Source organism: Diadema antillarum, unplaced genomic scaffold, assembly GCF_040938485.1.
Source record: "Diadema antillarum isolate AM-2024a unplaced genomic scaffold, OU_Dant_1.0 scf00000107, whole genome shotgun sequence".
NCBI lineage: Eukaryota > Metazoa > Echinodermata > Echinoidea > Diadematoida > Diadematidae > Diadema > Diadema antillarum.
This window is the reverse complement of record NW_027270996.1, coordinates 2582561-2654649: the sequence shown is the minus strand read 5'-3', so window position 1 is coordinate 2654649 and position 72089 is coordinate 2582561. Positions and strand designations below refer to the sequence as shown.

General features: G+C 38.4%; 1 protein-coding gene across 1 annotated transcript; it reads left to right on the top strand.

Moving 5' to 3' along the window:
• Positions 1-29920: 29920 nt before the first annotated feature.
• LOC139719236 (protein wntless homolog) lies at positions 29921-59577 on the top strand. Its single transcript, XM_071630665.1, is given in 13 exon segments — positions 29921-30142; positions 39605-39780; positions 39782-39872; positions 43202-43332; positions 45036-45212; positions 47122-47258; positions 51033-51073; positions 51645-51772; positions 54387-54484; positions 55679-55742; positions 56893-57036; positions 58771-59008; positions 59555-59577. Coding segments are annotated over 13 exon segments (1554 nt in total). The 5' UTR covers positions 29921-30036.
• Positions 59578-72089: the final 12512 nt, after the last annotated feature.

The following is a 72089-nucleotide window of genomic DNA, read 5'->3' as shown; positions in this document are numbered from 1 at the left end:
GATAGATAATATGTCCCCGAACAAAGTGTTGATGGAAATTGAGGAGGTAAGCAGATTAATACATTACAAGCGAAAATGATGCATACAGAGATATAGGAATTGATAACAAAGTTATACAGGTAGCGCCTGAGTTTTAGACACACAAATAGATTATAAGAATAACAAAGATAGATAGATCAATAGATAGATAGATAGATAGATAGATAGATAGATAGATAGATAGATAGATCGATAGATAGATAGATAGATAGATAGATAGATAGATCAATAGATAGATAGTAGATAGATAGATAGATAGATCAATAGATAGATAGATAGATAGACAGATCAATAGATAGATAAATAGATAAATAAATCAATAGATAGATAGATAGATAGATAGATCAATAGATAGATAGTAGATAGATAGATAGATCGATAGATAGATAGATAGATAGATAGATAGATAGATCAATATATAGATAAATAGATAAATAAATCAATAGATAGATAGATAGATAGATCAATAGATAGATAGATAGATAGATAGATAGATAGATCAATAGATAGATAGATAGATAGATAGATAGATAGATCAAAAGATAGATAGATAGATAGATAGATCAATAGATAGATAGATAGATAGATAGATAGATCAATAGATAGATAGATAGATAGATAGATAGATAGATAGATAGATAGATAGATCAATAGATAGATAGATAGATAGATAGATAGATAGATAGATAGATAGAAGGAGCACAGAGGAGAAAGAGAATGGACGAGAGAGTGAGAAGGAGGGCAGAGAGGGAGAGGGGAGGGAAGGAGGAAGGGGAAGTACTGGAGAGTGAGAGAATGAGAAAGTGGGAAAAGAACATCAGGAGGAGAAAAAGAATACAACAAGAATGGGACACGATCGAGGGCTGCCGAGTTGGTGACGGACGAGGGGGCGAGGAGGGCACGAAAATCTGCACCCCTTCCGAGCGCTGTCACACCGCGATCTGTCATCCAAGACCGGGAGGGTTATCGGAATAGCACGGAGAGCTTGGGGAGGTTTCATCCTTTGTTAAGGAGCAGTGCAGCGGTGTTCCACGTTTGTCATCCGTGTCAAAACTGAGGCGAATATCAAGCCAGCTCTCTTTCTTTTTTTTTTCTTTTCTTGCATGACACGTGCAAAATGAAAACTCTATCACACAGTCGATGCACGAAGTGGTTATGAGCAGTTGACCAATGCATACGTGGATTTTGAGTAAAAATGTCCTTCTCGTTAAGATGCGTGCTCCACTCCCTACCTCATGTCAAACCATGGCAAACACTCGGGATAGTCATGGCCTACCTCCTTTAAGTTTTTCCCCCCTAGTCATGTGACTGGCGTTGCTTGTACAATGTACACTAAAATATTGAAGCATGCCGTATTGTCTGAAATGATTTGCCATTAATCTTGTCAATTTGACTTTCTCCCCCCCCCCCCCGTCCTCTCATTAAATAAGTGGGAAAATAACAAAAGCAATACAAGTATTATGTTGTTTCGCTCATGAAATTGTGATGACTTGAGGAAGACTCTTAAATAAACACAATAATCGATACTGTATGCCGAGATGAAACAATCAGTATGATAATTTCTGCAAACAGTTTTCGTTGTGGATGGATACATGAGCTCTATTCTATTCACAAGATAAAGACAAAAAAAAAAACTGTCAGAGGCTATTCATAGCAGAGCTGTCAGAATTGTAACAAATCCTTTTAATTCAAGAAGCTTTAGAGCGGCGTTCAAATGGTCTAAAACCTATTTAAATAAACAGTATCGAACTTCGCTCAATTGTATTTGTCTATGTATTCCACATAGTTTCGATTCCAATACTTTCATAGGGAAGCACTGTTCTTTTTATCACTTAATTCTTTGTAGTAAGTCAGAAGGCTTGGAATTTATTGTTTGACCAAGGAGCTTTTAAGAGTGTTTGAAGCTCCTTGGTTTAGCCACTGAATTATGGAGATACACATATATGCATCTCCATGGTTTAGAGGGATATCCACCTCCGATGGTCCTACAGTAAATTGTCGAGTTGCTTCCTAAGTTGCTTCTCTAGTGTGAAGAAATTTACTTGTCAATTTACAGTTCTATTTTGTTTCGTGGTATAAAGTTTAATCAAATGCAAAATATCTTACTTCACCCCAAAACGATGTCTCACCCTCTCTTTCTTCATTTTTTCTCTCCTATCTCTCTCTCTCTCTCTCCTCTCGCTTCCTTTCTCATGCACACACATACACACAAGCACAAACTCACCCACACACACACGCACACGCACACGCACATACACAGACACGCACACACACAGACACGCACACACACAGACACGCACACACACACACACACGCACATACACACGCACACAAACTCACCCACACACACACACGCACACGCACACGCACACACAACACACACACACACATACACACACTCACACGCACACGCACACACAGACACAAAGACAGACAGACAGACAGACACACACACACACACAAACACAAACACACACACATACCTGCACCCCTCCCTTGATGACTGTTTCTTACATCCTCCCAATTTCTCCCTTGCCCTCGCCCTTGAACTTTAACACGTTCAAGTTATTTGCTCCTCAAAAAGCCCCACCGGCATAAGGCATCGTGACGTGAGGCTTTCGAGACTGAGGACACAACATGTCGACGGCAGAATGGTAGGGGGAGGGGGCAGTTGGGGGTCGGGATGGGGTCGGGGGTGGGGAGGGTGGTTTTTATGCTTCATATACAGCGGAAGGAAGGAAGGTACCCATTATACTGGGTGGGGTGGGATTGTATAGTAGCAAGGGGTTCCCACCTGACATCATTTGCACACCCTTTCCAGTCGTCCGTAGCAAGGGGCTATGCTACTGGCGGAAGTTATTTGTCCGTAGTGAAAGATGCGATGCGTACCTTGATATCAGTTAAGAGCTCTGTGAGTGAAGTTGGTTGTGGTGGGTATACCAAACTAGGCTGTCTATACTAGATTACAAGGGTGGGTGGAAGTGTCATATGGTCTGGCGCTTGTGTAGGGGAAAGGGGTGTGATAGCTGTGGATGTCAGGCATCCACCTCAGAATATACATGATCATATACATCCGGGACCCACACGTATTCCAGGAGGGAGTGAAAGAAGCTCGAAATTAAAGGGTCCCTGCAATCCAATTGATGAATTAGCTTCTTAAAACTAAATAACTAACAAATAACTTATACATTCAACCCTTATCTTTTTCAGGAAATCTCTGATTGAGCAGGAAATGAAAATACCTTTTACCTACTTTTCCACAATGTTACGCCTGCTAATAGTCTCGGCCCGAAAAAAAAGTTAATTGCGGACGTGACTTATGATATATGAAGTAGCGTACGTGTTGTCACTGCTGGAAAACATGTCAATTTTGAGCCATACAGCTGTATAGTCAAGGCCTGAAAATAGGATGATAGTACACATTCACATATGTAGAAATTACGGTAAACAGCATTGGCTTATCATTCATAAGTTTTCATATGAATATCAAAAACTGTTAATGTCTTTTTTTTTTAAAGTTTGGATTAAATGGGGATTTTTAGATGTTTTTGAGGGCCATTTTTTTTTTTGGGGGGGGGAGGGAGTAGCGAGCAGTTGGTTAGACCCACATTACAGTAGTTAGTTTGGCTGGCGAGTCTGGCTAGTGTTGTGATGAATACCGTAAAATAAAAAAACGACTGGTTAAATTTCCACGGTGTTTTATCATCTCCAGTTGACTGATTCACCCTCGCTGTGTGAGCTTCGTTAGTTGGTTCTTCGATCAGCTGAGCAGATTGCTTTTGATGCTGTAATTCGTGAATTGTCGTGTTCTAACCTCTGAATTTGAGTTGTGAGTTGTCTTTCTATTCATCTGTGTAAAATGCCGGCATGCTTTGCTATAGCTGGCTGTAGTGATACAAGGAAGAAGTGATTTGCGTAACGTTCCCTGAGACGAACGTTTGCGAAGGGCTTGGGCAGCCATCAGCGTCACGCTCATTCCAGCAGAGCGGAGCGGCCCATAGCTAGGTGTATAGTCACATTTAAGGCTAAGGTATACTACATACCTGCTCTGCGATGCTCTATTGATAATGAAAAACGAGTAAAGATTATACTGTGTGTTCACATAGTCGACTATGTGAAAACGCTCGAATTTAGCAGTGTGAAGATGATTTCACAATGTAGTGTGGTTTTCACAGAGTGTTCACAAGTAATGCTTTGTTTCAAACCGTGAATTGGTGACTCCCATTGTATTCACACTGTTAAAACGCTTGAATTTAACAGTGTGAAGAGATTTCACACTGTGTTCAGAGATTTCACACTGTGTTTCACACTTTGCATCTCACACTGTGGGACACTGTGTTCTTTCCAGCAGGGGCAGCGATTGTTATTTTTGTAATCGTTGATGTCTCTTTGGTCGTGAACAGCTCTTTTTATCTGTGACTCAGCTCGAACTTCGTCTTTACTGTCATAATGATACGATGATATGGTTCAGACTGATGGCTCTGTACAAGCCTACTGCTTTGGAGCTCCTCACGAAATGACATCACTTCTCTTCTTGTAATGGTTCGATGCGTTTTGACAGAGTTTCTATAGAGGCGTTTCCAGTGCAATTCCCCCACCCTCTTATCTCATTTCTCGTTCAAAATCGTCGAAAGTAAGTGCACCAATCACAATCAGCGATGAAAATTACATGATGCCTATGAGAATAAATGAGATGAAAGCATAATATCATTAAAGCAGAGGGGTGAAGATGTGCTATAACAGATTGTAATCAGTAGTCTCCCTTTAAGAGCCGGGATATTTGTTCCAAGTTTATCGTGTCACTGCCGGCAACCAGGGATAACCTGGTGGTAGTGTCGCTACTCGGAAAGCAGCAGATGACAGGTTTGAGTCCCACTGGATTCTTCTTTTTCCCCGACATGATTGTTAGAATATATATATATAGATCAGTAGTTGCAATCTTACAAATACATTTGTTCAGAGAGAGATAACTGATAATCTGTCATAGCACGATGAATAAGATGTTCTGACTTCTTTTTGTAATATCTAAAGTGCACTCAGCAAGACGATTTGCAAAGAAATGAATTAGAATCCTTGATGTTTAGACACACATTACAGTATACTGCTGAAATGGAACTATTGACACTTCGTGCTGCACTATCAGTAACCATGGGGCTATCCAAAGATATCATCACCCGTCCAAGAGTCTTACTTCCATAAGATATTGACGCGGAATTCAGCTCCAAGATAAGTTAGTAACAAGAAATGACAGCAAAAGAAAACGAAACTAAGCAAAAGCTCATTCTTATCCGGAGATCAATATAAGTATGATGAACTTCTAATATGTCTAACGTGGTTCGGTGATGGTGTCTGTAGAGTGACATTAGCTCATTGAGGATAATCGATGCCGCAGAAGCAAGACTATTGCTGTTGATTTGATTGAAAATTGGGGTGTTCCCTATCGCCAGATTCGCTCGCATAATCTGTGTTAATTGCCCATTCAAACAACTATAATCCCAGTGATTGTTAATGGAAATTAAGCAAATGTGTACATAACGGATAGATTGACATATTATTGCCTCACATTAACGCCAATTGGAACAATGCTTGTATTTGTAAATCTTATCAAAAGCGTCTCATCTATAGCTTTACAAATTTATACGATCAACACTATCCGAATGCGTACTGAAGATTAAACAATAGGGGTCCGAGAAAGAACCCGCATTCCAATATCGATGTGTGCGATACCGAAGAAACGGAAATCGATTGCACGACGGACGATACAAGACGCCGAGTAATATATCAATTAATTGAGATTTCTGGAGACATCCGGAAGTCTCCATTTGAGGATTTGTCTGCATCCAGCGATTTGAGAGGAAAATAAAAAAGGTAAGGTGAACTTTGCAATAAGCCCAAGATCTCTCGAAGTTGTTATTCGGCGCTGAAAGCTGAAAGCGGGAATATTTGTGATTGCGTTTAGGATTATATTTTCCCCCCTCCGCATGCGCTTTCCTCGGCGATACACATTCGCGATATAAAAGCATTAAGTAATTGAGCACACAATTTGGGAAATGGTTATGTTTGACGTCCTGTAATGATAATGAGTTCCTTTTTCTGTAATAGATTTACTTTCCCCCTCTCTCTCTTCATTCCTACCTTAGAATTCGGGATGCCATTTCGTAACAAGCTTCTGCAGGTGCACCGAATAACTATCAAGGGAAAACCGCCTTGGCAAGCCGCACTGTACATACACCGAATGAGAAGAAAAAAAGAAACGAAGGACAAAAAGAGAGAAGAAGAAGGAGGAGGGGGAGAAGGACAAAAGAACTAACTAAGAAAGCCACGTAGTTTGAACAACGAAACAGGGGCTCGACAATGAGGTTTGTCAAACGATCTAAGTGACAAAACATTTAGCTAAAAATGTGATATTTTAATGTCTATAGACTCAAACTCCGAGCGGGAGCCCAAAAATTTACGGAGTATTCGCTCCTGGAATGAGGGTCAAGAAGGGTTATTGAGCGGCCACTCTGCCCTTTCCCACGTCTCACAAACTTTTTTTCTTGACTAACTGAAACATTTTGTCATCACCTTCTCACGTCCTGCCTTCAGACATCACCCTAACGTTGATCTCTAAGTAGTATTTTCATTTTCCTTGCCGTCATTTCTTTTCCTTAAATTGATTCCTATATTTTGTTGTTTTCATTCTTCCGGAGCTGAAGATTGATTGTATAACAAGGTGATGCAGAACATTTATAAAAATGATGCTTTTACGACTTTAGATTAAACAAAACGCGTCAGTGTACTTAGTCTTTCTCTCATTCAGACCATAATGCTAATATTTCATTTTACTTCGGCACGTAATTTTATTAATCAGGATGGTCAACTTAAATGTAAACAAATACCAAAATATAAATGAAACTTTCATTCCAATTAATTAATCAGCTGACAGGTAGATACGGAAAATAAAACATAAGAGAATATTACACCTACGCATATTGTAAGGAGAGACCACAAGAACGATGATTCATTTTGAACCCTTAAAGAATATGTATATATGGATACATAGATCACATGGGTTTAGAATATATCGGATCATATCATATCATATCATATCATATCATATCATATCATATCATATCATATCATATCATATCATATCATATCACATCATAATATCAAATCACATCACATCACATCACATCACATCACATCACATCACATCACATCACATCACATCACATCACATCACATCACATCACATCACATCACATCACATCACATCACATCACATCACATCACATCACATCACATCACATCATACCATTAGGTTCCTGGACCATATCAAACAATTTGATAAATAGGCTTTGTGGAAGATATGCTTTCTCTTCCAGCCTCTTCGTCATTAATATCGTTCATGATACCAAGGATTCTCCCTATATATTTGACATTTCTGAGACAAACGACCCGAAAGTCGATTTTATAATCCATCAAACTGTGGCAAGGATTGGTCACATCCGTGGACTTCATTCAGGTTTATGTGATTTTTTCCCTTTCTTCAATCCATCACCTCTCACAAAAATTTACCTTAGAACGCGGGAAGTTTGACCAGACCCCCCCCCCCAAAAAAAAAAAAGCGGAAAGTCTGTGATCATAGCTCTCTGCTGTACCATCAGTTTAAAGCACGTATTAACTTATCGAGAGCCTTGATGCGGAGTCATGCAGTATTTGATACGTAAACTATTTACGTGCTTAGTACAGCATACTTTTATATTAAATGGGTTAGTCAAATACCGGTTAGTGATTGGCTAAACACAGTCACGTGATGGAGGCACATTGGTTATGTTCGCCCATGGGCAGAACATTTTTGTAATGTTCTCCTATGGGAAAACATTTTCACGTAACAAATGACAAACGATACCAAACGATTGAACGATCATATTTTTCACTAATTTGACTAACCCATATAATAATACAACAGATGATGACTTTTGTTGTCGGGAACATGTACCAAACGTTCCACCCTCAGGGTTTGAAATGCTATTTCGGGAGGCTATAAGTTTCGAGACGAAGTCGAGGGACTTATAACCTCCCTCAATAGCATTTCAAACCCTTCGGGTGGAACATTCGGTATGTTCCCTCCCCCGCCAGTCATCATCTATATAATATTGATGCCGAAATGCTGGAAAGTCTGTGCTGCCTCTTTTTGTTTTTTTAATCTTGTTTGATGTTTTCTTTTTGTATTGTTTTTTGTTTGTTGGTTTGCTTGTTTTTGTTGCAGTATTACAAACTTTCACACATGTCACCAGTCTTTATGCACAAAACATGATAATGATTGCGAGTTATTTGAAATAACAATTTGAGCTACAATTACAAATCGACATAATCAATGGATACCTAGCTCCTTCAAATAAGATTTAGTCTAAAAAGGACGGTTTTCAAAAGAGTTACGAAGATTTCAAAATACTTCTACAAGAGATGAAGTGCAGGGTGTCGAACCACAAACATCCGATGGTAGTCGAAGGTGACTTAAATTCGTGATATCTTTGATATTGGCTTCGAGATAGTGAAAGGCATGAAAATGTGCTTCGTTTAGAATTGAGCTGATTGCAAAGAACGTTCATTGCTTCCTCCCGTCTTCCCTGCTTCTTTGACACAATGTTAAACACTGAGCATGCGTGATGGGTGGAGATGGATGCCTTTTAGAGGCGAGCTTAAATTTGTACAATCCCTCTACCACCCCTCGATCCTCCTCTTGTTTCTTCATGGAGTAAATTGGGATTGTATTCGACTTTGATCACTATACAGGTCGATAAGATATATCAATCAAGGAACTTTGCTCCCTGTTTATCAAGGCGTGATCTGCATACTGCAGTTTCTAAAGAACTACCGAAGAGTGGCAAAGATGGAGAGGTTAACTCGCTCGAATTTCTTCCAAAGGGGGCCTCTTTATCGACAAAATGGACGATCACTTGTCTCCGTGTTCGTACCTCTCACCTTGTCTCTCCTTATCCCCACCCCCTTCCCTTTCCCCTTCCCCCTTTCATCGTCCCTACGAAACCCCAAGCATCTCTTTACACGACCAGCTCGGTACATTGATGGATAATTCCGGAAGCCAGTGCGCGTGACATCTCCCTTTTTGAAATTGTGGGTCCCCAGAATTTCAGACGATATTTCATACAGAACTCATGCTAAAATTCCCTCCATATTTTTGTTTTCTCTTGTTTATTTCTACTTTTTTTGCTCGATTTTGCTCAACTCTGTGTCAACACCGGAAGGACCATTAGAGAGCTGTGGAGCAGCGAAACAGGATGTTTGCAAGAACGTCCTGCGAGACGTTTTCACGCTCAAAAAAATAAGATATAAGAGGGGAAGGCGGACCACTCTTCCCATGCAATTCTCTTCGTTTTCAAGGACGTAGAATGACCGAGTAAACTCGCTCTTGTTTATGACGAAACTTCGTTTTCGCGTGGATTCTCTTCTTGCCACTTCGATTATTACACGTTCCTCTTAGAGAATTCATACCCGGTAAATACGATGACGCAGAATTGGACGGTATTCCATGGTGGATTATCCGAACAAGAGTGCGCCAAATGAACTCGTGCGCGGGAAAGGAAGGAGGCCGAATATTTAGGAGCGAACTACTGAGGGAAGACGAACTCTCAGTGAGACACTGTGATGTCATAATACACTTTAATCACATCACTGACTTCGTGTCATTCCTAATACATGTGCAATCCCTTGTTTCACCTACTGATGTACTTATCAAAACATACAAGGGTAAGAAAGAGGAAGAAATGGCAGGACAAAGAAATAGAAAGAGAAATGGGCGAACGAGCGTGACCAGAGGTATAGTCTTGCTTTTCCTGTTTTGTCTGTTTGATCAAAGACCGCGAAAACATCACGTGTCCATTATACTGGGACTACATTTTTGGCAAACTTAAATTTATTGATTGTTACTATGACGCATCATTACGTCATCTTAAGCAGTCGTCTCATTTTCTGCATAGTGGCCAACTCTTCCACTGTAAATCTAAATTAATTGCATAATGTCATTCTTGAATATATATTATTTCATTATAAGTCGTTATTTTCAGCTTTAACCATTCCATATCAAAAATAGTCGTACTAAATAGATTAATAAGTGTGTCTATTGACATTGCAATGGCTAAATATGACTATAGTGACAGCGACGAAAGTGTCGATGTTATTATCATTGTTATGATAATTTCTTGTATTGTATATTTTAATCATTATCATCGTTATAACTATTAGTACAATTATTGATATCACCATTTTCATAATTATCACCAGTTCTTTGCGTGTCTCATTGCAACTGTTTGTTAAAGTGAGAGATACATGTACTTGCTTTTATTTTATTATTATTATTATTATTATTATTATTATTATTATTATTATATTATTATTATTATCATTATCATTATTATTTTGCTGTTAGGTGACAGCGCAGGTTCGAATGGCGAAACTTTCCTATTTCTTTGACTCTTATTTTTCAGGTATTCGTGGTCGTCTACGTTGAATGCCGAGCGCAACTCCTGAAAACAAGAACAAGACTCGGAAGCAACCTGTCCCATAAATCTGTTTTGCAATGTCCTCGCCATTCGCTGGATACATTTAGCCTGTTAACACTGTGAACCCGGTTATACATCCTATTAAAAAAAAAAGACGTTGCCGATTTAAGTTTTCACATCCTGTTTTGTTTTTTTTTTTTCATAAGAGCTTGGGCCACTTTTATAAGTACCATACCAAATATCGACTAAAATAAAAATGACATTGTCGCATTCAGGCCACTTCAAAGTGGCGTCGACCTTATCTTATTTTCCGGACCAAAACGAAAGATGAAAAGTTGCGATCAGACACTTGCGAAATACTGTATTTTAACCTTTTTTGTGTGTTTCTGTTAAGGGGACTATATCAGTTGACTTCCGTCAGCTATTATCATGAGTGTTACTGCCGGACGGGCAGCCCGCTAGGCTCCCGCTGGTCTTTTGGCAAATCTCGATATTTATTTAAACGACTCCTCGGGTTGGTGAAAGACGTCTCGTAGATAACACGAAACTGTCTCCTTGCAATAAATAGACTGCAAAGGGGGGGGGGGGGGAGATAAAAAGGGAAAATATTATAGCTAGTTTGTAAATCCCCAATCACCTTTTCAGACAGATTATCGTTTTTTAAAGTTTTATCTTTGTCCATGTGCATTCAATAGTTACAAAGAGGACTTTATGAGAATCTTTGCGCAATGAATATAACTCAGGATTCTCTGGGTTCTACACGCTTTTACTGTACCGGTAATATTCATTCTACGCGATGTGATGTATCACTGAAGTGTAACAAGAAGGAAAACTTTCGGTTATATTGTAACATCAAGTCACAGCATCCTATAAAATGAAATGGTGTGATCAATCTCTGTGTTTACACGTATCATTGCACTGACGACATTGTGACAGTGCCAATGTGCTTCTCTTTGTGTTGTCGATATAGTTTAGTGCAATGATGCCTATTGATTTTATAATTGATTTTGATAATGATTTTATTTATCTCTGCAACTTCTTTCTTTCAAGAATACATCGTATAAAAGAAAATACAATTGTTAACAGTAACATAATTATAGAGATTTTGGTAAAGTTGGATTTTTACAATGAGAAAATACTGTTCAATTTTTTACAAACAAATTCTATCAATCATTCAGATACAAAATACAACAAATTGTTGCATCATCTCTCCTATGGCATGTGCTATGTTGCAGGGGCCGTCATAGTAAGAATACATAAAGGGGCTTGATGGGGTGACAACCCTTTCCTCGTTCCTTCTTTTATACATTGTATATGCATCTCATGTTACTTATACTAATTTGTACACGTTCTGATTACTTGATTCATTGTAACTTTGTATAAAACATATACACTTTGTATAAATGTTCACGGCCTTGCGGAAAACCAGCTAACAGCTGAAGGCATTTTTTTTTTATCCATGATGGAATAAAATCAAACAAACAAATAAAACGACTCAAATACATTTTTTAAGATTATTTACACATGTCACACGAAAGAAGGGATTTATTACTGGTGATCGTATTTTTGTCATACACTTGTATTGGAGCGGACATGGTGAACGGCCTCAGGAAGGGGGGGGGGGGAATTCCTGCTTTTTTAGGTAGCTTCTTTGTTGTTATCGTAGTTGTTGATATTCCTCAATCTGTTACAAACACTTTTCCAATCTCAGCGACTCTCACGTAACCTTTGACCCGACCGGATGCACTTATGGGAAGAGAGCACTCAACGCTATAAACATCTTCCAGCCGACAGAGTATTTGGAGATGACGTATTTTAATCCGTCTTCAGTCCATATTATGGTGCAAGTGTCCCCTTATCTTTCAGTCAAAATATTATTGTTACTCCTGAAGTGGAGGTCGGCTAGCTCGAAAATATCAAAACGCTCCTCAAAAAAAGTATCCATTAAAAGCATCAAGATTTCCCAACCCTCATGACCCGAATTATATTTATCAACCAGTGTTTAGTCCGTCCAACTCCCCTCACACATTTTACAGACGAACGCTTTTTTTCTCAAATACATGCATAAAAAAGACACTTTATTTTTGAACTAGGTGCTGGCATTGCCCTTCATTGGTGAAAGTGTGCGTGGTACAGATATCAGGCGTTGTGACGTCACATGAGGTTTTACTAAATGAACGATAAGCTGTTTTGCATTCATATCGGAACTTTATTCAACCAAATCCGAAGCAGATATCTCGAAATTTTTTATTTTACACACTACCATTAAATATTCATTTAACTTAATGAAAATAGGCTTAAGCACGTAATTGCAAATACAAATACATTTTTTCATCCTGAATTTCAATTTCAGTATCAAATCAATTTTATTCAGTTATGCTTTATTGCCATCCAACGAAAGTAATACATAACACAATACATATTGCAAATTATTTAAGAAATACAAATAAGAAGTATAAAATGTCGTAAAGGACAATACACAATTTATGCAAAAATATGATGAAAAATGAGAGAATTGGAACATCGCACCTTTGGTGCAATCATAACTTCTGCGCTTTTATACCTATATCATACCTCTTTCTTTCTTTCTTTCTTTCTTTCTTTCTTTTTTTTTTCATTCATTCTTTCTTTATTTCTATGAGCTTTTACTTTGGAATTCGATCAACCACTCACTCAATTTATGAACTTATCAAATCAATATTTTGAATTATTACAACGATGCAAGCAACTGGGGACTGCTCTACAACCGGAAAAAAAATCACAAACACATACAAAATCAGAGCCGTGCATGCCTATAATCCACTTCACAAATGCCGAATAGAAATCCCCTTAAGGATGGCATTAATTTGTTTTAATATCTTTCATCAAATGGCCTGCAATGGCAAGCATATTTGTTTCAAAAGAATGATAATTATTTACAAACTTACGTCACTGTATTATCATCTCATCTGCTTACCTTGTTAGTTTGTGTTCTGTTTGAAAATTGAAACGAATATTTAGACTGAGTTGAATTGATTTGAAATAAATTTGGAACATGCATTGAATTGTCCACTGGATTGCTTCGCTGTGTCATCGATCTACATGATCTAGCGACTAGCTAAAAGTTGGTTTTACATCTATCCGAAGCTGAAGACATAAAATCATCTACAACTTTATTCTGTTAGGTGTTATAACTATGTAATCACATCAAATTGGTGTCTCGCTGGGCATGCTGGGAATCACTGAATTTTCTGAGAACTAAGGAAACTTAGAAAAGGAGAGGGGGTAGGGGAGGTGTGTCGGAACGAAATGGAAAAGTCACCTTGCGAATGGCCGTCGTTCTATCGTCTTGCATCAAAACTAAGTTTTCATTTACATTGTAAATGTTTGCATATATTGATACTTTGTTTTGATCTACAAATTTGTACAAAATGATTCTTGGTCAGTTTCACTTGCTATTTCTCCTCAATCAAAACCCATCTATAGGCGATCATTCCTTACAGTCGGGCCGTGTGTCCGACATTCGGTTAGGCGGTCTAAGATGAGTCTTCATTCAAGATTTATTACCACAGTTGGACCGAGAAGAACCTTCTTGGCTGTTATATAGTGATTACAATGCGAACGTAAACTTGCTTTATAAACTTGACACATCTCATCATAATATTCAACTTTAATTTGAAATCCCCCTTTCCCCTTCCCTTCCCCTAGAATTGTCAACGTACCAAAGATTTTTATCTCTTTAACAATATCAACGAAATAGACAATGACTATAGTTGACGATGGTGGCGCTATTTTCTTCCCGTCTCGGTACTGACGAGATAGGTAGGCTGTGGTGCCGAGAATATACTTGATATCATAGCCTTCAATGAGTATACTGTACAGTCACTAGGGAAGTAGTCAGGCAAATCTACGTTATTAGACCTGTCTGACGATGTGAACAAAAGAATAAGGGGAGATGGTTTGAAAGTCTCGACAATACATTGTATCACCACCTTCCCTTGGTTCCAGAGAAAACAAAGTGGGGGAATGAAAAGATAAAGAGCTGGACCTGCAGTGAACAAACACGTTGAACAATCCTTGCCCTATTCAATCTGATTAGCAGCGGTAACTATAACATGCCGAAACTCGATTGCAGATCAAACGAAAACGTTTCTCCATTCAATCCCAGTCTTGTTTGACTGTGGAGAATAGGGATTAACATCTGATTTCTTCCCCCCTATCTCTTCTCATTTCATAGCACTTGATGTATCTCTCAAGGCAACGCCCGGGCCACACAGAAGCCCATGAATAGCCGGGGAGGGAACACAGTGGACTGGACACTTCGCCTGGAACAGCAAACAGAGTTTAACTCGATTTAAAATCTTGACAACAGTCGGCGCTGTTTGGTTAGCTCATCGCCGTTGTATGAACAGAGGGCGACTTAGTGACTTCGATGATTAGAGAGTTTAGGGTTAGAGAGGAGGAGGGGGGTTCAAGTCAAATACAGCTACGCAACGAGATTCTGAACATAATGGCCGTGTTTGTTTTCCCGCCGAAAGATCGAATGAATCAAAGAGTCATCGCATAGAGCTCCACTGCTCTCGCCTTTCTTGTTGCCCTCTCGGGTTTGTGCGGTGAAAACAGAAATGGTGTTTGCCCAAACCGAAAGTTTGGATTTAGCGATACAATGATGATCGGTGGCGTTACTAACACCAGCCCTCATCATCTTCCTTTTAAAGGGACCAAACTATTCAAACTCACGCCTTCCTTTGATAGGATTAAGAGCGATGGCTAGGTAACTCGTACCACTCGGGACATTATCTCTGAAGTGTGCCAAATAGGTCACTGTTTTACCCCTTCCATGGTAGCAGAAAACTTGTATACATCGTACTCGAAGAAACCACGGGGATGCAAAGGGGCGCTAAATGCGTGAAGTGTTTCGCTCTGACTCTATACGGAATTGACTCTCGGACAAAAAGCACATGCGGCCTTCTGCGCCTTCTACAGCTGTTCTTACCAATATCTATATCTTTTTTTCTTTTAATAATGCGAGATCAACTTAAGTCTACTAATACATTTTTATTTTGAGTCGTAATGTATCATTTCTATACCTTACTACACCTATTTCTTTATGTAGTTAATGAACTTTATGTTGTAAAATATGGTAAAATATCGATATTGTGTTATTTACTGCAAGCGCAGAAATAAATTCTTACCTGAAAAAAAGGAAGCAAATCAATCATGCGTGATAAACCAGAAGTGAAATGTTTCTTACGTAAACAGGGGACTGTATTATCTCCTGACAAAGAACACCAAAAAGATAAAAAAATATCTCTGAAATGTTTACAAAACATTGGAATTCCGTGTATAAGATTAAGATGATCACTCTATGGTAAAGTGTGACTTAGGTAAGAATTTCGAAGCTATGTTGATATCATATACTCATTTATTTTCTTAGGAATTGTGCGTTTTTCAGCATCGATGCAATCTGTAAGTGTTAGACAACAAGACTAGACTCTTATTCAAACCCAAACTGGAATAATGTGCACACTCGAATATCTTTAAAAGAAGGTATGATTCTCAAACCTGAATTGTTACTAGTTCCACTACGTTTGTCATGTATGTGACTGACTTGATTATGATTATCCATGTTTGCTGTATCCAGTCTCAAATTCTGACAAATTCGAAACAATGAGAATGACTGACCTGAGACGACACACTTTCTATACACAAATCAGTCTTAAAGAATTAACAAAAAAGAAATAAAACGCATTGTTCCCCCATAGAAGAACAAACATTTCATTTGATATAGATTAATTCGCTATATACACGTATTATGAACTAAAGATCAGTGGTTCGTAGTAAAAACTAACAAAAAAGATGAACTGACTCCAAATTTATGCGTCAAATATTCTCATCGTATTTTATAGCTTTTTTTTCTCTCCAAACAAGAGGCAAAACACTCTGTCCCTCGGATAGGACATAAAATGGAGGTCCTGTGTATGAGAGAGTAACAACTCATACACGTAAAAGATCCCGCTTCATTCATTCATCGCAAAGAGCAGGGTGTTTAACCCGGTGAAGTGGTCCCACCTCACATCCAACTGGACCCCATGCCAAGACCAGCTTAACGTAGTTGAATATGGGCTATCCAGCCATCTTCTCAGATGGAAATGAACAAACAAACAAATAAATAAACAATAAACAATATATTTTTAAAACCTACTGGCAACTGTTGCTCCAATTCTATATGTCTGTATAAAATTTCATTTCTCTCTCTCTCAAAAATAAAGTCAACTTATAAGAAGTCAGTCGTTAACGCAATTACAATGATGATAATTATCATCCTTTTTTTAGATGATCAAGATGTTGATTATGTTTAGCAGAATATGGTTCCTTTTCCCATCTCCATTCCTAAGTGTGAGTAAGAGAAGGACAGAAAGAGAGGGAGAGAAGTAAGAGTGAGAATTAGACAAAGAAAACGAATAGTGATCCCGGTGTCAGTACATCAACTTGGTAACGAATTTTGGGGAAAGCATGTCGCGCCCATAGCAACCGCGTACACACAGCTACCGAATAACAATATCATTCCCATTGTGTCGGATCTTTCTCTCGTTCTTTCCCCCTTTTTTCTTCTTATTCCAAAAGTTGACGGATCGGGCCCGGAGAAATGGATGATCGTCCGGGCCTGTAAAAGGTTGAGTCAATAAGATTCTTGCAAGCATTTTTCTGATACCCGGTGATACAAATTCGACGGCAAACACGCCAAATTGACAAGTGCGCTCCGAATCACAATGAATGCCCAACTGGTTCTATATGGCGTTCGGTTCAGAAGTCGCTTATAATATGTTTCGATGTCATGTGCAATGATTGTGTAGGTAGAGTAGCCTAGGAAATACAGTCTCATCTTGAGTCCTAAAGGCAGCATTAAAAAAAATCGAAGAGATACAACCGCTTGAACATGCATTACTGACAAAAGGTTTGTCTTATGAATTCAAGGCATATTGACGTCTCTCATACTTTATACACCTTTTTTCTTCTCTCTAACGTCTTTCTTTTTGTGGGGGGGGGGGGGGGTCGTGAAACGCACATGAAACGATAATCATAAAACGTCATGCATTACACATTTATATATATAGTACATGCTCACTACTTTTGCGGGGGAGGGGGTGGAGGAAAACCAATGTGGGAATGAAGAGGAAAAGACAAAGGAGAACAGAGAGGTTAGCAGAAGGAGCGGACTGTTGCTGCTGATAAGTCTTGCTAGAGAACAATGGGTATAATTTCTTGAAAGCTCACAAAAATTTTCGCATTGCATTATCTTGAAATACATTTTATTCAAGTATGCTATCACACATCAAGCACGAGGTACATTAGGTGAGCCGCGTGAAAGGGAAGGAGGTTGAGAATAAAACAATGCACCCGCTGCTACAAGTATACTTTAAATTTGTTACTCTGTCAACTGTCTATGTGATTTTGATTTTCTGCTTTGTATGTTTCTATGGAGGATATTGGGGCCCCAGCAGAAATCACTAACTAATTTAGCATTCAGAATGCTCTATCATTACCAGACAAACACAAGAGAGATTGAGTTTCTTATCGTAGTTATTCGGGATACAATCTACCTTTCAATAATTGCTCATTCACATTTTCATACACTATCGCTGACTCGACTCGAAAGAGACTTGAATTGTAATCACATTCCTACCAATATCTATAGCAAAATATATTTGCAAAAAGGAAATGAAACTGAACATGTAAGTTACACTTCTTGTTTGATTATGGTGGACATGAGATCATAACATTGAAAGTAACAATTAAGGTATCCGTGGCACACTGCATATCCGCACGCGGACCACTAGCGCTGCTTATCCCGGCCACTGGGGGCTTTTGTGGCCACCTAGCACCAGTTGGTCCCCAGTGTACAGAGGCAGGTGTATTTACTCGTTTAAGCTGTTTGTTCTCCGTCATATTATTCACTTTGTTTTCTCTGTCTTTTTTTTTCTCTCTCTTTATTTGAACTCGCCACAATACTGTAACGGTATTTTTTTTTTGTCTGTGTCGATCTCCATGTTACCCCCTTGCCATTCATCCACTTTTTTTTTGGGGGGGGGGGGGCAGTGGAGGGGCTTTTTTGATATTTCCTCAATTTCCTCGATTTGACGACAAACATCATTCATGAAAAGGAAATTAATGGTGAGTGAGAGGGAAGGATGGAAGAATGAAAGGGGGAGAAGACAGACCTTAAGACATGAAGAAAGAGAGGGAGGGGTGAGAGAGAGAGAGAGAGAGAGAGAGAAATTAGATGAAGGAGTGAAAAACAAGAGAGAAGACTGGCAGAGGAAAGAGAGAAAAAGAAAGGAGAATGAGAGATAGGTAAAAATGTAGGAGAACTGAGAAGGAAACGGCTTTCCTGGTCAGTGATATGTGATATAATGTCGCCACAAGTTACATTTCCCAAAATGTACGCCACAAGAGTTTGACCTTGATACCGACCGCTTCTCGGGATGGGGGGGCGTTTTGAGGGGGGTGTTGATACACCTTCCCTTGACTCTTTTTCCGGTTTGAAATCATGGCATTAAAGTCTAGATATAAGTAAAAAAAAATGGGGAAAATGTCGTTGGCCCTTTGCTGGATTTGAAAGCGTGCATATGGTATCGCGTGTATAAGGCGACGAATTGGAGACAAACAATGTGAGAATATGTTCAAGGAAGCTCTGTGTTCTCAACCTTATTGTGCGTATCGGGTTTGTTTGCGAAGTCAATTTAGGCAATCCTAGTGGAAATTGTGCCTTCTTTAACCTTTTTTTTCTTCTCGTTCTCTCTTATCATTATAGTTAATAAGGCCATTTCCAATTGAAGAAGGGGGATGCGGGTGTATGAACCTGAAACATATCTCTACTGATGGAATTTACGACCACACTTCAGTAATTCTTACGGTTCTGCTCTCTACCAAGCCCGATCATTTAACATCACACAGATCTTTTTTTTTTTTTTAGTTCTTGTATTTAAGTATCTGGTTTGCAAGGCTTATCAGGACAATGACTGCTTGAATACTATGGTGAATAAACCAGTAAATCAATATACATGGATATATTGGGGGAAGGTTGACGGTATGTTAGCACATTAGTGCTAAACATGATTTGATGTCTAATTCTTCAGCTGACATAAAAAAGAATGTACAATAATGATTATAGATATGATATTCCAGAAGGGGAAAAAGTGGACTGGTAGGTCTGGACTTATGACCAAGTGTCTGTGATAAGTTTCGCCCTAGAGCTTGGAAACTGAGGTCATATTATTCCCGATAGGTTAAATAGCAACCATGGACAAGTCTTTTTCTTCCTCTATAAAAAGAGAAGACGACGTAATTACCGTGTATGTACGCAGAAAATTGAACGTCATAACAATATCATGGGAGTTGCAGGGCTATTGTTAAGTATGTATGTATGTATTGGATGTAATATATATTTAGAAAGATTACGGATATATAGATTATGGAGAACGACTGCAGACTGACAGTTATGATAAGAAGAGGACAAGCTAATTAAGAAACAAATGTTTCATTAATTCAGATCTCTCACGAACTTTCACCCAAATCTTGACGCTCTCTCCCCTTTCCCCTGGACTCGATCCCCCTCCCCTTCATCACATCATAAGAAAGAAAGTGACAGTGTGTTCAAGGAACCGCTGCTACATTCCCTCCTCTCCTCCCCCTCCCCAAACAATCAGGATACCTTCTTCTCAATTCACTCTAAGCTCTAAAGATTAAAATCCTCCAGAGGGTCCCTATTGTCGTCGGGGATGTAATCTTCAAAGGAGGGAGCGAACTGCCGTATTTCGCGAGTACACGCCACCCGGGGACGGATCCTCGCTGGTCCAGTGGGCTCGTCTCGGCCGCTCTGACTCCATCTATACCGTCACCGCATCTCCGCTATGCATGCCCGCCTGGTGTCGGGCATCTAGATGCGAACTGTCAACATTTGCTCACCGGGAAGGGGGGAAAAGGACTATACAGTTTCCCCTTAATATTATGAGTGAAAGGCAAGAGATAAAGAGACAATTTACTGGTAGAGAGAGTGAGAGGTAGAATGAGAATGGAGAGGAGGCAGAAAGCAGACGAGAAAAGAGAGTTGGCAGAAGAAGATAAAGAAGGAAAGGAAGAAGAAATTCATGCAGAAAAATAGACAAAGAAGGATAGAAAAAGGAAAAATACAGTGAAAAAGAAATCGAATGAAAGTTGGAGAAGAAAAGAAACATACGAACAAAGTAAGAACGGAAGTTCAAGAATGATAGTAGATGTAGATATGAAAGATAAAGGAAAGTAGTAAGATCAGAGGCTACTAGAAGCAGACTGAGAAAAGTGAAAGCGAAGAAGAGGAGAAAGAATAGAAGATGGAGCTGACGGTGAAGAAGAAGGAGGAGGAGGGAAAGGAAGTGGAGAAGAAGGAGAAATTATGAGGACAATGAAAGATTATAGAAAGGAAATAAATATCAGGTATCACCATTTCTGAATACACTGTACAAACAATCGAAACAAAAGCCTTAGTAACTGTACATGGGTGATCTGCACAGTAGAATCTTTTCATCTGCCTCGAGTCTGCGATACCGCATGCTTCTCTTGTTGAATTAATCGAAATGATATTGGTTCAAAGTAAAAGAATATCACTATTGAAACAAAATGGAATGCAGTCGTAATGGAGACTGCTTTAAGATGTGATACAATGTATCATGACTTCATTTTAAAAGAGTGTAATGAAGGAAGGACACTAAGATTTCTCATTGTGTGATGTCTAAAGATTTGGCGTAGATTACAGCCTGTGGAATACGAGACGAGACGTGAAGAAGCCTTATCAATATACTGCTTCAGTACTTTCTATATTGCGAGTAATCATTTTCGAGATTTAGCTTAGGACGAGACTCAATAATAGTTCAATGAAAACCAACCAAGCACGTTGCCAAATACACACGCGCAAACACACATGAACGCACATCTTTAACTATTGACAATCTCAAGGAGCTTGTCTGAAGGATCGTAACATAATTATCAGACATGCTCGAATAAAGCTATACATTCAATAAGTACGTTTTTTAATACTCAATCGATCATTTTGTTATGATGAATTTGTTACTCTTGATTAAAAAAAAAAGTTTATCATACTGGCAGAAACAATATTAATCACTTGACGTGTGTGTTCGGAGGAAAAAAACCACACCAAACAATTAGCAACAATGTCAGGAATTGACTTTCTATGATAAAAAAGGAATACAATCAAAATCAATTTGTGTTCTAAAACAAAGTAATTTAAAATTTGTGTCATTTTGTTTCACGTCAGAGAAAGTATCCACTAAATGTTATCTTATTTAACATGTTTAAGGTTACCTGTTACACCCACTTGACTTGATGTGTTCCTAAACACTATGTTCGCTGTCGTTTGTACATTTCCCTCTTTCTCTCACTCCATCAACACGGCAGTTAAAAATCAATTTCCCTTTACCTTTCCTCAGCCTAATGCAATCCGTCTCACGAAGGTTTTTTTTTCTATCTTCAACGTCTTTATATCTCCACGAAGATTCTTTGAACGGTGTTGAATTGATTTAGCGGTCATTGGTTACATAGAAACCCAACTCAACTGTGTCAATTTGTGGACACTGATTGCTCTTATCGAATTCAATGGCGTCCAACTTGGCCTCATCAATAGATGGGCTCCCTCACCGTGTTTGGACAAAGTCGACAAAGCCCTGTGGAGTAGATGGACACATAAGAAACGGTCTTTATATTCTTCTCTTTTCCTTTCGTCCCCGAGTTGACTTAAGACTTGAGAGCTTGGCAGAGAATTTCAAAAGTTGTCACACAACCCTAGCTGCTTAGCCAAACGTGGTCGCACTAAATGGATTAATAATGAATGCCAGAACCAAGTTTAAACTTTGAACGAAGTGGTCCGCTATTTAAAGATGGGGCGATGACCCTTATTTCCACTTCCAACACGGGCTAAACGAGATTATATCAGTAAGATATCTGTTGTAGGGTTGCAGTCTTTCACCACAATAATTTGATGTCCAGGAAAATGTGTGAAAGATTTCAACTTTGTGTTGTCGTGTGACTCCGGTAGACCGTGATCTTGAGTCCGATATTTTTCGATAGTACCTGCCTCATGGAATTATTGATATATTCTTGTATAAAATCACAACTTTTTCAAGATAAATCTGTAATTTCAAACTATGTTGTCAGAGTATATAGGAACTGTAAAGAATCGACGTAACGTTTTACCCCTGACTTTGCTTGGCTACTGTCACACCATTAATTTTATACACCAAGTAATACGATACGACGATTTTTAATAAAATCATCGCCGCGTGGTTCGTGATTTTATTCTCCATTTGTTAGCGACAGTTCCTACACTATCGCTCCAGATAAGTTGTCTATTAACACAGTTAATATTATTATAAGAAATCTATACCTTAACAACGAAGCTTTATTTCAACGAATTCTGTCCTACCTATCAGACCGTTAACGTTGCATATCCGATTCTAATAATGTTCTGTACCTAGAAATTTCCTCTGTTGTTGGTTTCCTAAAGTGATTATGCATAATTTAATGTCTACGACTAATACAGATCTTGGTTCCAAGAGGTTTATGAAAACGAAGAAAGACAAAACATTTATTTTTTGTTGTTTTTGGATTACTGTTAGTAGTCAAACTCCTCAATTAACATGAATTTTGACAATACGAAAACCTAAAGAATTATGTGTTTCATCTCAGAAAGCATTAAAACAGAATTGTTAAGTATCCATCAAGTACAATACATTGTAAAAACATGCGTGAATAATGGAAAAAAGTCACATGTTCCATCTTTAAACAAATTTAGATAAAGAAATAGTTTGTAAAGCAAAACCCTTGATATGAACACACAACATGCAAGGGCCTAATAATGAATACAAGATGTGCGTGCCTAACAAAATGGCTCCACGCCTGTAACCCCCCCTTAAAAAAAGGACAAAATAGAGTTTCCACACTCGTCATGTAGAAACGTTCGCGGTTTTACTGTGCTCAAACACAAACATGAAAGCGTCACGTATCTACAATGAGCTAGTTTCCATTCAAACTATTGTTCCCTAATACGTTTACCTCCGTGCTCTTTTGAGGAATGTATGCTTTCGTCAGTTGACAAGTGTCAATTAAGTCTTCAAGCAGTCTGATTCCGATGTTGCGGCAAGAAGCCAGCGGTTAGTCGTACCTTGAACTCTCTCGTTTCCTCAGTTTTCTTTATATCCATTCAAAAGCTGGAGTCGACAGCTAGTCTTCATTCAGTTCATATTTGAAGAGCGCCGAGAACTCGTTACAACGAACAGCAGGTACCAGGGCGTAGGGACACATTGGTAATATTGGGATAAAACTCTCGTGAGGTCTGAAGAGAGACTAACAAACCACAACCTTGTCGTGACAGAATATACAAGGTGATATTGACAATGATTCGGGGAAAAGCACTTGTGACTATGACTAGATTTACACCGACACCAGAAATCATTACATTGTGCAAATCACGGACCACTTTTCACGAAGACGGCAAAAAGTATCGACAGAGCACGTCAATGGGTGTTCATTCTATGAAGTGGCTTACCTACCAGAGTGATTAAAGGCTATACACAGTGTTACTGTTTACGTTAAAGAGACATTCCAAATGATTTACATAATTTCACACCATGAAGTACATAAATAGATAGTGCAACGTATAGATTCGTGGAATTTATGGTGGTCCTTGAGCAGAGAAACCAATACTCTGAAAAGCCCAAAATATATTACATTGAACAAGGATGATGACATGGAAGGCTAACATAATGTTCCAATACATGTAGCAGTGTAATTCCATTACGATAGCACTTGCTTAAAAAATTCACCTGTGTGGAGTTTATGTATGCTTTCTTCTTTTGTTTTACTTCTTTTAGCACCGAATCGTGCATTCATAATTTTATGCGAAGCTGCCATGTCATAATTCACAGTAAATGTGATGTGTTCTAAATTGTGAAAACATTCTTATTCCTTGTCCCAATCACTGTAAATTTTGAAACTCTGTACCTGTAAAACCAATTTACAGATGATCAGATGCAAAAGTCTGAAAAAAAAATCCGGAAGTCTCCTTTGATGTAGGAGATTTTTATGCAGGGTGTAACTACAAGTCTCTCTGAGTATTCAAGTCTTGTACTACTATAGTATCTACACTGTAACATTATTTTGGGGATGAAACAATAATACGTGGTAACGGATCTGACGCGCAGTCCTTTATTGTTTAGGCCGTATAAAATGGGTTGACATAATTATCTCGGAGACGATGAGTCAAACATCCTGAAAACAAAGACACAAATAAAAACAACAACAAATAACTTATTATCTTATTCCAACACATGCGGGGAGACATCTTTGCTAAGTTAAAAGACTTACTATAGGTTTTGATAACGTGTAACAAACAAAAACACAAAAATACATTTCTTGCATATGTAACCGTTTCGAGAAATCTGGACAGTTTTTCTGTTGAGGCAAATTTCAAATACCAATTCTTCCCAGTGGAGTTACATTTCCTTGAAAATGTGGAGTTGAGTTTGTTCTTTTAATTGATGCTGTCATAAGGGGTTGAGTACAGTAAAACCAAAAAAATAATTATATAACGGTAGGCCCATAAGTTTCACATCAGACATAAAATGACTTCAAAGTTTAAACTGCTTCCTTATTAAAACAGTGATACCATCCCCGGCCACAATGGAATATGCAAATTAGATAAAGCGAACTTGACTATGGTTCGAATTTTGCCACCATGTCCCTCTTAACCAAGGTGTTTGGTATAACTGACAGGCCACGGTAAACATGGTAAAAGGGTCTATCTTGAGAAATGTTACTTCGGAGAAAAACGGGTTTAAAGTTTGATGTATTTGTATGTCTGCCTCTTGTGTTTTTAAAGAGAATGGCTTGTGAGTGTTACGTATTATAAAAATATAAAAAATGAAATATGAAATATACACCAAACTTTAAACCCGTTTTTCTCCGAAGTAACATTTCTCAAGATAGACCCTTTTACCATGGAACGGCCGCAATGTTGAGTCAAATCTGCAGCGACCTTTGCGAGAGCATAGCTGAACAGCATAGCTACCTTGGGAAATAAGCTCACATTTTTTTAATCATCACTGTCATGTATTTTTTTTTTTTGTTACAATACGACTTACAATGAAATAATAGCATCGATATTTGTAATGATTATGTATGGCTTTTTGTCCTGTCATCTATTTCTATCTGAAACTAAAAGATGATGTGGAACGTCTGCCCTTGCATTCCGGTGCAGCTGCTCACTATACTAGTATTTCGAGAAAGTGCACTGTCTAATGAAATGCGATAGATGGCGCCATACACGAATTTTGCCAGTGAGCGAACGACAGGTTGGTTACGAAGAAAAACGGCGAACCACCAGGACCATGATGAGTTAGATTTAATTTATTATTTTGCTCAACAACGCATGTCTTTATGGCCCACAGATTTTATCTCTGTTTGCTGCCAACTAGCGATGACCATTAGCTAGTAAGATAGAGCTGAAAGTCTCTAAGAGTACATCTACAACATTATCAGGGTTTACAAAAACTCTTTTCTTGTGAATTGGTGGCTGCCAATTCGGTTGTTTTATCAAACGACTTGCTACAACAGGAACTTCAAATTTAGACAAAGGAAATAAAAATCTCTTGTCTTACCATTGTGCCATCTACAGATCTCCTTTAAATACTGCTGCAAATAAAGTCTTGCCATTGCGTTTTTGAGATAGTTCGATTATTAATAATAACAATCTACTTTAAAAGTATGAATCATGACTTTGTATTATGAGAAAATAGCTGCATAAATCACGCACAAATACACATAAAAACATGACTGAAGTAGTTACAAGTACCGTGCGCAAGTAGCTGCTGCTATTTAGAGAAACAAAATAGATATAGGAGAGACCAGTGGGGTGTCTCAAGTAATGTTTTACGAATGTTGCACCCAAACACATTATCAATATTATGTTTATTAATCGCACGTTTTCACATAACAATATTATGATGATGAAAGCAATGACAATCATAGTCATAATAATGATCATGATAATGATAAAGGTAATGTTAAGTATTAAACAAATTCAATTTAAAAGCGGCAAATCTTATCTCTTACTACCAAGAGGTTTTTTTTTCCTTTACAAATTCTGTATATCTAGAGTTGCGTTCATTTTGTTGTGCAGGTATAAATAATTTGATATTACTGTGTGCAAATCAAAACCTACCATGCTCTGAGAGACCCCTTCCCCTTCAAGAAAACAAAGCAAAGTTGAACTCACGTATTGATGAGCTCATTTGCATGAAACGAATAATTAATTCTACTCTCGACTGGTCGAACCAAGAATGCTGTGTATATTTTAGCATTCATTCACGAAAATCTTTCGTCGGAAGAGATTTAAAAAATACGTAGGGATTGTTTTTTTTTTCTCATTATGAGTGTGTGTATGTGTGTGTGTGCGCGCGCGTGCGCGGGCGTTGTGTGTACATGATACTACTCCTGGTAGAAACATGATTTAATTTGATTTAATTCGATTTCTTTGGTCTTATTAAAAAAAAATTGTATATAAAACGTAAGTCCGTGCAGTAGGCCTACTTTGTATGAGATCAGTGATGTAGGCCCCCATAGCTACGAACGGACAGTGAAGGTTCTGTTTGAACACAAGAGGGCGGTAATCTCCTTTCACCACCGGAGAGGGAGAGGTCTGAGAAGTCTTGTAGCGGCCAGGGAGTAAACGCTGTCGAGAGGTAATTATCGATACTTAGTTGGCACGTGACTTCGAACGTAGCTGTGACAACTTTTTTGTTTAATGGAAAAGAGAGCACATCCAGGCCAGCGAAGAATAATTCATGTTTGACAAGTGAGTGAAAGTGTTTTTCTTTCGATCATATTTTTTGTATCTACTGCGATTTGCATTCACATCGCTGGCATCGGATAGTTTACAGCGTTCTGTTTCTTTTGTGTGTGTAATTTGTGCACTATGAAACAACAAAATAGTAATGTCAAAAAATGTTCCGTTGTTAATCAACAATAAAATCTTGACCAAAGATGAGCCTCCTTTTAACTGATAAAAGAATTAATACAAGGGCATTATTCTGGACGTTTCTTGTGGCATTCCTGTCGAAGCATTCTAAGTCTTGCTTTTGATTTTTTTTTTTAATGTTATTATGCTATTACAATTTGACATCTGTACGGTATACTTCCCCCGACAAAGTCAATTATTCTTAGAAAATGACTGTATTGAATATCATGGCTAATCTTGACAGTTCTTGTAAGAGGTATCATGATTTCAAAGTACGTAAAGCTTTTTTTCATCTTTTGTTGTTTACATAGTTTTGTTTTTCAAGAACACGTTTGTGGGCATTTCTGACCTGAGTTTTCTGTTTGCTCTGAAAATTCTATATTGCATCCCTCTGTCTTTCTTTTTTACCAAGCAAACTCTTGTCATTAATGCTTCTTTACTCATCTCAGCTGTCTTTTTATACATAGTGTTACTGATTACATGATATCTTCTTGATCATACTTCTTAGTGGGCCTTGTCTTTTAACATTATTACCCTCGCGTCTGCATGGCTTTCATGATTTTAGAATAATAAGTGTGTATTATAGAGCCAGCTAATTCTTTTGGTAGAAATACTAAAATTCTATAATCCATAACGTACTTTGCTGTATAACTTCAATAAATATGATATTCATTAAAAAAAACACACACACAATACAGTCCTTCTTGAATCTGCGCATCAATTAATTCAATGCACAATGAAGAACAGGTCCATTACAGAGGATCCAAATAAAGAATGCTGTTTAGAACTTTGCAAATAATATCTTAATTCCGAACGGTCTTCAGTCAATACCGTTCCCATGGTAATACAGAGATAACATTTTTTAGACCTTGAAGTAAGTGCGCATTTTTATTTCAATTTTTCCTCAGTCAACATAATCATCCTATTAACCTGTTCCATACTAAATTCTGAAATCCCCATAGACTTAATAAACAGGCCACCAGGTTCCCGTATGGAACAGGTTGAGTTGAATGATTTGCCGCTTTACTCCCCTGTCACGTGAAGTACTCCCATCTTAGATTTTCAAGTATCCTTTTTTTTTGGGGGGGGGGGGGGTGGGGTTGAGATGAACGCATTTTATAATAAAGAGTTGCGTATGAAAGGAAAGTGTAATATATCATTCCTTTACAGTATAGTTTGTGAAGAGATACTTTATTTAAGGGACTTTGAATTTTACGGAACATTTGCCTAAAACATTTCTTAATAATGTTTCGATAGAAAAACTAATGCGCTGCTTTTGTCGTGGTGCTTGTTCAACAGTCAATCTTTTTTTTTTTCAGGTTCTATCCCACTGCCCATCAAACTATCATCAAGTAAAGCATCATTATCATTTAAAGTTAGAAATGTAACACTAAAGATCATGCTCACACTAATGTTAGAGCGGTGTTATGGAGAGAACTTAAAGACATGAATACATGCGGTCTTAGAATCTGATATCCAATATCTCGCGATTCTTTTTCACAAACTGGCATTCCTTACAATGAGTACTGGTTATTCCTTTAAGATATTCATTGTACGTACTTGCAAACAGTTTACTCTTTTTTCTTTACCTTTTTGAAGAACTTAAACTTTTCAGCATCTTTTGGTTTGTTTAAATTGAACATTATTGTAGAGTCAAATATTATGTATCGAATCTGTAAGGAATAATATTTCCTCATTTTTTTTTTTCATGTCAATCCCTTTCCTCCGAGATAATATTTCGCAGGAAACGGGTTAAAAAAAAAGAATAGCAAAGAATATGATGTGTATGTCGGGTCAGCGTGAGACTTGCGAGGAGACTAACATTCATTCTTTTTAAAAGGACTTAGTTATTCTTAATATTGGCTTACGGCGTAAATATTCTTAGAGGAATGATAAAAGCCAAATTAAGTCTTGACGTAACAACAACTTTTTTTTCTTATGAAAAATTATATTCCCATTCAAACACACAAAAACCTAGGTTTTCAAAGCAAGGGTTCCGCTACGTATCCCCCTGCCTTCCGCAGTCCCTTCAGTATCACTGTTTAGTGTGAAGCAACGCGGAAGACTTTTAGAAACTCTACAATTTTCCTGGTTTACTTGCCATTCTACTGAATCTCCGAAATTCTCTTCGTTTTTAACAAACTCTATCTTCCTGCCCCCTCCCTGATCTTGTTTGTCAAAATCAATTTTGACATAAATCTGAAATGGACACGCGTTGTCCGATTACTGATTGCGTTACCAATCAACGTAGAGGGCATAATCCTCCCAGCTTCATCAATTCTTGGAAAACTCGAAATAACAAAGGCCGTATCGGAAGTCAGCGACCACATACACAGCGGACCGAATATTTCTGAAATTCCTGAAGTTACATTCGTGTTGGTCGGAACTGTGTCAGCACTCCATTTTGTTATTATCTATGAGGAAGACACTTGTGTAACCATCATGGCTGGCGTCGTAATCGAAAACCTGAGCAACAGGAAACTTCTTGTCCTCGTAGCTGTGCTGTTGGTGATGCAAATCGTGTGTTTTCTCGTGGGAGGTCTGATCGGTGAGTTTGTGCAGCCCCCGAAGCTCTGGCTCCACGTTCATTGGAAGTCCGCTGCTGTCGCATTGTGCCAGCCGCACACAGCAGGGTTCAGTTGTATAGCAAGTTTACGATCTATGGTTTCTAACTTCAGTGCACGTTCTCTGCGGGAGTGCACTACCGACGACGTTTACTAGTATCCTGCCTGTAGGCGGTTTATTCATTACTGATTTGACTACACGCTCAACAGGGTTAACCGCGCGTAGAATTGAACTTCTTGTAACCAAAAGTAATGTTGCACTTGTATGAAGGGAAAATATCCAATGACAATGTCGATGGTGTTATCCTACATTGTAGGTACGCTGGGCTGGCTGGGCTCACATCATCATCATTCACAATCACAGTTTAAATAACAAACACACAGCGATGCGCTAGCATAACTCCAGATTTGTGGTGTTTGAAAGATAATTAACAGTTAGAATTCTAGATCTTAAATGATGATACTAATAGAAATTATATGAACAAGCAATTGTAGTTGTAGGCATAGTAATCGTGCAGGCGCATTGCAAGACAATTTTTGACATTTTTGTTTGTATTTTTTCTTTTGTTCGATTATGAAACCTCACTTTGACTAGACTCTAGGGCTCAAATTCATGAAGGTGGTACAAATGAAACCATGGTTTAAACCATGGACAAAAACCATGGAGCGCCAACTGTCGCACGAAATATTTCGTTACGAAATTGGTCATTTCGTCAATAAAATGACCGTTTCATTAACGAAATTATCATTTCGTGGACGAAATGTTCATTTAGTTACAAAATTTTGTAATTTCGTGACGAAATAATCATTTTATCGACGAAATGACTGATTTCGAAACGAAATACTCCATGCGACACTTGGTGCTCCATGGTTTTTGTCCATGGTTTAAACCATGGTTTCATTTGTACCACCTTCGTGAATTCGGGCCTAGAAGTACAGAACCTTCCAGCTCTACTCTAGTTCTAGTTCTGGGCCCCGTTTTATCAAAAGATATAGATCTAGACCCTAATTGATTATAAATTTCCTTACCACACAGGCTGCCATAAACTTACAATAGAAATCAACTATTATAATCAATTACACATGTACCGTAACTCTTCATAAAACAGGACCCTGGAGCTCTAGTCATACATCTCTTGCTCTCACCAGATCTGGTCATCAGCTTGCAGCTGAACTTGCGTCTCAAATGGTGTGGCAGGTTATTTAGTACTTCTTCTAGCTTATAGGTATCACTATCGCATGTGTTCATCTTTTTGTGGCAACGTCTCCACAGCATCTCCTGTAGTTGCGGCCAAGTTGCAGAGACCCATGGTGACCTACCTGTGACGATGTGGAGACATTGCAGCGATGTTCTCCAGACTTCCACCCAAATAAGTTGTCACCTTGTTTGGAGAGGTCTCAAACATCGCCCTGAAGTCACCTTCTTTGTGAGAGTGCAAGCCATTTGTCTTTTGAGCCGCACAAGTCACAGTGATTGATTACATGTAGTTGTGACAGTCATTGGGACATCTCCTTCAGTGAGATAGGCCCTTGGGTGATATTATTGCAAAACATGTCAGAGCCATGTGACTAAGCAACATGTTTTGAAATCCTCTTAGCTCAGGTGGGATGCAACACACCCAATTCTTGTGATCGCCAATACCTGGGTGCCTTGCGGCAAGCATTGCTTTAGATGCATTGTGGGATAGCTCAGGGGACAAACTTGCAAGGTCGGTTTTGGCTGCATACGTGTTTAACTCGGGTCACCTTTCGTCTTAATCCAGGGGTATTTTTATGTTGAAGATTTCTTTACTTTCCATCATGTGACCAGCACATTGAAGCCTTGCAGTTGCGAACCATGACTCTAGTGACTGCAAATCAGCAAAATTTAGAAATTTTAAACTTTTTTAGCTCTAATTTTTTTCAATTCTAATCGAAGAAAAAAAACCAGCAACAAAAGAAAAGCAGATGAAAATTGCGTTGAATTGCATGGGAGCTAAGATATGCGCAAGACAACTGGAAGCGACAGTGGTCCCGAGGAATCCCACAGTGCATAAATTAGGTGACAGGGCTCTTCAGCTTGTGCAGAAGCTTTTTGTGCATAAAATTTGCAATACCGAGAATTACACAAGCACTTGCCAGAGGCAAAGAAAACTCGCCATTATGCAAGTCAACTGAAGACAATGGCACTTGCCCTTGCACATGACACTTGCCCTAATGCCTGGTTTGGCAAGTGAGCAAAATCAATATTTATTTTATAATGCTCTTTCAAGATAACTCAAAATATATTTGGATTATATATCCTTACAATATGACAATTTTATTTTTCATCGTATTTGTTTCACTCATACTGTGGTTGATATTGATGTTTTTGTTTGATAACATTTATAAGAAACTAATCTTCAACTTCTTGTTACTTAGTTCTTGTGTTTAACATGAAACCTTCCTTCGACAAAACTTTTTTTTTCAGTGATTTACCAGCTATAACTCATCTTTATCATCATTTCAATTTACTCATTATAATTCTGTAGCAATTCATGTGGTCAAGAGGTCATTCTTTTGCCAGAAATGTTGGAAAGAGAAAGTCTGATAAACATATATGCTTGCCATTACAAAACTTTGGTAGCAATGACATCATTTCCCTAAGCACCTTCAATGATAATGTGTACTATCATTAGTATCATGTGATTGTGACTGTTGTAATGTTTGTTAAACTGTAAAAGTGGAAATTTTTGCTGTGTGGATTTTTTTTTAACCATAAAGTAGTGCAAAAATAAAAGCACAAATTATTTTGCTTTACATGCACCTCAAAGTAATGTCTTGATTCCATGGGATCAAATACACAAAAGCTCATCTTACCCGACCAGGCAAAAAAATTACATGCAAAAATAAACTTTTACAGCTTGCCACCAGTTATTTCATAAAGGCCTGCAAAATTTTATAATTTTCAATTGTAACTTTTCTGTTATTTTTTTTTTCCGACTGTAATTAAATTTTTGCTAAATTGTGTTGTTGGAATCTGACCTGGATCTAGCTAAGTTCTGTAAAGTATGTTATGACACTTATGCTCACAGCCAGTGCTGTGCAGCTGATTTTTGTCTGTGATGTGCAGCATGCAATCATCGAATAGTGTGAAACATACTATTACTTTTTAAGATGAAACATCTCATCCAATGTGTATTCTATAGTTAGTGAAACTCTGGAGGGGCATAAAAGGGGGTGGGGGATTTGGGGATTGCTTGGGATTGATGAATGGGTTTAGTTCATTGCAGTAGGCAAAGCTTTCAAAGCGCTCTGTATACTTCAGCATGATTTCCTGTGTGCTAAATTCCACACCAAGGTAAGCCTGTTCACACATGCACCAAAAATTACATTTAAAAACAAAATGAATATGATGAACTATATTGTATCTTGATACAGTGTGACCCAGAAGACTGTCCTTCTTGAGTTTTTGTTTCTGTTTTTGTTTCAAATAAAAGTTGCCTTGCACGCTGTAGGCCTATGTCAATGGCACGCCAAAACAAGATGATATATTTTTTTTCATATCCCGTGGTTCAACTAACCATGCAAAACCTGGATATTGGTGACCAAAATCATGTTCTGATCATTGTTTGGGCATGTGCACTTTGGATTTCTTAGTGTTGGCTTGCAGTCAAGTGATTTCTTTATGTATTTTTTTGGGGCAGATGTGTGAACAGTGGGGAATAAGCTTGATTTTTGCATCGTGATCCATTTATAAACTGATAATCTTGCGTGTGAATGGGCCTGGAGAGAGCCAGACGCCCAGCTATCCTTCCCTACCCATATCCCTTTGATGTACCGCCCGCTACACGTAGGCCCAGTCTCCCCTCTCCACTCTCCACAGCAAGGAGCCACTTTAGAGGGCTGTATCAATGTCAAGATTTTTTCTTCCCCCCCCCCCCTTTTCAGGAGCACCAACCTCAAAGTGCAGAGGGACTGTTTACTCAGACCATAAAAACTTCTTAATGCAATCCAGCTAGTCTTTGCTCAGGGCTAAAACCTGATGAATGAGTGAGCAAGAATGCATGGAAGTCTGTACCCATTAAAACTGAAGTCATTCAGTTTTTTTTTGTGTGTTTTTTTCCCCGCATATAGGCATGTGTGGAACTGGCAGCTAGCCTACAGTACTTACAGTATAATTATTATGCAGACTGCAATTGCTTACCTTAGACTGTGAGAAATCACAATTCTTTAGAGCTATGAAGTTCAGCCTTTTTTATCATTTTGTTACCTATTACCTGTCCATCTGTACTGTGAAACCAGCAATGTTTGCTTGTGATGTGAAAGTTCTTCTACACTGTATGCATTGACTGCCAATGGCAATTCGTGAAATTTCAGGCTGCATAAAAGACTGTCAGGCCCAATTCACAAAAAGTTCATGCTGCAAAAATATCTTGCTTAAATACAATATTCAAAAGTAATGAACATGCTCATATGTATGTTAATTTTATTTGACTATGTATGGATTCACTTATTTTGAAAATATGTGTATTGCCAAGGGAAACTTGTTTAGCCCCCTTAAGTTTAAAGGGGAAATCCAGTCCAAAAATAAGTTGGTCTGATAAAAAAGAGGAAAATCTTATGAATTCAATGGTAAAATTTTGACTGTAATCGAATGAAAAATCAGGATGTTATGAAATTTTGAAGTTTTGCTTATTTTTGCAAAACAGTTCTTGTACAGTGGATATGAATATGCAAATGAGTGAGTTGACCATGTCATCACCTCACAATTTTGCATTGATCGTGTACAAAAAATGGCGTAAATTCAATGTTTCTGTCATTGAAGTCTAAAGTATGATGTTATTCCTGGTTGAATAACTTCAGAATAATGATCAGTTAGATATATCAGGATTTGAGCCTCGGGCATAATTGCGTTTGAATGAAAAACTGGAAATTCCACAATTTTATGTACAAACTATGGCAAGTTGTGAGGGTATGACATGCTCACATTGCCATTTGCATATTTCATATTGACCGTTCAAGAACTGTTTCCTGAAAAATTGGCAAAACTTCATGATGTCATATATAACTTCTGGGCAATTCCGCGGTTAGTAACGTTACATTTGAACAAATTTAGATATTTGTTTTTACTACTAAATTACAATTTATTCATTTTAAGTCAAAATTATGTCAAAAACATGTTCATCCTTCCCAGGTTTATGATACAGAAAAAAATGAATACAATCCAAGAAATATTAGAATTGCTATGGCAACTTAAAGGGCTGGTTAGTAACGTTACGAAAAAAGGACATGACAAAAAAATCAATGTCTTGTAACAAAAAGTGTGCAAAAATTCAAGTTACTTCAAACAAAGTGTTGCATTAATTTCATTGCATCATGACAGATGTTCACACAATGTTTTTTAGCAGTTCGACCAATAATTTCTTAGCTAGACCCCCAAAGCATGGTTAGTAACGTTACGGTTAGTAACGTTACATTTGTCCGGAGTAATTCCGCAGGTCATTTCACCCTTTTGTAATTGACAAAATGTCACATGACTTCTGAAGTATTTAAATGTATTCATCTTTTACCCTTTAGCAAAACTTTGAGGAAAAAAATTCAAAGGAACCCACTCTAATTTGCATTTAAGTGAATTTCAGCGTCCCCAGTCCCACATGTACATTTTAAATGATGGTTTTAGATCTCGCAAAATCAATAAATATGAAAAATAAAATCTACTGAATTTGAAAGACCTAAATGATAGGTGAACATCCATGGCATTAGTTGATACCTAGATTAAAGAGAAAGATAGAGAGGCACATTTCTTTTATCCATGTCATGTCCACCTAACTCCGGAATTGCCCTCCTTATTTTTCACCCGATTTCGATCAAAATTTTACCGTTGAACTTGTAATATTTTACTCTTTCTTATCAGACTAACTTATATTTGGACTGGATTTCCCCTTTAGGAATTTGGCAAGGACTTTTTTGTTTCTTATGAATGTACTGTACAAACTAATAATGAACAATAGATTAGTGAAATCTAACTTTTACCGTATAAATATTACAAATCACTGAAGAATACAGTGGACACATCGTGATCTCTGGCTTGATCATCATGCTTCAATTTCTCCTACATGTAGATCAAGATCTACACAGAATTTTATGATTGAAATCTCTTTGAGTTTGTACATTTTTGACAGGTGCCTCCTTTGGCCTCTTCCATACCAGGACATACAAGCTTGTGATGTTTATCAAGTACACTCTAGCCAAAATCATAATATGAATCCCATCTCTTTAAGTTACAGATCTATAGATTCTCGAGGTCCTTAATATTTCAGGATAATATCAGTGCATGTTGGTGCATGTTTAGGAGAAAGGAACGGTCAGCTCTTTTAGTTCATCCCTCTAATGTAGCTCACTGTCTGAAATTGTGTAAGATATTCAAAGCTTAAAAGCTTTATGTGTTTGTGACTGCAAAAATAACTTGGGAACTGGGGGTGTTTAATGAAGCTGTTCTTAAAGTTACGAACGACTGAAGAACGACTGATGATCAGTTCTTGTGCTGATTTATTGAAATTCTGATAGGTACAGGACATGAGAACTTATCACCAGTCATTCTTAAGTCATTCATAACTTTAAAGAACAGCTTTATGAAACACCCCCAGTTTCTTTTATAACTTTTTCAAGTACAACGTATTCATTTTTTTATGGTGTTGCATTATTGCTTTGAAGAAAAGAAAAATATGTTGTAGAAGACCTGTATAGCTCCTAAATCTTATGTTTTAATATCGCACTGTGGTCATTAGCAACAAAGCAGTAGCAGTACAGTATAGCTCAAGCAGTTTGATTAGACCAAGGAGGTTCGAGAGATGGAGTCACAACAGTCTTATTCGCTTTGATCCCATGCTCGAAGCCGCCACTCAAAAATATTTGAACAGAAGTATGTGTCAAACTGGATCTGCCGCTCAGATGCGAAGACAATTGACTTGTGTCTCATTGCATAATCACCAGCCACTTTCCAAGGAAGATATGTCTTTGTGATGGTAATTACTTAATTCGCTATCCCTACTTACAAACGATGGGCGGTAGACAATGGTAAAGGCACGGGGGTGCGCGAATAGAAATTGCTCAAATATTGCTGAAGTACATATAGATATCAAAATTACTCGACTGTACGTGTCTGTACGCTAATCTGACATATTAATTTATAAAGAACTATACTTGAAGATGATACCATATTAGTTTCATTTGGCAGAAATAAGGAGAAAAGTGATAAAACCGGCTTTCCATGAGGGTAAAATTTCAAACACTTTCACAAAATACAGCTCAGATTTACACTTTTGCACATATTTTCGAACGGAATTGACTTTTGTTTTATATGAAATTTCATTGCATTTGATATATAAACGAGCAGCATATACCCGATATTATGTTAGCGTTAAGAATGAATCTTCAGATTGCTCAGAAAGATGGCGGCTTCAAGCATCGAACATCAAAGGCACAAATGCACCTGTGGAATTCTTTTGTCCATCCATAGAAAACTGACAGCTGATTGAATAATTATAGTCAGTTGTATTAAACTCCATCTCTCGAACCTCCTTGATTAGACACTGACCAGATATCATTAATAGGAAGGGTAGTATCCATAAACTGCAACATGCAACATGCATGAGAAATGATCAGTTTCCAAAACACCAGTGAGTTGAGTTCCAATAAAATTTGAAGGGTTGATTATAAAAGTGTCAAACAGTGAGTACCCTTTTCAATGAAGCCACACAAGACGTGCAGAGAGACATGATGAGGGGGTCTAGGTCAAAGGTTATATCAAAGGTCACACCAAAATGTGACACCCTAGCAGAACTTGGCTAACTCTATGATAGAAGAGATCCCAAAACCCAAATCAAGGCTCAAGTCTCACAGTTATTACACTGTATTCTCACTCTGTATCTGTGACACCACACATATTGCACAGAAATTGGAAACTTCTTTGTACACCTGTAAATTGCTGGCTTGTAAAAGCATTGATATCTGACATGCCAGAGTGCACATATTTGTTGCTGAGATTTCTTGTTACTGTATTTTCCTTCATTGTTTGGCTTTACATAATACACCTGTGAATTCCATTAACATACCAAGAGTCAATAAGATTGACTGTTTACAATGCCTCAGGCACAAGCAATCAATACTGTTTATTCCCTGAATGCAAAACACCTTTTTTTTTTTTCCATAGTTAAACATGTACCATACATACAATTTGTAAATAAGGGATTTTTCTGTGATGATGACTGTTTAGTTTGATGTTTTTTATTGCATAAAAGCTTTATGATATTATAATGTCATATCTTATTCAAATTACCTTTTAATCATCCCTGACAGATGATTTCCATACATTATTTGGTGCTAGGTTTGGCAAGATAGACATGCTTCAGGCAAGATTAAAAGGGTTGTTTTGGATAACATTTTGTTGATAAAGTCTGTCAATAGTAGGCTGTTCAAAGACATTGTGTAAGTGTGTGTGTATGTGTTTTTTTTTTAACTTTAAAATTAATTCAAATCTGTGAAGTTGAAACAGCACACATGATTTGAATATTTGAAAATACATGGAGTTTGCAAATTTCTTTACAGAAGTCCTCAGGGTACTCTGACAACTTGAACATAATTTGCCTATGGTTAGCTTTTCTCTTTTGTTCCATAAATTGCGTAAAACATACATATGTATATCTAAAAGTGTATAGTTTCCATATTAATTTTTCTCATTGAAGTTGTGTTCATTTTCTCTCTGTTTGATGTCAAGCACAGATCACTTTTCTTAGGTTTCTCATGTCTGAGATAGATCATTTTATATCTCACAAATTTCTGGAAATCCATCTGTGTAGTCATGATCAACTTCAGTGTCTGTGGAATGGGTGAATGCATACAATCCTTCATGTGGAATGGGTGAATGCAGCAATATTATTAGAACACATTGACAGTGAAAGTTTGGGGAAAATCGGACAATCCACTCACAAGTTATGAAAATTTTCTTAAAGTGTCTGCGCAGTCACTGCTGGATGAGAAGACTACTGCAGTGTGTGATGTCACATGCGTACATGTATAAGGAAAATATAAAGAGAATTCTGCAAATTTCTATTTTTTGAAAAAAGGTGCACATTTCCTCGACTTGTCGCTGACGTATGTTAAGGGTGATATTATTCCCCCTGCCTTCTCAAAGAGGCAAGTCAAGCATTCTTTTATTATGCGAGAAAAGTGAGAATATGTTGAATTTTCTTTATGTTTTCTTTATATCGTTGTACACATATGACATCACAGGCTGTAGTAGTCTTCTCATCCAGCAGTGACTGAGCAGAAACTTCAAAAATTCATAACTTTCAAACGGATTGTACGATTTTCCTCAAACCCTCACTGATGTGTTCTACTAATATTGCTGCATTCACTCAATCCACATGTCTATGAAGGTGGACTTGTCCTTTAATGTCTTTATTCCCTCTCATGAAAACGTACAGCGCCCTCGCCCACCTCTGCACACACCCACCTGGCCACCAAGTGTGTCGACCCGTCCATCAACCTGAAGAAGCCGTTTGTGCCCCACGGCCCCAATGCCTGCTCCAAGGTGTCCAACTTCGATGAGGCCACGCGAAAGGGCATCGAGGCTGACTGGATCGTCTTCTCCATCCAGATGCCCCCACCGGCCCAACCGCATGGACCGCAGCTTCCAGTACATGCTAGGCGTGATGTCGCTGGACATCGTGTACGACCAGAACAACGCCATGGGTGAGTGAGTTAACAACATCACTAATAAATTACAAGGAAATTCCATTATAAATGTTTCAATCACTTAGTGAGTATGTTGTTTTGTGTAAGAAGAGAAAGATCAGTTTATTAAGTAAATTGCTGAAAATGTGGATAAGAAGGAGACTCATGAAAAGGCTAGCGTTGGAAAAGTTTATAGAGTTTCACTCTCAGAGAAAGACAAATTTGCAGCTCTGTGATGTAATGTAGTTTTGAGCAGCTGTCTGTTTATTTTGTACACAGTCTATCACTAATTTTCATTTAAACTCTCAAATATTCTAGCACAGACAACTTGCAAAACTGCTGAGGAGGGGACACAAAAATATATTACTTTCACATACCAAGAACAGGTGTGAAGGATTTTTTTTTTTTCTCAGGAGAAAAATGAAAATGAGTGTATTTATTGTGTACAATGTACAGTGTATGAACCAAATAGGGAGCTGACCCTGGCATGTTTCTTGAACGTTTGCATAGTGAAGTATTAGAGGGAGAAAGGTTTGTGGTAACACCATGTGTATGTAACTGTATTGTAACTTTTTGTTTGTATAAGCATGTATCTGATCCCCCCCCCCAAGAAAAAACAAAAACAAAAACAAAAAAAAACCCACTGATGTTCTTCTCTGATTGTTGTTTTCATACAAAGCAATGTAATGTCGGGATGGAATTTTCCTTTAAGTGTGCAGAGTTGTGACAAGGAGTCATTGGGAGAAAAATTCTATTCCACAATAAAAACTGATCTTAGTTTATATTGAAAAAGAAAATCAAATGAAAGCAGCACTTGGTAGAAGTTTCACCATGAAAGGACATAAAGTGAGAGAGTGTTTTCTGTAATTTTTTTTTTTCCTCTTTGGGGAACGGTGATCTTTTGTTGCAATTAGATGGGTGGTGTCATCACCTTACCACTCTTCCATTAACCCGTTGAGGACGAGTCCCGAGTATGCTCTGGCAAGTATCTATGGGAAATGCATGTTGTAGCAAAATCAGTCTGTCCTCAACAGGTTAAGCTTGTTCCCCAGAATGTTGTAAGAATCATGTTTTGAAAATTCAGCAAGTGCAGCTTTTTCCCACAAAAGTTGTCATTGTTAGATTGTTGCAATACAACGATATGATGCGAAGGTTACACTTCAAGTTCTTTTGTTGTTGTTGTTGTTGTTGATTTTGTTTAAAAAAGTGTCATTTGTTTACACTTTGAAACCTGAGAGAAGACATATCTATGATTGCTTGTATATTCATTGTATTGTGAAACTTGTAAGATAACATATATGGCTGCCCTTTTACAGTAGTTCCGATGTGATAATGGCCACAAAGAAATCTGAAAGTCCATCGAGGCTTGACCTTTTCAGGAAAAACTTAGCAATAAACAACCAGACCTATTCCCACTGATGAACTTAATGTGTTATCCTCAAATTTCACTGTATAGCAGAATGAAAGTAAACTTTCTCTTTCCTTTGCCCCCCCCCTTTCCCTTCTCTGCAACTACTGTGCTCCCATCCCCTTCATAAAGATGTCCTATCTTTGCAAAACAATGACAATGGGCGCGTTTTATCAAAAGATATAATTGATTATAAATTTCCTTATCACACAGGATGCTATAGACTTATGATAGAAATCAACTATGTAATCAATTATAACTCCTCATAAAACAGGGCCCTGAACTGCCAGAATTGGGTCCATTTTGTAGCTTTTATCAATTCTGTCACAAGAATGTCAAATTCTGTCTTGGTTCTCACGACTGCTGATCTTATTATCCTGAATGAGCATCTCAAACTATGAGCCCTGTCTACCTGTGAAGTCTTGATCAAATGTGCATCTGTATAGAGGAAGTTTGACAGTCTATGGTGTAAAGAGGATGGATTGTGGTTTTAAGGGCGCTGCCCATGTCTCGTCTGTGGAAATAAGCCCAGATGGGGTTGCTTATGACATCATTAATCAAGCAGCATTCACCTGCGCCGATCACCAGGAAATATGCCGATGACTCTATGCGGTAAAATCCTCCCGCTTCCATCGAGTTGATATTGTATCGCGGATGCTGCGGGAGACAATGTTGCCAAATTGATGATTAGAGGGAGGTAGAGTGATGCAGGGAGCAGGTGCGTAATATTGAGCGGATGATGACAAAGCCGGCGTGAGGGAGAACGAATTCCCGTTCCTCGCTGTGATGTGTTTGCAGACGGTCTGAAGGACGGCAGAATTGATGGCCATTCATGCCAGTGTCAGACAGTGTACCAAACTCTTGTGAGAGATGTATTTGTTGATAGAGTCATGCTCCTTGGCAAGGAGTATAGTTAACAGGACATAATTATGCAGTGTTGTTGAAGACACGCTGTCAATAGTATCATGGCAAGTTTCTTTTAGATTACTGTGCATATTAGCAAACCACATTGTATCAGTGACAACACAAACATACATGCATGCACACATAAAACACTTACAAAATCATAGAAATACTTTCACCATGTTCCTCTTAAATTACTTGTATGTTAACCCACTGAGGACAAGCTGCATTTGCTGTAATATGCAGTTCCTGTAGACACCTGTTCAAGAATACTCAGGACAAGTCTTCAAGGGGTTAAGTATGGATGTTGTTTGTCAGCTTATAGGAATTCATAACCCAGAACTGATTTCTATGCTAAACCATTTTCTGGCTGGTTGTGGAGGGAATTAATTTGTGTTTAATTCATTGGCTGTCAAATTCTACCCCCTCTGCTCCCATTATCTTTCTCTCTCTTTCATACACACAAACACACATGCATATGCCCTCTTATTAAACCAAGACTAATTTTTGCTGCATAATACTATTTCACTTTAAATTCAAAAGAAAAAAGGTTCTGTATAATTCTAAAAATACATTTTCAACATTTTTTTTTCATTTTTCCCAGCTGTTACATATTTGTATGCCCTGATTGTGCTATTGACCTTGTGAAATTTCATGATTTCATAACTTTCTTTTCATAATTCTCATCTGATTTTTGTCAAATTTTTTGCTGCTGTGCTTATTGGTTTGGTTTAACATTTTCTTTCTCCAAATACAGTAACAAATGAAAATAAAATGATACAGAGTATGAAAAAAAAAAATAAGAGGAGAGTAAAACATACAAATCAATAGAATTGTCAGTTTCGTAAAACATCATCTCTGATAATATATGAATAATAGCAACACGAGGCATATTGTATTCGTATGTGAACGAAGGAGAAATCAATACAGGGATCGGTCATCACTAGCAGAACTTGACATGGATGAGACCCTAGTATATGATATATTAAAATATGAAATATAAAATAAAATCTCCTCCTTTTTTCTCTGCGTCCAGGCGAAAATCCTGAGCTAACCCTTGTGATCCTGATGTCGTACAACAACAACGATGATGCCAGCGGAGAGTGGCACTCCCTCTATAAGGTCAACGAGACAAGGAAGATGACCTGTTCGTTCAGCCATGAAATGGTAGGGACATTCGCTGGGGGCGGGGGAGGGGGGAGCTCTTGGACTGTCTGTGTATGATATCAGCATATCCTCAGTGTCCTGCAGGGCCCTGATTCATAAAGCTGTTCGTAAAGTTACGAACAACTTACGAGCGACTGGTGATCAGTTCTGATGTGCTATACTTATCAGAATTTCCATAATTTACCACAAGAGCAAATCACCAGTCGCTCGTAAGTCGTTCATAACTTTACGAACAGCTTTATGAAACACCCCCACTAGTATTCAAAGTAATGCTAGGTTTACATGATGGTGATGGTGATGGATGATCCACCGTATTTGTACAGCACCATATATCTGTTTTGATAAGAAACATTCAAAGGCACAGACTAGACTCCTCCAAGAGAGTAAGCAGCAGCAGTTAATGCCTGGGCAAGGATGATGCCGCTCAATTAGGGAAGACAGGTATCCTGGGGCCTGACCGTGAATGGCCTTAAAAGTGAGCAGTAGGATCTTGAAATCAATTCTATTCTTGATGGGAAGCCAATGCAGCTCAGTCAGGACAGGGGTGATGTGATCATACTTCTTCAGCCCAATGAGCTATTAAATGTATATGATGTTTAATGACCACTGGGAACATACGTAATGCAAACCTAGCATGACATAACCTCTGGGTCCCGTTGCATAAAAAGATGCAATCAAACATAAGTCAGAAAATCAAACGTAAGATAGGTAGGAGCCAATCAGAATTTGATATTAAGAGACTCATGTTTGATTTTCTGACTTACCTTTACAACAGGCTCTGATGTTCTTACTTTGGAGAAATGTTTTCTGAAAAAATGTTACATTTCAAAATGTCGTCATATGTTTCTTCCTAACTATTTCTTATCCAATTTTTGTCATTTTTTTTTTTCGTTCCGTAGGGAATATTTTCTCCATTTTTTTAAAGTTTATTTAATTTTGGGTGGATTTCTTCTTTAATAGAGGTCATTTCTTGGTTTCTCCCTGGTCATTCGTATGAGTCAAACAATAAATGCAGACCATGCCCATGCACCGGCTGGATCATTCGTCACCCACTGTTCATACTAAATAAGTGTATTAGAAGTCAAACGCTGTGATCAGTAACCTTGTCCATGAATATTTAACTAAGCTTTATTATTATTGTCTTTGTTGATGTTGTTACTCTTCTCCTCCTCCTGTTTTTTCTTTTTTGTTAAAAACTCTGCATTTCTTCATCTTTTCTTCTGTTATGTCTTTATACTATTTTTTTGTTATTGGATGATATTTTAATGTCATGATTTGTTTTTATTATTGTTCTAAACGGCATACTCGTCGCAGGGGCGACAAGACCTCGTATCTACAAAATGTCAAATGTTCAGGAGAGCCAAAAAACATGGCGGCCCAAGCACTGTGGCGAATGGGATAGCCTTTTCTGTGACATGCCGTGGTGGCTTCATTTTTGGAGTAAGACTGTTGGGATTTGGACAGGACATCACTTAACCCATTATTTGACCATTAATCCAAAAAAGTCATTTTCACCAAAATTGCAGATACAAGGTCTTATCACCCCAGTAACAACAAATATTATGTGCTGTGTATAGGAGAATTGTCATCCTATTCTTGTCATCATCACTCAATTTGACAAAGTTTTAATCATTGCTATCGTTGTTTTCATCGTTTTTACTTATTGCTTCTATTTGCATCATTGCAACTTTCAATGATGATAGGTCAAGGAGTATGTTGGTTACAACTACGACTGCGAGCCCATCCCGCTGTTCGAGCTGGGCACGGTGCACCACAAGCACTACCTGCTCAACGTCCGCCTGCCGGTGGTCCACCACGGACCCAACAAGGGCCAGAACCTCAACCAGGACCTGGGCTCCATTCAGGATCTCACCCTGGTGGTAAGTCCACTTGGTCCCACCCCCTCCCCCCTCCCATCTACCAGATAAAACATTTCCTGACTATCTTGTTCACCACTGCAGATCCTACGCCTACCTTTAATACGTATTTGACCCTGCATCACAAAACCAACAAAAAGTTGTCAGACATGAATTTTTAGTTAAAGGCAGATTTTGAAAGAGCAGACTCTTAAGCTTTAAAATGATGTATGACTCAATTCAAATGAATTCTCCTAACCTATCTAATGATGGAAAGAAAGCACACTCTAGAAAAGTGTGAATTGAGAAAAGAGGCTCTGAAGTATGGGGTCTATTCAAGCGCTTTTAATAATCTTTACCAAACCATGCCAGCTGTGCAATGAATGGAACAAAAAACAGGATTTAAAACACTGGAGCAACAACAATGAAGGGATTATCAGATTAAGCTGAAATTGAGCATGCTCTTTCAATACATTCTGTCCATGATTAATGCCAACTTTCAATTAAAAGCAATAGCATTATCCTTTCAAAAGTTACAGTATTAGAGTTGAAAGTGAAGAGTGTGCGAATGATGTTCAGGAAATGAAAAGGGGCCTCGACATTTGTAAAGACATACTTGATCTTACTACTCTGCAAACAAAAAGGGTTGTAGAAAAACTGCTAAAAACACACTGTCCCATTCATTTTATGATCCCAAACTATCCCAAAGTATGAAAAAGTCAAGATTGACTTGATTGACCTGTTTCACCTGTCTTGAGTCCTCATTTAAAGCCAAGGGGTGTGACTTTTTGTTGGTTTTATGATGCACTGTCACACATAAAAGTGCAGCATGATGGCGCTGTTACGATTTATAAATGACATGCAGATGGGCATATGATGACATAAATGGTATCCTGGGGTACCAAATGAAAATCAGCCATTTTGTTGAATTATTTATTTTTTTAAAAAGGTTGTACCCTGGGTTGCCAAAAAGTGGAAATTATTTTGGTGCTGGAGCTAGTGGCGCTAGCCACTACACTGCAGTGCAGTGAAGCACACGCTATTGCTCGCACGGCGTGCCATGCATGCATCGTATAACATGCAGTGGCATGGGAGTGGCTATGTACACGCACACACAGTGCATGCATTTCTCTGCGGCTGTCCTCAAGAGGACATGAGGTGGCGCTACACAACGCGGTAACCCGGGGTACTACGGTACCCCGGGGTAACGCATGATGCATCTTATAAGGAATACCATGTTGCCTGCAACACCCAAGGGGGAAGTTGTATTCAATTATGCACTGAATTAACCATTTTTCATCAATTTTCTTCCCCCTCCCTGCGTACAGTTCATCTTTCAATATCTACTGTCTAAATACAAAGTACTAGATTATTTCTTCTGTGAACTGAATTTCAGAATTCCACAGTACTCACTTTCTTTGTCGTTAGTAAGTTTGTAAAATACCACCACATTCTAAGTACATGTAAGCCCATATTATATTATTTAAAGTGAGAAGGTCTTTATTAAATACTACTCAATACCCAGCTTTGAACAGATTGGACTTCAGAATTTGGCTTATGTTTTGATTTTTACTTGTTCAATGAGCATTTCTGTTCTAAAGATAGTGCAAGTATTTTCATGAGAATGTACAGTGATTTAAAGGAAGTACTGATGGGATTGTTGCTGTGAGCGTAATCACCAGAAGTATGACCGAGTTTCATTGATTTGTCTGCATGTACTACCTTTGTTCTTGTTCACTGGCTTGCAGTTTTGAATTCTTGCCTTTACAGTGAGTACACCTATGGAAGACAAGAACAGACCTAAGGAAAAGTGTGCAAGCACAAGAACTGCAAATACACGCGTATTTTCATGTAGACGGCAAGATTGCCCAAACTGAAAATGAACTTTGGTAGGCTCATTTGATGACAAAATCACCTTTCTCTACACTCGCAGGAGATCCATCAGAATGGTGGGTTCACACTGGTGTGGTTCACGCTTAAGACGGCCATGTTCCCACTCATCATCCTGGCCATGATCTGGTTCTGGAAGAGAATCGTCCAGCTGGCGAGGGCCCCTGTTCTCCTTGAGAGGTATGATGATCAAATTCTGTCTTGTCATGCTGGCATGCACAACAAAGTTGCTTATTGTCTCTATTAACCTGCTGAAGACTAGTCCCGAGTACTGTATACGCCGAATATTTCGCGAATTTTGTGAGTAGGGCGCTATTCACGAAATTCAAAACATGCAAAAATATTGACTCTGTTCCCGATGTGGATGTGACGGACGCTAGCACATTCCTATGTTCTGTACAGGACTCCACAATTGCAAATTTAACCACTCGCGAAATTGTCGGGAATTCCCGATTCGTGAAAATTTAGACTTGCGAAATATATGGCGTATACAGCACACTCGTTCAGATGTCTATTGAAAATGCTTGTTGTAGCAAAATCAACTTGTCCTCAACAGTTAAAACTTGAAGACTGACTTTTCGATGTGTGCGACGTAGTTGCCATTCACCTCCTTATTAAGTCATTACTGCCCAGAAATAGTGTTTCCCCTATGGGGTAATTTAGGAAATTACATGCCATTGTGAGCCGTGGCTAATAATAAATTACTTCCTTGCAAACAAAAATTTTTAATGCCTGTGTTATTTAGTAATTTAGTGCCCAATGAAAATGAAGGCGCAGCTGCATGTGCAGCTGAAAAAAATAAGAACACACGATAACTTGAAAGGTTTCACTCCTCCAATAGATTGTTTTATTTTGCTTTGTGACTTAGTTAAGCCGTGGTCACAACTCGCCGTACTTGCAAGTGCGTGCTGTCTACTTGCAAAAACGTGGGCAAAATTTGGGGATCCGTACGTAGTAAGTGCCGCCTCAGTACGGATTTTGGAGCACGCAGACACGCCGTAACACTTTTAGGACACGAGGAACTTTCGCTGCGTTCTTGCTACGGATTCGCCCTAAGTGCGGGCAACGTATGTGCCGTCTACAGCGAACGTGCGTACAACGCACTGACTTCGTGCGTCTTTTAAAATTTTCCCACCGTCACTTGCTCGACGGACAGCGCACGTAGCACGTACGTGTTGAGCACGTAATAAGTGCGCAGCCCGTGCTTATTCGACACTTCCCTGAGTTCAACTGTTCAACAGAGCACGCAGACCGTACTGAACTTGCCGAATAAGCACCTGCTCCGCACTTAAAACGCAAGTTGTGCGCAGTGATTTCTGCAATGTACACGAGCCGAGCCGACGGAAGAGTATCATCATTTCGTCTCCAAGATGTCCTGATGTTGGCATTTATATATTCATACTGTTCTATTTCACCTACCGGTCAGAAATGCCCTGTAAGGATTGGGATCGAAAAAATCGCATACACAGAAAAAATGATTGTTATATCAATAGAAAGGGCACATAAGACACCGTCAAAAACTGCTTGAAGAAGCAAAGCATATAGAAATCTTGAGCTCTAAGTGGTCAGTACATGAAGTGACCAGGTTTTTGGAGTTTTGAAATTTTCTTGTTACATTTAAGAGCTGCACAAGCGTGGTTAAAAGGCATTGACCATCATTGTGTATGCAGAACAGTGATAAAGTCAGTACCATTCTCTGAAATTGAGAATGTGTATATTTTGAAATTAAGCAAGGAAGAAATTTCTATGACAGTATTACCTTATATAGGGCCTTAATTGCAAACATGACACCTTCAGACTCAGATAAAACTGCAAAACCATAGGCCTACATTCTAGTAATATGCTGATAAATCTATGCTGATAAATCTAGGTCAAAAATGCCTCCATGGCTGAAATGCCACCACCTCTGAAACTGGGTATAAAGATGGTAGACTTCATAACAGCAAATCATATGCATCTCACCTCCAGTGACAATGTGTTAGGATGTTTCAACCAAAATAATGTTATACAATGTCATTGTATACCTGATATTGACAGTAGCCTATTAGCCCACATCAGGTAATACAATGCCATTTTATACGTGATGTAACCTATGACCTATACCTGATAATTGTAGCCTATTAACCCTTTCTCTTTCAGTGAGTCAAATATGCACACATTTCACATATTTCATTTAGTTCATTTATTTCAATCTCATTTTCTTTCAATAAAATATAAAAACCTATAGACATGAAATGAATATGACACACAGAAGGTTAAGCTACATGTACCATTTACACGTATGGAGAAGACGTATGATTAAGAACCTAGGAAGATGGTCCTATAATTAGGCCTGGTACCCCTAGCATCTGACGGGAAAAAAAAAATCATCGCACTTGCACGCACTTACAACATGCGACAGAGTAGGGATACCGTACGTGAGCAGCACGTGTAATTACAGCCTCCGCAAGAGAACGTAGCAATCGCACGTAGATTGTAAGATGTAAGCACGTACAACTCACCACGTGCACAACGTATGTTGCACGTAACCCCTCATGGCCAGGCGTGGCGTGCGGGCCACGTACTTACATCCTGCGCAACCGTGCGAGTGTCGTGCGTTGACGTATTTCCTCCCTGCGCTAGTCACTTCCTCCCCATGTTTTTAGAAAAAACGTGAATGCCGTGGCCTCCGCCAAGAACGTACGGACGAAAGGCACGCACGGCGAGTTGTGACCAGGGCTTTAACGTGTTACTTCTGGGAATTGGGTATATCAGATTCTGGTATTGTCAACTTGGGACACAGGAACCAGAGATGCCCGGTTCCTATAATGTACACGAGAGTGTCTGCAATTGTGGCCTTATGTGTATCTGTATTATACAGTCGAACCCGTCTATAGCGACCACCCAAGGGAGATGAAAAAAAATGACTATTACAGACAGGTGGCCACTGTAAACAGAGTCTTTAACATAACTTCTCTCTTGCGGGGCATTGTTTTAGTGGCTGTATATGGCAGGTGGCCACTGTAGACAGGTGTCTGCTATTTTAAAGGCAGATTTTTCTTCACTGAGTAGACAAATGACTTTGATTAAAAGATTATAATTTCTGCTCTCAATATCTGTTCTTTTACTGACTCAGAATTGTGTGTATATTTGTGTAATATACCATTTCCACTATAGTCGCATACTTGTTTGGCTGTAAAACTCGTATGAAATTGAACGTAGCATTAGAGGCTGAGGTGACTTGATTTTGGCTTTGGCCAATTGGCAGTCGTGCTTGCTTCAGAAGAGCAGTGAATTCTGTTGGGCCATATATACACTGTATATACATATTTTTTTTCTCTCTTTGCATTGGATGTAGATTAATTCTTTTTCTCTTTCAGCATTATCTCACTCTCAGTCACAAATGTTGTATAAATGTGTGTACCAATAAAGAGGTTTTCTTCTGAAACAATACATTCAGACAGTGATCCTTAACCTCGAGGATAGCTATCTTTGAGGATATAAGCTCTGACCCTCTAACTACAACATGCGTTCACTCAACGAAGCTTATCCTCAAAGGTAGCTATCCTCGAGGATAGGCTCACTGCCCCAGTAACTACACTTATCTACAAGTTCCTATCAAGTTCTGTCCACATGATACCTAACTACAAGTGGTGACCCTCCTCGGCTCATTCATAGAGCGCTATTCAACCTTGAGATATCTCATGGATAGCTACAATTTTGAGTCAACTTTAAGTTAGCTATCAACGAGTGCGTCTACACGATGTTTAACTATGAGCTTATCCTCAAAGATAGCTATCCCCAAGGTTAAGGATCACTGTCTGAATGTAACTTATATCACAAGGCTACCGGTACTTGATATGACTGCAGAGTAGAACCTCAAACTTCAACATTTAACCATCTCTTCTCTATCACATGTACCTACAACAAAATCTACAGTCATTATCATCGTTTTTCTTCTCCTTTCTTTTCCAGGACCATCCTTGCTCTTGCCATCACCATCAGTATACTGAACTGTAAGTATTTTTTTCCCAGCCCCCTAGGCTTTCAACTGATCATGGAACATCATATTTATGAATATGTTAACCTCCCATTTCAAGACTAGCTTCATGCTGTAGATGATGAATATGTCACTATGTGGCATTCAGAAATAAACAAACAAACAAATATTGCACTCTATTAAACTAAAGGAGAGAGTAACAATGCTTAGTTTTTTTTTCTTTGAGATATTGAATAATGTAGAGAAATACCCATGTCCCTGAAATTGATAACAAATGAAATTTGCTACATTTGTAATGTTTTTATTAGGTTCATCACAATAATCATTTTGTAATGTAGTAATATCAGTAAAATTCACCAAATGATATGCCTTTTGGTTGTCTTCTTTTGTATGATGGCAATGAGGTGTGAATCAAATTCAAGCTTGAGTCATCCTCTAGTGTACGAGTGCAAAGCCACACTACTTTTTTTTTTTTTTAAGTGAAGGTGCAAATTGAATATTTGCACAAAACTGGCCTATTAATTTCATTATTTGTATTTTTTTAATGTACTTGCACACACCATATCCCTTGACCTCTGACCCCACAGTGCCCCTGGAGTGGCTAACCTTCTGGCATGACATGCCCTACATGCTGCTGCTGGGTGACATCCGTCAGGGGGCCTGCTACGCCATGCTCTTCTCATTCTGGATCATCTTTGTCGGAGAGCACATGATGGTGAGTGAGGGCGCCCTACCTAACTGGGGGAGAGAATTATCGCCTTTAAGTAGGCAGATGTAGAGATGTTGTAGATGCTGGACTTGTTTTGACCATTTCCTTTTCTTGTTGTAGGTCAGCTATGGTGAGGTTGTCCATGATGGAGAATTTCTCTTTACCCAGCTGTTGTCATGTATTTTTCATGTTTTCCATCTTCTCTCTGTAGGACAAGACTTTCACCAATATGTGCCTTTCTCTCTGTCATGATGGGCTCGCTCTAATATGTACTCTGACATCCATGTTGAAGTGTTGTTTGATGACTTTTTCGACAATGTTTGCGCAGTCTACATGCTGCAGCTTCCTCTATCCCGCCGATCCTGAAGTTGTTGCGACGTGAAAATTGTTCAGCCATGTTTGCTTCAGCCTTGTGTCTGGCAATTTTTCCTCTCATTTTTTTCATGTCTAACTCCATTTTCCCCAGCTTCTTGTCAAGGGCAATGTTTGTCTTTTCCAGGTCGTCCACTCGCAGACCTTCAAACATGATGGCTTGCTCTACTCTCTTGATGCTTTTGAGGATGAGTCCACAGCTTTCTTGATCATTTGTTTGAAGTTACGGGATGGCTCTTTAAAATATGCAGCAAGCGTTGCAGTGGGGAGCACGTTGTCAGGACCAGTTGGTTCCGCTCCGGTAGCTGGGGATTAAGCGGTTGTGCCATTGGGTGCAATGGATGGGCCTATATTGGCATCTTCCATGTCACTATTGTTACTAATGTTGTCTTTCTTGCTTCTTTTTCCAGGTTGTCTCTTGGGTCTGCAGCTCATATTCCATTTAGGTTGTATGCTGCAGTTGTGAATGTAGAGATTGTATGGAGTTCGTCAAGGTTAGGGGTGTATGCTACCAAAAACTTCTTGTTTGATGCATAGAGGATCGTATGACGTGTTCACTTTATAAGCGACACCATCCGAAGTGCTGTCACTTTGTGTACACTCTAGTCTTATGGATGACAGAGGCTCCAACTCTCCCACCGAAAGCCCACTTATGCAAAATCTCCCGTTCTTCCGCTTGAGATTTAATTTCTCCCGCCCTGGCTCTGTGTCTTCCGTTTGAAATGATTTCTTACTTTTTGTCTTCGTATGTTGAAAAATAAGCCTGAGATAGCACGAGAGAGCATCAAGAACCCTAATTATTAGAGCTTCCAGGGCCAAAGCGGGCCCTGGACCCCAGCCACAAGGAACTTTGCGCTTGTGATATGCGCTTCGTGCACATCAAGTTGGAGTCTCCCGTTTGCTAGGGGTTTCAGTCGGGAGAATCTCCAGATCAGAAGGTGCTTAGGGTTGGGAGTCTCTGGGATGATACTGTGATTTTTCAACAGAAGGCTGTGGGTTTGAATCTTGCTGGGTGTGTCTGTCCTCGGAATCTTGCTGGGTGCGTCCGTCCTCGGACACAATTTCTTCTCTTCCTAGTGTCCATCTTGACCAGCCAGTGCATGAACAAAAGAGATATTTCTTTGGGATTGATGTAAAGTATGGTTTTGTTTATTTGACAATATGAGTGTAGGAGTTATCTCTAATTGACATGACAGTCACAGACTATGGCAGGTGATTTTGAGATGCATGTAGGACACCAAGATAGCTTACTCATTGTAGAACACCCAATTGAGGGTATCGCCAATACGTAGGTGTCGTGCGCAGAACAGCGTTTTAAATGCATTATGGGATAGCTCATGGGACAAACTTGCCCCGGTTTGGGCTGCACATGCATCACGCTCTGTCTTTATAAAGAGGTATTTTTTGTTGAAGATTTCTTCGCTTTCCATCATGTGACCAGCACATTGCAGCCTTGCAGTAGTGAACCATGACTCTAGTGACCGCAAATCAGTAAAGCTTAGACACTTTCAACTCTTCTTAGCTGAATTATAGCCAAGAAAAAAAGGGCTAACAACGGAAAAGCAGACAAAGAACTCCATTGAATCGTATGGGAACTGCGACTTGCGTGAGACAACCGGAAGCGAACAAGGGACCGAGGAATCCCACAGTGCACCTGTGACAGAGCTCTTTAGCATGCGCAGGAGTTTTTTACGTCATTGGCGATAGCGAGAATTCTTTGGATGTTTTTAGAATTAGCAGAAAGCAGTCCATCTGGCTTGGGAGCATCATGTCTTCCTACTGCTCAGTACCTTGCCTGTTGAATCATACTGTGAGTGTCTCAGCTGCCTTCTGAATGGTAGCTAACTGACAATGATATTAAATACTATTTTCTACTATGTGTTACAACACCAGAAAGTTAATTTTTTCTCTTTATTTACTGTGATAAGATGGTTATTCATGTAGTCCTTGTGAATGTTGCTGGCCAGCACATATCTCTAACAGCAAGCCTGGTATTTGGCAATATTGGTATAAAAAGCTTTGCTTACATTCAAATCAACATAAAAGGACAAGATTGGCATCCAAATCACCCTGACTATCACAAAGGGATATAAAGACCAGCGTGCAAATCAACCCATCCGTTTTTCAACAAAAATCTTGGTGATCCAAACTGGATTTGTTGTTCTTGCTATAAAATGGAGGAGGTACCGTATGTAACAAAATTTGATATAACCATGGCATCTCTTATCTTTTTTGCTTGACGTTGCAGGACCAGACGGAGAGGAATCGTCTGAAGGTGTACTGGCAACAAGTGGGCTCCATCACTTTGGGCTGCATGTGTCTATTTGTCTTTGATATGGTGGAAAGGTGTGTGCCGACAAGGAACTTGGTTAACATTTATGATAAAGTAGCTTTAAGTGCTGTATCACCAGCTGTAATTAAAGGGATGGTATAGTTTTAGTTGAGATTGGGGCTTCAGGCTCCCATTTTTTTCTTTTTGTGAGATAATGAGAAACTTCTATATGAAATATGAAAGAGCATACAATTCTAAGAGGAATTCAAAGTTTATTTGATGAAAATTGGTTTCGGAATGGCTTAGATATCCAAAAACAAGAAGGTTCTAATATAAGGTGGGACCCACCTTTTATTAGGACCACTTTGTTTCAATTTGTTTTTGGATATCTCAGCCATTTCAAAACCGATTTTCATCACATAAACTACAAATTATTATTAGAATTGTATGCTCTTTAATATTTCATAAGTGGTTTTTAATCATCTTGAAAAGTGTTAAAATCTGGATTCCCCATCTCAACCAAAAATATACCATCCCTTTAATGTTAGTGATACAGTAGCATTCCTGTTCTTGTCCCAGCTTTGCTGCTGTCTAATACCATTAATATCACTGTAATTAAATCTAAGTACAATGTAGTTTTGCAAATTAAACTGTGACCTTATTGTTTTTATTTTGACTGTAACTATTACTTTTAATGTTATTGTTGATAGTTTTCTGGTGTCATTATCATTACTATTGTAGCTTCTACTGTTATCATCATATTTTAGCATTGAGATCATTCTTACCATTATTGTCATAAATGTTACTATAGGAAATAGTATTTGGAGTAAGAGAAATATTCATTGAAATAGCATTATTTCCTTTTTATCTTTACGGGAGGGAAATGAGAAAAGAATGTTGGTTGCTGTAAACACTTCCCAGCAAAAGTCTTCAAATGAGGACAAATCAGAAGCAAAACAGTATCAAAAACGAGATTAAAAAAATAGAACAAGAAACAAAGTAATGCTGCTTGTTGTCAGGCTTATTGCCATTTTCATTTTTACCACAGATTGGTCACAAATAAAATGTGATATGGCTGCAAGATATACTAAAAAATATGAGAAGTAAAGAAAGAAAATGCAAAGAGTTGGAAGTGCATGTAGTAAGTACTTTTCAATTTCTTCATATGCTGAAAAAATGGTTTTCATGGCAGTATATACATACATAATTATGTGAAATGTAAAGCTTCATTTTTTGAAATGTCTGTTTTGTGCTTGTGTATTCTCCAGGGGTGTGCAGTTGATCAACCCATTTTACTCCATCTGGAACACAGAGACTGGCAGAAAACTGGCTGTATCCTTGCTCATTCATTACATTTATCTTACCGAAGTGAGATGGCTTGGAAAAAAAATGAGCAAACAAGTAAACAAATGAACAAAAAAAAAAAAACCCAAAGCCAATTCAGAATTCTGTAAAACCCTGTTGTGATCATAAAAGATGAGTATATCTGTATTTCATGTTATCAAGTATTGTACTAATTAGGTGTTGGATAAATGGAAGATGAAGTTTCAAATTCTGACATACCAATGTTGTTGTTTTAGGTACTGCGAATACACAAAAAAAAGGGGGGGGGGGCCTGCCACCAATAATTTGCTACAGCCAAAACAAAAGTGCAAATTAAAAATTTCACTGCTCTGTGGCCCACATAACTGCCCTACAGTATGTGTCTAAAGTATGGCTGACCCTTTGAGAATTAAGTGTCCATGCACCCAGTGATGATTTTCTAAGCTATATATTTGCATTTATGGCTAGTTCCCCTGAGTGTTGCACAGTCCTTTGACTCATTGCTGAGATATGGCAAGGCATGTGCTTAATCTCCATGCCCTCTGGATGAGGTAGGTCGAAGTCCTCAAGTTCTTGACCGGTGGTGGTGTGACTTTCTACAGTGAGTATACTTGAGTGACCCGCACCTCATCATAGTTAATGTTTATGCATGTTTCAATCACACTACGTCACTGAAATTTAATGAAATACCTCTCACATAAAGGAAAAATGCTGAGGATTCTAATAGAACTACAAGTTCAATGATCGATACTGGAAATTTGCAGCAATCGTTGTCAAACGCGAATGATGCAAAATAGTTGTGCACTGTAAAGGAAGGGGCCTGCACCTCGCCACCCCGAGCTGCCATAGACAAAGAACGTAAAAGACGTGTGCGGGTGACCGTGATGATACTGATAACACATATTCCTTACATATATTTAAGATTTTCAAGAAAAACTTCGGTTTTCACCTCAATTTGCTTGGTTGTGGTCTACCCTGCAAAGTTGCAAACGTACTGAACACAGTCCAAGGCATACATTTTTGTTCTGTGCGCTTGTGGCAATTTTACGCAGGGTGATATGATATTAAGGCCCCTGACGAGGTGCGGGTACCTCACTATACATTTTTTTTTAAATCAAAGAATTGGTTTTAGAATTCTTGACCGGTCTGTGATGTCCAGATGGTCTTTGTGGTGCTGGCTGGTATCTGTGGCTTCCTCTACACCATCTTCCTCATCTTCATGGTGTGGGGCATGTTCAAGAACATCAGTGTGAAGCGGACGGCCCTCCCCAGCATGATGGAGGCCAGGAGACTGCACTATGAGGTAGGGAAGAGGACCGTGTTCACTCGTTAAAACCAGAAATGTTCTCATTCATGAAACTTTAACAGATTTTGCAAGGGGCCAAGGTTGTGAAAGTAAAATGCATGCGAAAGCTTTTTTCTACACAATGAATTAAATGTCAGCGACAGTACGTTAAAGTTTCATGTTGCGAAAAGAAGGTTGTTGGCTCCAATTTGTGAAAGTTTCATGTCACGAATCTTTGTGGTTTTACAATAACACATCTTGCATTCTAGACTCTATCTCTGCTCAGGCACTTGACTTAAAATGTGCCAATACCCAGGAAATCAAATTTGTGTGCAGTTAGAATACACAAAAAGCAGCCATAATTCATCTGTGAAAAAGCCCCTGAAAGTATACACATTTTGATAAATCAGTCCATCTCCAGACATCTATGTTTATGTTTATTCTCTAAGATTTAAATTTAAACCCCAATAAATAAAAATCGGAGAGACAACAAATTCTAATAGTTTGCAGAGGGCATGTCTCAAGTATATTCTACAAAATATAGCTAACATAGTACTCAGAGTATTGGAACACTTTAAAGGGATCGTACAGTTTTGGTTGAGACCTAATTTCAGGTTTCTAACATTTTTGGGTGAGATAATGAGAAAAACCTCTTATGAAATATGAAAGAGCATGTAATTCTATGAGGAATTCAATGTTTATTTGATGAAAATTGGTTTTGAAATAGCTGAGATATCCAAAAAAGAGCGATTCTAATAAAGTGTGGGACCCACACTTTATTACGATCGCTTTGTTTTACTTTGTTTTTGGATGTTTCAGTCATTCCAAACCCCGATTTTCATCAAATAAACTTTGAATTCCTCTTAAAATGGTATGTTCTGTACTGTATCATAAGTGTTTTCTTGGTATCTCGCAAAAAGTTAAAAGCCCAATTCTCATCTTCACCGATACTGTACCATCCCTTTAACTTGACAAGCTTTTTTTAATCAGCATTGTGTAATCCACCCAGACTTGACCTTGTAGATTGGCAAGCCCACTCAAGTGTAGCAATGTGCCTCAGTTCAACAGGAACGTCATTGTGACACAGCCAGAGATTAGGAGGATCATGTAATCTCTACTCCCAGGGCTCTGTTTTATCAAAAGATATAATCGATTATAAATTTCCGTACCACACAGGCTGCCGTAGACTTACAGTTGAAATCAACTATATAATCAATTCTAACTCTTCATAAAATAGGGCCCAGGTATTTGTGTGCCAGTTAATGAAGAGAGCAAAGTAAGGGCCAAGCAGTAAATAAAATGAGATCATGACCTCACAAGTCTCATAGGGGTGTTTGCACAATTTTATTTTAAAACAAAGCTTTCTTTTTCATTCGAAGTGATTAGAAAGGAAAAACAATTATCTTGCATTGAATAATTTGGGAGTCATTGAAGAATTTTGATTTTTTTTTTCCAATCAATTAAATGGGAGATCTAATGGCCAAATTAGAAAAAGCAAGATTTGCAATAATTTTGATACACCAAGCATTTTTACTATAGTACTTGTATCATTCTACTGTTTAACATGGAATGAGATTTTGCTTTGATAGGTGGTTTCCTAAGACTATAGTGGAGTCTTCGTAAGTGGTAAGTTTATTATATGCTTGCATAGTCTCACATCGCTGTACAAGATGATGAGCCACCTCAGAAATGTCATTTTTGGTTGATTCCTTATCTTACCATTTTTTTTTCCCCTCTCCTCTCACACTCCAGGGCCTGATCTTCCGTTTCCGTTTCTTCATGTTCATCACGCTGGTGTGCGCCCTCATGACCGCCATCTTCTTCATCTTCTCCCAGATCAACGAGGGCAACTGGAAGTGGGGGGAGGACGAGCACAACATCCAATACAGCAGCGCCTTCTTCACCGGCGTCTACGGCATGTGGAACATCTACGTCCTGGCCGTGCTCATCCTCTACGCCCCGTCCCACAAGAAGACTGCTCCCCAAAATGGCAAGTCTCTGTGTTTGTTTGTTTCTTTGTTTGTGTGTTTCATGCATGGAAATACTGTATTTTTTCAAGCTGTGTGACTACACATGTCTATCGGCAGGAAAGGTAAGAAATACAATTTTTCCACCGAAAATATGCCTTTTTAATAGCACTCAAAGTGCTGCAATGCTGTTTACGAGGTTGACATCCCTTCTTAATTTCCAGCACCCTGTCCTGTCCCCCTTGCCCCCCCCCCCCTCCCAAATAACTTATCATTTAGATAGGTTGTTCATGTATTTGGTTTTTGATTGTTTCCCCCCCCCCTTTTTTGTGTTTTTTTTTGTGCTCTTACATAGTAACTTTTAATTCTCCTCTGTTTGAACACTACATTACTGCTAGACTTATTCATGTGCTCAAAATGTACCAGCTATACTTCCAGTCCTTCCCCCCCCCCCCCCCCTGTTGATGTTCTTTACCAGAGAGGCCCACTTTCTACAATCCTTGTCTTTTTAGTGGGTCCCTTCATTTCTCACGCTTTGCATATTGTTAATTCCATTTCTGTCACTTTAGTCCTCTACCAGAAATACACATGAGACAGTGTATTATTACTGTATAAGGTTTCACAGTTATTGTGTACTCTCTTCTTTTTGCGTTGTTTTGCTTATGAAACCTTATTCTCTGTTACCAAAGAAAGTGAAATGTATATGTTCTTGTAAAAAACTGAAATAAAATTTGAAATAGAAATAGAAATTGAAATATAGAGGCTTGGGGGCTGATATCAAAATGTTGAGTGTTGAACGCCCCTGATTTTGACTTGCAGCCAATGAGAGCACATACAGGAAGCCCCTGGACATCTTCAGTGTTATTTATCGTCCCAATTTGATGAAGAAAGTTTCTTCCTTCATTTAAAACACAAAAAGGAAAAGCAAACTGGTGATATTTTACATGGAGGCTTAAAGAGGAAATCCACCCCCAAAATAAATAAACTTGTGTGTGTTTGTGTATTGTTTGGCAACAGTAGCCTGAACTGCAATAGCCCCCTCTAGTGCTGAATCATTAGAATCATGTACAGTAGAATCAGAGAATGTTTTTTTTTTTATCATCCCAATTTGACAAGAGGAAAGTTTCTACTCTTGATGTAAAAGACAAAAAGCAAAGGCAAACTGGTGATATCCTCTACGAAGGCTTAAAGAAAAAATCCACCCCAAAAATAAATAAACTTGTGTGTGTCTGTGTATTGTTTGGCAACAGTAGCCTAAACTGCAATAGCCCCCTCTAGTGCTGGATCATTAAAATCATGTACAGTAGAATCAGAGAATGTTATTTATCATCCCAATTTGACAAGAGGAAAGTTTCTACTCTTGATTTAAAACACAAAAAGCAAAAGCAAACTGGTAATATTTTCCATGAAGACTTAAAGAGGAAATCCACCCCAAAAATAAATGAACTTGTGTGTGTCTGTGTATTGTTTGGCAACAGTAGCCTGAACTGCAATAGCCCCCTCTAGTGTTGAATCATTAGAATCGTATACTGTAGAATCAGAGAACTGTTTCGAGGATCTGTGTGTGCATTCGTGTGTGTGTGTGTGTATGTTTGGTGGTGGGCATTAATGCGCAATGTATGCGCTTGCTCATGTGTGGGCTCATGAGTGTGTTCGCCTTTGTGTATGTGTATCTTAAGACTTTGCAGGGTGTTTTTTTTTGTGCTTTGTTTCTGACAAGAGTTTGATAACCTCTTCATTTCATAAAAATCAACTTTCATAAGATGAAATATGTTGGATCAAGTACAGAATCTTTTCTCTTGTGTATATTATCTCAGAGATGGATGGTTACATTGCATGACACAGATTTATGAACCCATTATCGTGTCTGCATCATATTGTACATGAATATGTCATGAATATTTCATGAATTCTGAAGCAGGGTATTTCCTATCCCTATCCATGCAGGCGTACATTTATTCACCATCATACGCAAGCAAGTCATCAACCCCCATTAGACACAAACATACAAACTAACAACTACAAATGCAAGAGTACAGGAACTGAAAACAGCCATACTGATAAATGGTTTAATCATTTTTTTTTCAGTAACTGTGCAAATTTTTCATGTGATACAGGACTAGTATGACGAAAGAGTGACCTCATTTTTCACACCTCCTGTGTTTCCAAAACATAAATGAACCAACAGAGCATCTGTCAAACTAGTAGCCCTCCCACAACTCCATCCCCAGAATATCACTGATGTTGAATGCAAACATGTTGCCGATGGTAATGGCAATGGTAACAATGAGGTTTGGCTTGAAAAGTTCAAAAGAGAAAAGAGGAATTACCGTCGTACCTGGAACATAAAAACATACTGTGTGCCAATCTTTGACATAGTTTACTCACATATCTCTCCTGTTCTGACTTCAAATGTATCTCTCCTACAATTACTTTAAAGGGACTGTACAGTACTGGTTAAGGTGAGGATTCAGGTTTATATCATTCCTAAGTGAGATGTGAAAGAGCATGTAATTTCAAGAAGGATTCAACGTTTATTTGATGAAAATTGTTTTTTAAATGGCTGAGATATCCAAAAAAGTGATAATAATGAAAGGCGACATGCCACGTCTTTTATTAGCATCTCTTTAATTCACCTTGTTTTTGGATATCTCAGCCATTTCAGAACCGATTTTCATCAAATTAACTTTTGATTACCCTTAGAATTGCATGCTCTTTGACATCTCATAGAGTGGTTTGTGAATATCTCGCAAAACATTAAAAGCTAAATCCTCACCTCAACCAGTAAATGTACAGTCCCTTGCTCTATCTATAATATTTAAAGCCCTGTCAATTGTTGCTGGTGTGAAACATTGCTATGGAGTCTGAAAGGAAGAAATGTTGTCGGCATGCACGATTCAGCCGGTCCCTCTCTGACTTTGTACCCGCTGAGTCGACAGCGCGTGAAGCATTTGACAGTCATTGGTGATATTTCCAGTGGTTTGGATTCATGTTAGCACATCAATCAGCAATCCAGGCACCTACAAAGACTCTGGGGGGAAAAAAGAAGTAAAAGAGAAAGAAATATATAAAGAAAAGGCGCTCAGTTTTTGTTAACATTGTTTTATTTTGTTATGTTCATGCATCTTCACATCTTAGAAGTGGTAAATGAAAGGCCAGGTAATTTGATATTTTGCTTCTAACCAACCAACCTCACTGATGTTGATGTCAAGTTGAAAATGTATATATGAAAATGGGCAGAATTTCCAACGGAGAGATACAACCTTCATTAACCCGTTGAGGACAGGCGGATTTTGCTACAACACGCATTTCCCATAGGCACTTGCCCGAGTATACTCGGGACTCGTCTTCAACGGGTTAAGATTTAATCAAATACCCAGAGAGAATGATATTATATCATGAATGATTACTCACTGAATGCAGAGATAGAATGTAAGCTAGTCTTTGCTTCAGTTCTACAATATTTTTTAAGGTCAAAATGTATATGGCTGGAGACCCTTCAGTGCTCAAATAATTACTTTAGTGGAGCGGCATAGCTTGAAAAATTAGAGGAATTGTGCATTTCATGATAAAAGCACCAAATTTCGCACACATGTTGACAATTACAGTAGAAATAAATTCAGATATTGGGCCATCGAAAATAGCGCCCTCAACGGCCATGGCAGCCATTTTTTCAAAATGGCCGCCATAAACACCATTTTTCGTAAAAATTTACAAATTTCAGAAGGGAAAATCAAAAAGATTTTGCAAACGAGTGGGAGATAACATTCAAAATAAATTTAGATATTGGGCCACCGTAAATTACGCCCTCAACGGTCATGACAGCCATTTTTCAAAATGGCCGCCATGAATGCCATTTTTCGCAAAAAATTACAAAGTTCAGAAGAGAAAATCAGTAAGATTTTGCAAACAAGTGGAAAATAACATTTAAAATAAATTAAGATATTGGGCCATCGAAAATAGCGCCCTCAACGGCCATAGTAGCCATTTTTCAAAATGGCCGCCATAAATGCCATTTTTTAGTACAAATTTACAAATTTTAGAAGGGAAAATCAGTAAGATTTTGCAAACGTGTCGCACATAGCATTAAAAAAAAGTTCAGATATTGGGCCATCGCAAATTGCGCCCTCAACGGCCATGGCAGGGATTTTTCAAAAAGGCCGCCATAAATGCCAGTTTTCATGAATTTTACACATTTCAGAAGGGAAAATCAATAAGATTTTGCAAACGAGTGGGATATAACATTTGAAATAAATTTAGATATTGGGCCATCGCAAATTGCGCCCCCTAATGGTAATGGCAGCCATTTTTTCATAAATGGTCGCCATAAACGCAATTTTTCGCAAAAAAGTAAAAATTTCAGAAGGGAAAATCAACAAGATTTTGCAAACGAGTTGAAAATAAAATTCAAAATATATTTAGATGTTGGGCCATCGCAAATTGCTACCTCAGCGCCAATGGCAGCCATGTTTAAAATTGGCTGCCATAAATACCACCTTTTTCTCCGAATTTACTAATTCCAGAAGGAAAAGACGGTGAGATCTTGTACTCAATTTGAAAATTTCGTTTGAAATATATCTTTCGTGATGTATTACATTCTTGTAAATAGCGCCCTCAATGGCCATTGCAGCCATTTTCAAAATGGCCACCATGGATTCCATTTTCTTTTATTTCCTGATTTCACAAAAGGAAAAATCAATAAGATTTTGCACACAATTTGAAATTATGTTTGAAATAAATATTTGTATTAGATTGTTATAATACTGCCCTCAACGGCCATGGCCGCCATATGCCAAAATGGCTGCCATTGTCATAATCATTTTGTTTTAAAAAATGGTAATTTCAGAAAGAAAAGTCAGCAAATGTGTACATAAATTTAAAATCATGTTTCAAATCAAACAATATATCTAGATTGCATTAACTCTAGAAATTGTTCCTTCGCAAATTTTCAAGACGAAAAAAATTGCTTATAACGGTAATTGCAGCCATTTTCCAAAATGGCTGTCATAGATGCCATTTTCCTTTAATGAAGATGTCCTAATGCCGGAAGAAGACAGTAAACATTTTTTTTTTCGGCGCAAGTTGACAATACATATAAAGAAGTTTAGACATTTGACCATCATAAACTGTGTTCTCAACGGCTATTTCAGCTATTTGTCAAAATGGCTACAATACACACTTCTCCTTTTTTTGTCTTGAAAATTTGCTTTAACTTCAGAAGGAGAGGACAGTAGAATACTCACAGAGACATTTATAATCTGAAATATGGTGTTACGGAAATCATTTGAGGAACATTTGAAATAAACAAGGCAAATGCTTAGCAATTATATCTCACCAATGATGAATGCATATTTTAGGTGGCAAACATAAAAGATTTCCGAAAAAGAGTAATATGAATATCCAGGGATAATGGCGCCATGTGTTAACTTTGACAGTAACACCATATCATTGAATATATGGGATATATGACGTGTATCTATTCTAAAATGTAACTTCCTAAATATTCTCAAAACAGGTACGAAAAAATGGCCTTTCATTTTACGAAAAAAGTTAATCTACTTACTATGTTTCCATAAAACACATACCTTTGATATCTATACTGTTAGCCGTCACACACGAAATACTGCAATTAGGACTAAACTGAAAACATGAATTTAGAACTAACCCATCATTGAAACCTTTTTTAAAATTTAAATTTCTTTGAACACCAGATTGCATGAGATATAATGGCTGTTCAGCAGTATTCTATTGCTTTCTCCTTCTGGAATAAGCAAATAAGAATAAGGAGTGTGTGGAAGCCATTTTGCCAAAGAGCTGCCATAGCCGTTGGGACGATGGTTTAAATGGTAGCTCAATATCTTCATTTCAAATTTAAATTCAAATTCAAACTTGAATTTATTTGAATGTCTTTTGTCAATTTGCACAAGAAATTGTATTGTCTTCTTGTGGCATTATCATATTTTCAAGAAATAAATAGCATCTATAGTGGCCATTTAGAAAATGGCTGCCATGGACGTTGATGGTGCCATTTGTAATGAACTCATATATTATTTTCTTTTGAATATGATTTTAAACATAAAGGTATGTACAAATTTCATTGGTTTTCTCTCTGAAATTAGCAAATCTTTCCAGAAAAGAAAAGAAAAAAGAAAGAAGCAGACATCCATGGCGGTCAGCATGGCCCTTGAGGGCGCCTTCTAACAAGACTTTACACTTAAGTTTATTTCTTGAGCATAATTTTCAACTTGTTTGCAAAGTCTTATTGACTTTTCCTTCTGACATCAGCAAATTTTTGCAAAAAAAAAGCAAAACAAGGGGGGCATCCATGGCAGCTGTTTTAAAACTTGGCTGCTATGGCTGTTGAGGGTGCACTTTTGGATGGCCTATTATCAAATTCAGTTTGAATGTAATTTTCCACCTTTGTGGAAAAAAAAAAGACATTCATGGTGGCCATTTTGAAAAATGGCTGGAATGGCCATTGAGGGGGCAATTTGCAATGGCCCAATAAGGTTACTTTTGAATGTACTTTCCCACCTGTTTGCAAAATCTCGTTGGCTTTCCCTTCTGATTTTAGTAAACCTTTTCGAAAATATAGCATTTATGGCGGTCATTTTGAAAAATGGCTGTCATGACCGTTGAGGGCACAATTTCCGATGGCCCAATATCGATATTTATTTTAAATTTCATTGACTTTTCCTTTTGAAATTAGCATTTTTTTAATGAAAAAATGGCACTTATGGTGCCCATTTGAAAAAAAAAATGGCTGCCATAGCCATTGAGAGCGCAATTTTCAATTGCCCAATATCTGGATTTATTTTGGATGTAATTTCCAGCTTGTTTACAAAAAAAAAGACCATTGGCTTTCCCTTCTGAAATTTGCATTTTTTAACAAAAAATCGCAATTTGTGGCAGCCATTTTAAAAAAAAGGCTACCATGGCCGTTGAGGGCGCAATTTTCGATGGCCTAATATCTAGATTCATTTTGAATGAAATTAACATTTATGGGAAAAATTTTATTAACTTTTCCCTTCTGAAATTTGCAAAATCATCGAAGAAGTGGCAGATTAGACAGCCATTTTGAAAAATGGCTGTCATGGACGTTGAGGGCGCAATTCACAATGACCAAATATTTAGATTCATTTTCAATGTAATTTCCCACCTGTTTGCAAAATCTTACTGGTTTTCCCTTCTGAAGTTAGCAAATATTTTGAAGAAATGGCATTTATGGCGGCCATTTTGAAAAATGGCTGCCATTGCCGTTGAGGGCGCTATTTCCGATGGCCCGATACTTAGATTTATTTTGAATGTAATTTCCCATTTGTAACCAAAATCTTATTGACTTTTCTCTCCTAAAATTAGTAAAATTTACGAAAACATGGCATTTATGGCAGCCATTTTGAAAAATGGCTGCCACGGACGTTGAGGGCGCTATTTACGATGACCCAATATCTAAATTTGATCTGAACGTGATTGTCAACCTGTGTACGAAATTTGGTGCTTTTATCACAAAATGCACAATTTTTCGGCTATGCCGCTCCACTACTTTGAAAGGTTGTGTTTTCCTCCTACTAAATACTAATGCTTTCATGTAGTGCTGTATATTGGTATAACTGTAGTGCTGTAAATTGGTATCAGCATAGTGCTGTAGATTAATTATACCCCCGCCAAACGAAGTTTGAAGGGGGTATATAGGAATCAGCGGACGGTCGGTCGGGCGGTCGGTCGGGCGGTCGGGCGGTCGGGCGGTCGGGCGGTCGGTCGGGCGGTCGGTCGGGCGGTCGGTCGGGCGGTCGGTCGGGCGGTCGGTCGGGCGGTCGGTCCGTTGCAAATCTTGCGTCGCGAACTACTTCCTCAGTTTTCAACCGATTCCCATAAAACTTGGCACAGATGTGTGCCTTGGGTTGTAGATGTGCAAGACGTATTTTTTGACAGTAGCCAAAAGTACGTTGCCATGGTAACGGCATATTATGGGCAAAAATGGGTACAAATCTTGCGTCGCGAACTACTTCCTCAGTTTTCAACCGATTCACATAAAACTTGGCACAGATGTGTGCCTTGGGTTGTAGATGTGCAAGACGTATTTTTTGACAGTACCCAAAAGTACGTTGCCATGGTAACAGCATATTATGGGCAAAAATGGGTACAAATCTTGCGTTGCGAACTCCTCCCACAGTTTTTGATCAATTTTTATGAAATTAGGTACAGATGTTCATCTGAATATGTTAATGTGCAAGACACATATTTCCGCAGTGGCAAAAAGTGCGTTGCCATGGTAACGGCATGTTATTGGTAAAATATAGGGCAAAATGCTTCATGGCAAAACTGCTTCATCAGTGTTCTTCCAATTCTCATGGAATTCATATTGAATGTTTGTCTTAGGATATAGGTCAGCATGACACATTTCTTGACAGTGACAAAAAGTATGTTGCCATGGTAACAGCTCACATATTATGAGCCAAAATGATGGAAAATTTTGTGTTGCAAACTACTTCCTTAGTTTTTGCCCAATTTCCATGAAACTTGGTACAGACGTGTGCCTTTGGTTGAAGATGTGCAAGACGCATTTTTCGACAGTACCCGAAAGTACGTTGCCATGGTAACGGCATATTAATGGCAGAAGATCAAGGAAAGATCTTGCGGATTTAACTACTTCCTCAGTTTTTTGACCAAAGCTTATCAAATGTTGTTTTGACCAAAGCTTATGAAATGTTGTTTGACGGGGGTATAACCAGTCGCTGTAGCGACATTTCTAGTTTCTTTTGTTTTCACCAAAAAAAAATAAAGGGGGGGGGGGGGCATGCGCCCAGTGCACCCCCACCTGGATCTACCACTGCATATACATGTAGTATGGAACATTGTAATCAGCCAAGCAACTTTAACCCGTTGAGAATGGTTTGATTTTGCTACAACACACATTTTCCATAGACGCTTGCCCGAGTATAGTCAGGACTTGTCCTTAAAGGGTTAAAATAATAAGTTATGGTGAAACTTTAAGTGAAACTCTGAATTGAAAGCTCATATATGGTAGATGCATCACAAAATTTAGTACCATGGCCTCAAATAGACAATGTAGTCTACTATTGAAGCCTGAATCTTTAACTGTAGATGTCTACAGATTAAGTATTATTGCAAAACAGCTGGGAAGAAGCAATAAAAATGCTTTCACAGAGAATGAAATGAAATATGAAAAATGTTTCATTTTTCAATGGTGATCTGATCTATTAGCTGCAGGAAGTGGGCTAGTTGTGTTTTCTCATCAAATGAATCTGATGGGCAAATTTCATAGACATTTGAAGCCTTTGTTAGAGTGCAAACAATATTATAAAGACTTTAAAGATGTATTTATTGAGGTCAACTTGGAATAAATTAATGACCTCATCAGAAGCAAGTTTTCTGTACCGTTCTGTTGAGAAAAAAAAGACAAGAGTAAAATCAGTGACAAATACTGAAATGTCTTGGATTAATATAAAAATAATTATAAATATTTTAAGTTATCTAGTTAGAGCCCCTCATTGGTACTTCAAAATGTTTTGGTCATGAAACCAAAGTACTTCTCAAATACCTTTTACTTTTCTTGTAAACTCATTGGATAAGTTTACTAACATATCGTAAAATCCGAAACATTTGCAAGTTGGAGGTCAAAGGCTTTTTTCCAGTATGCTGACCATGAAAAAAAAAGAAAGTATGCATATATATTCTACGTAAACATGCATTGTGTAGGCAAAAACTTGTGCATGCATTTTACTATCACAAATCTTCGCTCCTCGCAAAATTCACAAAAGGTTCTTGCACCCTAAGAATGTCTGATTTTACAGTATATTCAAATTTTCTGATTATGGTATGAAAGGACGAGAGACATCCCAACGTTCAGAAAAGTTGCCTTAGGCTTGCCTCATCCAGTGCATGGAAGAGGGATTCTAAGTATTGGCGTGTGATCTAATAACATATTCAAATTTTATGCATATAGCTTTTGCACAACCATTGTGCCTTTACAACCAGAAAGCTTTGCCTGAGGTTTGCCTCTGCAAATGCATGCAAGTTTGATTTCAGGTACTGATTTCTGTCTTGTAGAGGTATTTAAACTGAGAAACTGGGTAGTAACTCTTTGGGAGTTGGGTGAATATCCACAATTTTGAGTGCATTTGTAAACTTGCCTTTTCAAGTCTACTTACAAAAAGTGTACTGTCTGTACCGGTACATCCTTGTTTTTGTTTATTTGTTTGTTTGTTTGTTTGTTTGTTTCAAAAACCTGCTTGCAGAACTGTAAACTGGGCTGTTCACATTAATTTGTAGTGAACAGGTGTAAGGATTTTTGTGGAAATCTTTGTAATTGCAAACCAAATGCCGCATGAAAAAAAAAAAAACCTCATAAGATGTTGTGATTCTTATTTCCCCTATGTTAGCCTCTTGCATCTTGGGAAGGGTGAATTTTGGTAGCGTAAAAATGTCAGAGGTTTCGTCTTGATAACATCTAACACTTCTAGTCGACTTGTACAGTTATACACCTCCAGGTATGCGTGAGTGACCAATTTGTTTACGTACATGGCTCGCGAGTTCCCGTGGGTTTTTGAATTCGCTCATCAAGCTTGTAAATGTGCAGAATTTGCCATGTCGTGAATACCAAGAGATTTCAGTCTTTTTGTTTTTAAGTGAACTGTAATAAGCCATCGCATGATTAGCTCATGTGTACATTTTCCCAAATGAGCTTTCCTTTTTTCTCAGTTGCTTACACACTTCGCACTAATTTTCAAAGTAACATAATGCTTCAGCTTGCCCGCTTTAATAATTCATGGTATTCGTGTTCAAACAAAAAATTGCACTTTTGTATGTCAGGTGACCAGAATAGCCCGTTATTAAACATTTAGGGAAGAATCCACTTCATTACTGTGCTTTAACCCTTTATGTGCCGCAGTAGAAACCCCCTGTGTGCCACATTATTCTTAGACACCAACATTGTCATGCTTTGGGAAAACATTCTGTTTTACAAATCTATGTAACTTTTGTAGATTTCTGTTAAGTTGGACATGTAGTAAGCAAACTTGTAGAGAAAATACCAAGCTTTGCTTTGACGTAATTTGTATGACAAATTTACAAGTCTTTTTCTTTCAAATGACCAGAAGCCACATTACTGTAAAGGCATAACTTTTGCACACAAGACAGTAACAGAAACTTGTAATTTACATTCAAATTGAGTAGGGAACACCGCTTGCTAGCCAATTACCACATAAAATACAAGCTATATATGAGAGGAACGGAATTGCGAGAAACGCTCTCAGTGTACTGTGGCATTTGGCGATTTATCGATCGGTTTGGGCGGGTTTGTGCGTTTCAGCAGAATATGCGAAGTTGGCACACTGTCGACTGAGCCGAGCTTGTGAACATGGCACATAAAGAGTTAAATGCATTAGCAAATGTTGTCTGTTATTAGTGTCAAACCCTCGGATCTAATGAACTCTTTTGTTATGGTCATTTGGATATGCCATCAAATACCATTTAGGATTACATGAATATTCATTAAATCAAAGATGCTTATCTCCCTGAATTCCTAAACTCAGTCAACATGCCTGTTAGCAGAAATTGCCCCTTTTCCTGTTTTGTGCAAAGTGGAACTACAAACTGTCCTATTCTCACAGTTTCTTTATTTGAGTATGGGCAGAACAGGGAATATTTACAAGTTGTTTTGACATTCATACAGTATTTTAGATTACAAATAGCCTCAATGACAGAGATTTAAATTGGCAACACTCCAGCATTGCATCTTTATTATACCCCCGCCAAACGAAGTTTGAAGGGGGTATATAGGAATCAGCGGACGGTCGGGCGGTCGGGCGGTCGGGCGGTCGGGCGGTCGGGCGGTCGGTCGGGCGGTCGGTCGGGCGGTCGGTCGGGCGGTCGGTCCGTTGCAAATCTTGCGTCGCGAACTACTTCCTCAGTTTTCAACCGATTCCCATAAAACTTGGCACAGATGTGTGCCTTGGGTTGTAGATGTGCAAGACATATTTTTTGACAGTACCCAAAAGTACGTTGCCATGGTAACGGCATATTATGGGCAAAAATGGGTACAAATCTTGCATCGCGAACTCCTCCCACAGTTTTTGATCAATTTTTATGAAATTAGGTACAGATGTTCATCTGAATATATTAATGTGCAAGACACATATTTCCGCAGTGGCAAAAAGTGCGTTGCCATGGTAACGGCATGTTATTGGTAAAATATAGGGCAAAATGCTTCATGGCAAAACTGCTTCATCAGTGTTCTTCCAATTCTCATGGAATTCATATTGAATGTTTGTCTTAGGATATAGGTCAGCATGACACATTTCTTGACAGTGACAAAAAGTATGTTGCCATGGTAACAGCTCACATATTATGAGCCAAAATGATGGAAAATTTTGTGTTGCAAACTACTTCCTCAGTTTTTGTCCAATTTCCATGAAACTTGGTACAGATGTGTGCCTTTGGTTGTAAATGTGCAAGACGCATTTTTTGACAGTACCCGAAAGTATGTTGCCATGGTAACGGCATATTAATGGCAGAAGATCAAGGAAAGATCTTGCGGATTTAACTACTTCCTCAGTTTTTTGACCAAAGCTTATGAAATGTGTCACACACCTTGATCTTGGTGGGAAGATGTGGAAGACATATTTTTCGGACGTGTCGGAAGCTGCGTTGCCATGGTAACGGCATATAAATGGCAGAAGATCAAGGAAAGATCTTGCGGGTTGAACTACTACCTCTGTATTCGACTGAAGCTCATGAAATGTGGCACACACATTGGTCTTGGTGGGAAGATGTGCAAGACATATTTTTTGGACATGTCGGAAGCTGCGTTGCCATGGTAACGGCATATTAATGGCGGAAGATCAAGGAAAGATCTTGTGGATTGAACTACTTCCTCAGTTTTTGACAAAAGCTTATGAGATGTGGCACACACAATAGTCTTGGTGGGAAGATGTGCAAGACATATTTTTCGGACGTGTCGGAAGCTGCGTTGCCATGGTAACGGCATTTAAATGGCAGAAGATCAAGGAAAGATCATTCCTTGGGTGAGACTGTTGTCACGGGGCGGGGGTATTAATCATCTTCAGTGATATTTCTAGTTGG